The sequence below is a fragment of the Oncorhynchus tshawytscha genome, linkage group LG16 (genome assembly GCF_018296145.1).
Source record: "Oncorhynchus tshawytscha isolate Ot180627B linkage group LG16, Otsh_v2.0, whole genome shotgun sequence".
Lineage (NCBI taxonomy): Eukaryota > Metazoa > Chordata > Actinopteri > Salmoniformes > Salmonidae > Oncorhynchus > Oncorhynchus tshawytscha.
In genome coordinates, this window is record NC_056444.1 from 15,371,480 (window position 1) to 15,442,058 (window position 70,579).

General features: G+C 44.2%; 4 protein-coding genes across 8 annotated transcripts in view; 2 read left to right on the forward strand and 2 right to left on the reverse strand.

Moving 5' to 3' along the window:
• The first annotated feature begins 8,789 nt into the window (after window positions 1–8,789).
• On the forward strand, window positions 8,790–18,308 carry emc9 (ER membrane protein complex subunit 9). 2 transcript variants are annotated; one of them, XM_024402054.2, is made up of 6 exons: window positions 8,790–8,986; window positions 14,139–14,335; window positions 14,514–14,590; window positions 14,744–14,813; window positions 14,954–15,048; window positions 17,667–18,308. In XM_024402054.2, exons 2-6 carry the CDS (start codon window positions 14,141–14,143, stop codon window positions 17,845–17,847), a joined length of 618 nt encoding a protein of 205 aa, XP_024257822.1. In that variant the 5' UTR covers window positions 8,790–8,986; window positions 14,139–14,140; the 3' UTR covers window positions 17,848–18,308. The 2 variants fall into 2 exon arrangements, with proteins under 2 accessions (XP_024257822.1, XP_024257823.1); XM_024402055.2 differs by lacking the exon at window positions 8,790–8,986 and adding an exon at window positions 9,097–9,536.
• On the reverse strand, window positions 18,012–26,018 carry irf9 (interferon regulatory factor 9). Of its 2 annotated transcripts, none has more exons than XM_024402053.2 (10): window positions 25,890–26,018; window positions 25,060–25,118; window positions 24,578–24,700; window positions 24,262–24,442; window positions 22,135–22,280; window positions 21,958–22,042; window positions 21,729–21,782; window positions 19,982–20,377; window positions 19,751–19,866; window positions 18,012–19,387 (listed from the first exon to the last, which is right to left on the reverse strand). In XM_024402053.2, the coding sequence occupies exons 2-10, from the start codon at window positions 25,114–25,116 to the stop codon at window positions 19,256–19,258; spliced, it is 1,290 nt and encodes a 429-aa protein (XP_024257821.1). In that variant the 5' UTR covers window positions 25,117–25,118; window positions 25,890–26,018; the 3' UTR covers window positions 18,012–19,255. The 2 variants fall into 2 exon arrangements, with proteins under 2 accessions (XP_024257821.1, XP_042154754.1); XM_042298820.1 differs by lacking the exon at window positions 25,890–26,018 and adding an exon at window positions 25,212–25,333.
• Window positions 26,019–26,153: 135 nt separating this feature from the next.
• On the reverse strand, window positions 26,154–40,538 carry LOC112234068 (E3 ubiquitin-protein ligase RNF31-like). 2 transcript variants are annotated; one of them, XM_024402051.2, is made up of 24 exons: window positions 40,357–40,537; window positions 39,682–39,889; window positions 39,394–39,540; window positions 37,371–37,526; window positions 37,149–37,217; window positions 36,899–37,043; window positions 36,588–36,725; window positions 36,304–36,463; window positions 34,172–34,317; window positions 33,809–33,969; window positions 33,412–33,660; window positions 32,981–33,322; window positions 32,166–32,351; window positions 31,816–32,022; window positions 31,439–31,612; window positions 31,101–31,199; window positions 30,753–30,842; window positions 29,816–29,930; window positions 29,457–29,569; window positions 29,166–29,279; window positions 28,771–28,819; window positions 28,545–28,641; window positions 26,801–26,966; window positions 26,154–26,669 (listed from the first exon to the last, which is right to left on the reverse strand). In XM_024402051.2, the coding sequence occupies exons 2-24, from the start codon at window positions 39,880–39,882 to the stop codon at window positions 26,622–26,624; spliced, it is 3,372 nt and encodes a 1,123-aa protein (XP_024257819.1). In that variant the 5' UTR covers window positions 39,883–39,889; window positions 40,357–40,537; the 3' UTR covers window positions 26,154–26,621. The 2 variants fall into 2 exon arrangements, with proteins under 2 accessions (XP_024257819.1, XP_024257820.1); XM_024402052.2 differs by lacking the exons at window positions 26,154–26,669; window positions 26,801–26,966 and having other exon boundaries at window positions 29,166–29,202; window positions 40,357–40,538.
• Window positions 40,539–58,707: 18,169 nt separating this feature from the next.
• cpa6 (carboxypeptidase A6) overlaps window positions 58,708–70,579 on the forward strand; it is a 43,316-nt gene continuing 31,444 nt past the window's right edge. Inside the window, exon 1 of one of the 2 annotated variants that reach the window (XM_042298821.1) lies at window positions 58,708–59,192. In XM_042298821.1, the coding sequence (XP_042154755.1) occupies window positions 59,077–59,192 (116 nt within the window). In that variant the 5' untranslated portion in view covers window positions 58,708–59,076. The remainder of the gene's footprint in view (window positions 59,193–70,579) is intronic. The other variant, XM_042298822.1, reaches the window with a different exon arrangement.

Sequence of the window (70,579 nt, forward strand, 5' to 3'; positions counted from 1 at the left end):
GTAACAAAACCCCACCCCTCTTCCCAGTCCGGTCTGTAACAAAACCCCACCCCTATTCCCAGTCCGGTCTGTAAGAAAACCCCACCCATCTTCCTAGTCTGGTCCGTAACAAAACCCCACCCCTCTTCCCAGTCCGGTCCGTAACAAAACCCCACCCCTCTTCCCAGTCCGGTCCAGTCTGTAAGAAAACCCCACCCGTCTTCCTAGTCCGGTCTGTAACAAAACCCCACCCGTCTTCCTAGTCCGGTCCGTAACAAAAGCCCACCCGTCTTCCTAGTCCGGTCCGTAACAAAAGCCCACCCGTCTTCCTAGTCCGGTCCAGTCTGTAATAAAACCCCACCCCTCTTCCCAGTCCGGTCCAGTCTGTAATAAAACCCCACCCATCTTCCCAGTCCGGTCCAGTCTGTAATAAAACCCCACCTGTCTTCCCAGTCCGGTCCAGTCTGTAATAAAACCCCACCCCTCTTCCCAGTCCGGTCCAGTCTGTAATAAAACCCCACCCATCTTCCCAGTCCGGTCCAGTCTGTAATAAAACCCCACCCATCTTCCTAGTCCGGTCCGTAACAAAACCCCACCCATCTTCCTAGTCCGGTCCGTAACAAAACCCCACCCATCTTCCTAGTCCGGTCCGTAACAAAACCCCACCCCTCTTTCCAGTCCGGTCCAGTCTGTAATAAAACCCCACCCATCTTCCCAGTCCGGTCCAGTCTGTAATAAAACCCCACCCATCTTCCTAGTCCGGTCCGTAACAAAACCCCACCCATTTTCCTAGTCCGGTCCGTAACAAAACCCCACCCATCTTCCTAGTCCGGTCCGTAACAAAACCCCACCCCTCTTCCCAGTCCAGTCCAGTCTGTAACAAAACCCCACCCCTCTTCCCAGTCCGGTCCAGTCTGTAATAAAACCCCACCCCTCTTCCCAGTCTGGTCTGTAACAAAATCCCACCCCTCTTCCCAGTCCGGTCCAGTCTGTAATAAAACCCTACCCCTCTTCCCAGTCCGGTCCAGTCTGTAATAAAACCCTACCCCTCTTCCCAGTCCGGTCCAGTCTGTAATAAAACCTCACCCCTCTTCCCAGTCCAGTCTGTAATAAAACTCCACCCCTCTTCCCAGTCCGGTCCAGTCTGTAATAAAACCCCACCCCTCTTCCCAGTCCGGTCCAGTCTGTAATAAAACCTCACCCCTCTTCCCAGTCCGGTCTGTAACAAAATCCCACCCCTCTTCCCAGTCCTGTCCAGTCTGTAACAAAACCCCACCCCTATTCCCATTTCGGTCTGTAACAAAACCCCACCCTTCCTCCTCAGAAACTGGTTGGAGAGATGGTGAAAATATCTAACTGAAAGAGTGCCAGTGTGTTACCAACACACCCCCTGTTCGAGACTCTCCCATCTAGTGTCCTAGACTTGACATTAAAAGAGGAGCAATGTGTTAAGAAACTGCACTTTTTAGCATGGTACCTGGCATGCTGTTCTGTTTCAGCTAATTGTTTAAATTGTGTGTCAGACAGCATCTGCACAGTGCATATGTGATAATGTTTTAGTTATTTTCAGTTCATGACTATAACTGATTGTGTCAATTGAGGGTTTTACTTGTTTTGCCTATCTAGTTTTACAGGTTATACAGCTACATTATGATCAGTCGTACTATTATCAGTAAATAGTTGGCAGAGGTGTGCTTTTATTGCATGCCAGAGGGAGTGCAATGGCTGTTGTGTTGAAAAGGATACTGTGAACTACTGTGTGTACGATGAACAGTCTGAATGTAGTTACAGTATTTAATAACCATGTTGATTTTTATCTTGAATTGTAAAAATATAAATGAAAGTGTCATTTCTATGTCTTGGTTTGCTGATGCCTTGTCTGTGCACCACATCAGTGTGGGAAGCTGAAAATACTTCTTTAAAAAAAAGATCTTATCGTATGCCCTGGAAATGTTTATGGCAATGTCACCTACTATATATTTTTTTATTTTATTTCACCTTTATTTAACCAGGTAGGCAAGTTTAGAACAAGTTCTCATTTACAATTGCGACCTGGCCAAGATAAAGCAAAGCAGTTCGACACATACAACAACACAGAGTTACACATGGAGTAAAAAACATAGTCAATAATACAGTAGAAAAATAAGTCTATATACAATGTGAGCAAATGAGGTGAGATAAGGGATGTAAAGGCAAAAAAAGGCCATGGTGGCGAAGTAAATACAATATAGCAAGTTAAAAATGAATAAATAAATAAACACTGGAATGGTAGATTTGCAGTGGAAGAATGTACAAAGTAGAGATAGAAATAATGGGGTGCAAAGGAGCAAAATAAATAAATACAGTAGGGGGAGAGGTAGTTGTTTGGGCTAAATTATAGATGGGTTATGTACAGGTGCAGTAATCTGTGAGCTCCTCTGACAGCTGGTGCTTAAAGCTAGTGAGGGGGATAAGTGTTTCCAGTTTCAGAGATTTTTGCAGTTTGTTCCAGTCATTGGCAGCAGAGAACTGGAAGGAGAGGCGGCCAAAGGAAGAATTGGTTTTGGGGGTGACCAGAAAGATATACCTGCTGGAGCGTGTGCTACAGGTGGGTGCTGCTATGGTGACCAGCGAGGTGAGATAAGGGGGGACTTTACCTAGCAGGGTCTTGTAGATGACCTGGAGCCAGTGGGTTTGGCGATGAGTATGAAGCGAGGGCCTGCCAACGAGAGCGTACAGGTCGCAGTGGTGGGTAGTATATGGGGCTTTGGTGACAAAACGGATGGCACTGTGATAGACTGCATCCAATTTATTGAGTAGGGTATTGGAGACTATTTTGTAAATGACGTCGTCGAGGATCGGTAGGATGGTCAGTTTTACAAGGGTATGTTTGGCAGCATGAGTGAAGGAGGCTTTGTTGCGTTTGATGTGTTTGATGTGGGTCTGGAAGGAGAGTTTACAGTCTAACCAGACACCTAGGTATTTGTAGTTGTCCACATATTCTAAGTCAGAACCGTCCAGAGTAGTGATGTTGGATGGGCGGGCAGGTGCAGGCAGCGATCGGTTGAAGAGCATGCATTTAGTTTTTTGTATTTAAGAGCAATTGGAGGCCATGGAAGGAGAGTTGTATGGCATTGAAGCTCGTCTGGAGTGTTGTTAACAGAGTCCAAAGAATATAGAAGTATACAGAATGGTGTCATCTGCATAGAGGTGGATCAGAGACCCACCAGCAGCAAGAGTGACATCATTGATGTATACAGAGAAGAGAGTCGGTCCAAGAATTTAACCCTGTGGCACCCCCATAGAAACTGCCAGAGGCCCGGACAACAGGCCCTCTGATTTGACACACTGAACTCTATCAGAGAAATAGCTGGTGAACCAGGCGAGGCAATCATTTGAGAAACCAAGGCTATCGAGTGTGCTGATGAGGTGGTGGTGATGGAATCCCCAAAAAAAAAATATATATATAATGCTAGATGACTTGTTTTACTGAAGAAACAAGTTGTGTTATTGTTCCAACATGTTAACAAGGCATGAGCGGATTGGCTGTCTGCTCTCGTACGCCATACACCAATGGAATTCGACTACACTACACAAAAGAACGCATTTAGCGTTTAGCGGTGATTGACAGAGTCGAAAGCCTTGGCCAGGTCAATGAATACGGCTGCACAGTATTGTTTCTTATTGATGGCGGTTAAGATATCTTTTAGGACCTTGAGCGTGGCTGAGGTGCACCCATGACCAGCTCTGAAACCAGATGGCATAGCGGAGAAGGTATGGTGGGATTCGAAATGGTCGGTAATCTGTTTGTTGACTTGGCTTTCGAAGACCTTAGAAAGGCAGGGTAGAATAGATATAGGTCTGTAGCAGTTTGGGTCAAGAGTGTCCCCCCCTTTGAAGAGGGGGATGACCGCAGCTGCTTTCCAATCTTTGGGAATCTCAGACGACTCGAGAGGTTGAACAGGGTAGTAATGGGGGTTGCAACAATTTCGGCAGAATTTTAGAAAGAAAGATTGTCTAGCCCGGCTGATTTGTAGGGGTCCAGATTTTGCAGCTCTTTCAGAACATCAGCTGACTGGATTTGGGAGAAGGAGAAATGGGGAAGGGTTGGACGAGTTGCTGTGGGGGGTGCAGTGCTGTTGCCCGGTGTAGGGGTAGCCAGGTGGAAAGCATGGCCAGCCGTAGAAAAATGCTTATTGAAATTCTCAATTATAGTGGATTTATCGGTGGTGACAGTGTTTCCTATCCTCAGTGCAGTGGGCAGCTGGGAGGAGGTGTTCTTATTCTCTATGGACTTTACAGTGTCCCCGAACTTTTTTGAGTTTGTGTTGCAGGAAGCAAATTTCTGCTTGAAAAAGCTAGCCTTGGCTTTTTTCTAACTGCCTGTGTGTATTGGTTTCTAGCTTCCCTGAAAAGTTGCATATCACGGGGGCTGTTCGATGCTAATGCAGAACGCCACAGGATGTTTTTTTTTGTTGGTTAAGGGCAGTCAGGTCTGGAGAGAACCAAGGGCTATATCTGTTCCTTGTTCTAAATGTCTTGAAAGGGGCATGTTTATTTAAGATGGTTAGGAAGGCATTTTTCTTTTCTTTTTTATAACCAGGCATCCTCTACTGACGGGATGAGGTCAATGTCCTTCCAGGATACCCCGGCCAGGTCGATTAGAAAGGCCTGCTCGCTGAAGTGTTTCAGGGAGCTTTTGACAGTGATGAGTGGAGGTCGTTTGACCGCTGACCCATTACGGATGCAGGCAATGAGGCAGTGATCGCTGAGATCTTGGTTGAAAACAGCAGAGGTGTATTTAGAGGGCAAGTTGGTTAGGATGATATCTATGAGGGTGCCCGTATTTACGGCTTTGGGGTGGTACCTGGTAGGTTAATTGATCATTTGTGTGAGATTGAGGGCATCAAGCTTAGATTGTAGGATGGCTGGGGTGTTAAGCATGTTTGTTTAGGTCGCGTAGCAGCACGAGCTCTGAAGATTGATGGGGGGCAATCAGTTCCCATATGGTGTCCAGAGCACAGCTGGGGGCGGAGGGTGGTCTATAGCAGGTGGCAACAGTGAGAGACTTGTTTTTAGAGAGGTGGATTTTTTAAAAGTAGAAGTTCAAATTGTTTGGGTACAGACCTGGATAGTAGGACAGAACTCTGCAGGCTATCTCTGCAGTAGAATGCAACACCGCCCCCTTTGGCCATTCTATCTTGTCTGAAAATATTGTAGTTCGGAATGGAGATTTCAGAATTTTTGGTGGTCTTCCTAAGCCATGATTCAGACACGGCTAGAACATCCGGGTTGGCAGATTGTGCTAAAGCAGTGAATAAAACAAGCTTAGGGAGGAGGCTTCTAATGTTAACATGCATGAAACCAAGACTATTACGGTTACAGAAGTCATCAAAAGAGAGCGCCTCGGGAATAGGAGTGGAGCTAGGCACTGCAGGGCCTGGATTCACCTCCATATCACCAGAGGAACAGAGGAGGAGTATGATAAGAGTATGGCTAAAAGCTATGAGAATTGGTCGTTTAGAACGTCCGGAATAGAGAGTAAAAGGAAGTTTCTGGGGCGATAAAATAGCTTCAAGGTATAATGTACAGACAAAGGTATGGTAGGATGTGAATACAGTGGAGGTAAATCTAGGTATTGAGTGATGATGAGAGAAATATTGTCTCTAGAAACATCATTAACACCTGGTGATGTCATCGCATGTGTGGGTGGTGGAACTGAAAGGTTAGATAAGGTATAATGGGGCGGCAGGGTAGCCTAGTGGTAGCCTAATCCCCGAGCTGACAAGGTACAAATCTGTCGTTCTGCCCCTGAACAGGCAGTTAACCCACTGTTCCTAGGCCGTCATTGAAAATAAGAATCTGTTCTTAACTGACTTGCCTAGACTCCCTAAATTTTATCAGCATATTGATTGCGCAACCAGGGGTGGAAAGACCCTGGATCATTGTTACTCTAACTTCCGCGACGCATATAAGGCCCTGCCCCGCCCCCCTTTCGGAAAAGCTGACCACGACTCCATTTTGTTGATCCCTGCCTACAGACAGAAACTAAAACAAGAAGCTCCCACGCTGAGGTCTGTCCAACGCTGGTCCGACCAAGCTGACTCCACACTCCAAGACTGCTTCCATCACGTGGACTGGGAGATGTTTCGTATTGCGTCAGACAACAACATTGACGAATACGCTGATACGGTGTGCGAGTTCATTAGAACGTGCGTTGAAGATGTCGTTCCCATAGCAACGATTAAAACATTCCCTAACCAGAAACCGTGGATTGATGGCAGCATTCGTGTGAAACTGAAGGCACGAACCACTGCTTTTAATCAGGGCAAGGTGTCTGGTAACATGACTGAATACAAACAGTGCAGCTATTCCCTCCGCAAGGCTATCAAACAAGCTAAGCGCCAGTACAGAGACAAAGTAGAATCTCAATTCAACAGCTCAGACACAAGAGGTATGTGGCAGGGTCTACAGTCAATCACGGACTACAGGAAGAAACCCAGCCCAGTCACGGACCAGGATGTCTTGCTCCCAGGCAGACTAAATAACTTTTTTGCCCGCTTTGAGGACAATACAGTGCCACTGACACGGCCTGCAACGGAATCATGCGGTCTCTCCTTCACTGCAGCCGAAGTGAGTAAGACATTTAAACGTGTTAACCCTCGCAAGGCTGCAGGCCCAGACGGCATCCCCAGCCGCGCCCTCAGAGCATGCGCAGACCAGCTGGCCGGTGTGTTTACGGACATATTCAACCAATCCCTATACCAGTCTGCTGTTCCCACATGCTTCAAGAGGGCCACCATTGTTCCTGTTCCCAAGAAAGCTAAGGTAACTGAGCTAAACGACTACCGCCCGTAGCACTCACATCCGTCATCATGAAGTGCTTTGAGAGACTAGTCAAGGACCATATCACCTCCACCCTACCTGACACCCTTGACCCACTCCAATTTGCTTACCGCCCAAATAGGTCCACAGACGATGCAATCTCAACCACACTGCACACTGCCCTAACCCATCTGGACAAGAGGAATACCTATGTGAGAATGCTGTTCATCGACTACAGCTCGGCATTCAACACCATAGTACCCTCCAAGCTCGTCATCAAGCTCGAGACCCTGGGTCTCGACCCCGCCCTGTGCAACTGGGTACTGGACTTCCTGACGGGCCGCCCCCAGGTGGTGAGGGTAGGCAACAACATCTCCTCCCCGCTGATCCTCAACACTGGGGCCCCACAAGGGTGCGTTCTGAGCCCCTCCTGTACTCCCTGTTCACCCACGACTGCGTAGCCATGCACGCCTCCAACTCAATCATCAAGTTTTTCGGACGACACAACAGTGGTAGGCTTGATTACCAACAACGACGAGACGGCCTACAGGGAGGAGGTGAGGGCCCTCGGAGTGTGGTGTCAGGAAAATAACCTCACACTCAACGTCAACAAAACTAAGGAGATGATTGTGGACTTCAGGAAACAGCAGAGGGAACACCCCCATCCACATCGATGGAACAGTAGTGGAGAGGGTAGCAAGTTTTAAGTTCCTCGGCATACACATCACAGACAAACTGAATTGGTCCACTCACACAGACAGCATCGTGAGGAAGGCGCAGCAGCGCCTCTTCAACCTCAGGAGGCTGAAGAAATTCGGCTTGTCACCAAAAGCACTCACAAACTTCTACAGATGCACAATCGAGAGCATCCTGGCGGGCTGTATCACCGCCTGGTATGGCAACTGCACCGCCCTCAACCGTAAGGCTCTCCAGAGGGTAGTGAGGTCTGCACAACGCATCACCGGGGCAAACTACCTGCCCTCCAGGACACCTACACCACCCGATGCTACAGGAAGGCCATAAAGATCATCAAGGACATCAACCACCCGAGCCACTGCCTGTTCACCCCGCTGTCATCCAGAAGGCGAGGTCAGTACAGGTGCATCAAAGCTGGGACCGAGAGACTGAAAAACAGCTTCTATCTCAAGGCCATCAGACTGTTAAACAGCCACCACTAACATTGAGTGGCTACTGCCAACACACTGTCAATGACACTGACTCTACTCCATCCACTTTAATCATGGGAATTGATGGGAAATGATGTAAATATATCACTAGCCACTTTAAACAATGCTACCTTATATAATGTTACTTACCCTACATTGTTCATCTCATATGCATACGTTGATACTGTACTCTATATCATCGACTGCATCCTTATGTAATACATGTATCACTAGCCACTTTAACTATGCCACTTGGTTTACATACTTATCTCATATGTATATACTGTACTCGATATCATCTACTGTATCTTGCCTATGCTGCTCTGTACCATCACTCATTCATATATCCTTATGTACATATTCTTTATCCCTTTACACTGTGTATAAGACAGTAGTTTTTTTTGGAATTGTTAGTTAGATTACTTGCTCGTTATTACTGCATTGTCGGAACTAGAAGCACAAGCATTTCGCTACACTCGCATTAACATCTGCTAACCATGTGTATGTGACAAATAAAATTTGATTTGATTTGATTTAGTTAAATAAAGGTAAAAAATAATGAGCAGGGCTAGAGGCTCTACAGTTGTCTATATGAGTTCACAAGACGGCACAAACTGATGTGGGAGCAGGCTGTACTACAATTTACTATTTTGTACATTTTTCAAAACCCATGTAAAAATGCATTATGGGGTTAGAAGGTATGCCAAACAATGTCCACAAGGAGGAGACGCCTCACTGCTTGAACGAATGGGTTCTAGTAACAAATGATTGGCATAATACAGAGACACCAGTAGACTTTGACAGTCACTATTGCAACCAATCCCAAATGCAGATACTGTAGGTGGGCGGGCACTAAACAGGAAATTTGCTCAATCGAGGAAGCTTCTGCTCCACAGTGCACATGTTTGTAAATTATCCATGTATTCAATATTTTGTTATCTTTATTAATATGCAATATTAGACAGTTGAGTTTGAATCCGGACGCTTGCTTTACTGGTCTTCTGAAATCTCATCCCAAGAAATAATATCCTTTGACGGTAAGTTGCTAGCTAGGTAGCCAACTGTTAGCTATACTAGCTAGCTATCATAAAATGTTTGTTTTTTTCTCCAATATCTATATAACGTTAGCTAGTATATACTTTCCCAGATCTATTTGAACTGCTACTGGCCATAACTAGCTACGTAGGCAGGCCTTTTGACCATTGATGTTGGCAAGCTAGCTTGCTGAGTACTAACAAAGACCGGCTGAAACCGAAGAGTATGAAGATGGGCTAGAACTGCTTCTCCAATAGAAATCCCCGACCACACTTGTGGGCGATGTCATGGCGACGTTGGCTAGTTAAGCTCATGCGTGTGAGTGCAGGCCGTCGAATCAAAGCCATTCCGATATGAAGTCGTTTTTTACTCAATTCAAATGTAATTGTCACTTTCACGAGGTTGGAGTATTAACATGTTCACATATTTAATACATTGGCTCGAATCTAGATTGTGCGCTCAGATTTCGAGAAAATTAACTAAGGAATCATTTTTCACTTCTCAAACCTTGCCCCTCTGGGTTGGTAGCAGTGTTGCCAACTCGTTTTCAGGGTAAGTTGCTAGAGGCAGGTTGATTTGTTGCTAAATGACGTTACTCAAATTGACCGGCCATCTCGGCCAAAAATATGATTTGACCTTTGTACAGACTCGCACTCTTTTCTGTACTTCTGGCCGTACAATTTTGATTGAGACATGTTAATTGATGTTGTAAGTTCTGTTCAAGATCAAACATTCGTCACCAACTATATTCATTGGGTTTGGCTCGTCGACTGACTGCTATTCGGCCAACAATGATTTGCAATTTGCTGAAATTGCTGCTGCCTGTGCACCGGCTGAGCGCCTGCTGCTGACGTCACTCACAATGCACTTTTGCAGCCAGGCACGTGTGTTGTGACAGAGACGTTTTTGTGTAATTTAGATGGAAAATGAGTGCATTTTAGCGTTTGAGTCACTTTTCAGAAGTTGCTAAAAGTTCCAAATACATTTTTAAATTTAGCTAAATTTGTTGCTAGGTGCTGTTTGAAAAAAAAGTTACCAGGGTAATCTGAAAAGTTGCTAAATCTAGCAACAAAATTGCTAAATTGGCATCACTAGTTCGCGAACGAGTTTAGAACCGGCTCTTGTAGATGAACGTTGGGAGCCGGCTCGCATATCAGAAGAGCCGAATCTATTTCTAAAAAGAAATACAAAATTAAGATATGAATATTTAAATGAATGGAATTAACTAATTCAAAGAACGAAAAAATAAATAAAATAATATAGGCCTAAATGCTCAAGCGCACACACATTCGTTCTGTCTGCTCAGACTAACAGCCTCACCTGTTGTTCCTGTCAATCAGACACGCAGTGTCAACCAAAGATGCGCGAGGGAATGCCGAGCCAACTCAGTCACACACTTAGCAGCGGAGGAGAGAGGGGAAGTGAAAAAAATGAGTCGAACAGCATTTGATGCGTTTTTAATAATGTAGACAATGTTAGAGCACTGTGTAGAATTTGCCAAAACAAAATCTCATATAAGGCCGGTTCTACGCACAACCTACACCGGCGTATGCGAACTGTGCACCCAACTGTGAAGCTAGCTGTAGCGGAGCTGCGAGAAACTAGCGGGCCTGCTAGTGATAGTGGTGGAGCCAGCACCGCCACACGTGGAGATGTATCCACTCAGTCAAGTTGGTCTACTCTGCGACCCACAGCAACGCAGTCTTCTATGGACCAGTTTATGCCAAAGTCTCTGTCTGTAGCAAAACAAGGCCAAATTGATATGATTGCGAACGATTTCCAGGAATTTACGATGGTGGACAGGTTTTTAGAAATTATAGCAATAGCCTAAATCCAATGTACACTATTTAAATGTACACAGGCTTCAGTGCAGGAAATAGTACAAAAAGCTACAGCAGTTTGCCTTACCACTGATTGCTGGACATCAAGGGTAACCACTTCTTACATGTCGGTTACATGTCACTTCATTGAAGATTTTTCAGTGTCTAGCTGTCTTCTGGACTGCTTTGAGTTCAGCGACAGACACACCTCAGAGAACTTAGCAGAGGAACTGTTGAGAGTGGCCAGAGAATGGCAGGTAGATGGAAAAGTGGTCTGTTGTGTTAGCGACTATGAAGCTAACATAACCGAAGCCATGAAAATGTTTAAATGGACCCATCATCCATGTCTTGCCCACACAATAAACCTGATTTGTAAGAGATGCTCTGAAGGTGATGAAGCCCACTGTGGACAAAGCGAAAGCAGCTGTGGAATACTTCCACAGGAGCACAGTAGCTGCCCAGATGGGGATGCCTGAGCTGAGGCCTCAACAAGACTGCTCTACAAGGTGGAATTAAAATTTTTATATGATGAAGTGGTTCCTTGAGGCAAAAAATGTCATCATCTCTACCCTGGCCATTGTCAATGCACCTGTTAATGCTCAGACCCAAGAGGAATGGGAGGTGGTGGAGGAGGTCACTGTGGAGATCAGTGGAGAGAGGTACAGTAAGCAGTTATTACTACATCATTATTTAATCCAGTATTATATATGTATATGAGCAGTAGATGAGAATGTAGTATTAGTAGACAAAACATGAACCTGAACTAATAAGTTACTGTTCTCTTCAGCTATGTGACAGCCTCAAAAATGATACTCTTGTGTCAGGGTCTGCAGCGAATCACAGCCAGCCGCCAGAGAGAAGAAAATGTAACCACAGGACATGTGAGAGTTGATGGACAGAAACCGCTGCATTTGAACCCAGGTTTAAGTTAGCCTTCAGTGATTCCAGAGCGATTGATGAGGCTCTTTAAAGAATAACCTCAGCAGTAGGGAGGGACAGCCCCATCAGTCAGCTGGCTCAGGCACCAGGGCAACAGGAAGAAGAGGGATCAGATGGAGCAGAAGCACCAGCAGTAGTGCCACAAACGTCTGCTGTTTGGGTGTTGTTCGACAAGAGCGCAACTGGGGATGCAGCAGGAAGGGATCTCAGCAGATGCCATAATGAAGGAGCCCCTCCAAAGATCTGCAGATTCTCTGAGCTGGTGGAAGAACAAGGCCTCTGTCTACCCACGACTTGCTAAAGTCATGAATGGGAGACTCTGCATAATGGCCACATCTGTTCCCTTAGAGGGTCTTCTCAAAAACGGGACAAATAATTACTGAGAGAAGAAACCGCATCAGCCCCCTGAAAGTGAGGCAGCTTGCATTTCTGAATGCAAATTTCTCATAAAAGCAAAATATGTTAAGCATTGCTGTGTGCTGCTGGTTATAACATGGCAATAAAGAAGAGAAAAGAGGGACCGACCAGTTTGTTTTATGTGGGATGTTGCAGTTTTGCACCTTGATATTTATTTTTCTTTGATATGGTGCAAAATTCTATTATGTTGTTCAGATTTGTATTCGTTTTGAATTGTTACATTTTATATGCACTTTTTAATATACATTTAATATACATTAAAGTTACTTTAAATGCAAATGTTTAATAGCAAACAAACCAATGCATTTTTAAATACATTGTTAAGGTAGTGTACGACTTCATTTAATAATTTAATTAGAATTGTTTTAACACCAATCATAGTCCAAAACTATCACAAACTGTTTGAATTTAAAAAATACAAAACATATATTTTTTTAAAGAGCCGTTTGGGAGCCAAAAGAGCCGTCTCTTTTTGGTGAGCTGAGCCGAACGAGCCGGCTAAATGAAAAGAGCCGGAATGCCCATCACTACTCTGTGGTGGTACTTCTTCAATGACGTATAACGGAGGTTGGCTTCCAATAAATGTTGCATTACTGCCACCTACTAGACTGGAGTATATTTCTCATACTTTGTTTGGAGGAAAAAAAATCAACAAATACCCTACCATCTAACCCTGCACTCACTAAAACCCACCACCATTACTCCACTATTTAAATACCCTGCACTCACTAAAACCCACCACCATTACCCCACTATTTAAATCTATCTAGTCCTATCTCAGGCCAACAGCCTGAAAGGATGGGATACCACCACTCAACACACCCTACCCTGTAACTCTTCTGATGTCAAGTCTCATACACCCAAATACCTCTGTAGCTGTCACCAGATCCTCAACCTGCCTCTCTTGCACTGGACACTTCTGATTCCCAGCCCCATGGGCACCCCTACAATTATACAATTAACACAGACCACTACTTTCCCCAATGCTACACATTCCTTTGTCTCATGCCCTTAGGTACACTTGTCACTTCCTAGGAACCTCCCTCCTACACACTGCTGCCAAAAGCCCATAAGCTTGACACTAATAACAACGTAATGTATTTCGGCACAAAAGCTTGTACAGGATAACTTACATATCCTAATCACTTTGTCGGCAAAGACTCAACATCAAAACTCCAAAGAACAAGGGAATCTTCCTCTTCAGTTGGTCAACTTTAACATTTACCGCTACCCAGTAATCACGCCTTTCACTGGCACCCTTTTCTTGAGAGCAAAACAATTCACATCTCTTGTCCCCATTCGTTTAACACGGAGCTCCTGCTCCCTCCGACCAGCAAAAACACAAACGGTTATCACCAGACCACTTCTGATTACCTTCGCTGATTCCATTACCCTCACCGATTCCACAGCACCCAACTGTTTTCACCCTCTCTGAAACCACAAATGGATCAGCCAAAAGGCAATGGTCCACTTTAAAAATACATTTAAAAAAGTCACTCCTACTGTCACGGACTCATCTTTATCCTGACCCTCAGTGCAAGGCTCCGGCTCCGAGAACTTCACCACACCTACCCCCTCTGATACTTCGCCCTCACTCACTTCCATTTCTCCTGCTGTCTTTGACCTGGCTTATCCTTTCTACTTCTTTAACAAGGGGGCAACAAGCTAGCTAGCTAGAGCAGTTAATCAATGTCCAAAACAATGGTTTGCTGTGTGGCTTTTGATCGAACTGCTTGGGCATCCCTCCCTGGCTCTAACAATATTGGTTGGATGTATTAGTGCAGTTGAAAAGGGTCCTTATTGTGTCATCCAGCGAGTTTGTAATGCAAGGATTTATTACTAAATCTTATTTATTCTGTCAGCATTCATGTCATTACATCTTCTGTCATCGTTTTGCTCAAATCAAGCCCTGACTAGTGTTTTTGGCCTGGTGTTTTGCTGCATGTTCTCAGATCTGTGTATCCTTTTCTGTCTACAGTCATGGGGGAGGTTGAGTTGTCCTGTCTCGCCTATGTGAAGATGTACCTGCACGCCTGTCTGTTTCCACGGTGCAGTGTCAATGGGCTGTTGTTGTCATCCAGCCCAGCAGGTGGCGCTGTGTGTGTGACAGACTGCGTTCCCTTGCTTCACACTCACCTACCATTAGCTCCCATCACTCAGCTGGCTCTCACACAGGTAACCACCTAATAACCTGTGGTCTTTGCTGTCCAACATACAGTATGTCAGAAATGATCAAACACAAGTAGCCTAACTACTCGTTCTTACCTGGCAGTGGTGCATGTACAGTGTGGATCAGTCTTTTGGCTTGTCATGTATTTATGTGCTGTAATGTATCATACCTTCTTTGCTTCAGGTGGATGTATGGTGTGCACAGACACAGCAGAGGATTGTAGGTTACTACCAAGCCAACGCCTGTGTGTCAGACAGCAGGTGTGTGTGTCCCACTGTGGTTCAGCTTCACCATTGATTCTGTAGATGTTAATATCTCTCATGTGGTTTCAGCGGCCTGTTAGCCTGCTTATCACATGCTAATCACCTGTGTTAAACAATAACCGCTCCTTCTCTCTCCCCTTCGCTGGGCAGCCCTACGCCATGTGCATTGAAGATTGCAGACAAGATCGCAGAGCAGTGTAACAATGCAGTTTTGTTAATGGTAGGCATCCACTGTGGTTTTATTGTCTGTAATTCCTTATTGTGTGTGTCCAAGCCCACAATGCAGCAGCTTTTTGGTAAATCTTTCTGATGTGTGTCTGCATCCCCTTCTCTCTAACTGTGACCTGTGTGGCTTGTCAGATTGATGGTGGAAAGATGTCTCCTGACTACAGGGTGCCTCCCATCGTGATGTATGAGCGAAAAGATACCCGCTGGACCCTCAAAGACAAACACACGTAAGATCTGGACATCTCTGCTATCCTTCTTTCAAGATAGTTAATTACCATTTGCTTTTCTGTTGATAGCACACCTCTATCAAGTACATGGTGCTACAGTAGCTGTGGCTGTAGCAGCTGTGTAGGACTACATTGTATTGAAGAGGAAGCTCGGGAGAGGGGGTGTGTGTTTCTTAACAACAGCTTGTGCGCAATCTCTAATATTAAGGAAGTCTGCTCGCCTGAGTTAGAATACCTCATGATAAGCTGTAGACCATACATTTTACCAAGAGAGTTTATCTATATTATTCGTAGCCATCTATTTAGCACCACAAAACTGATGCTGGCACTAAGACCGCCCTCAACGAGCTGTATAGGGCCAGAAGTAAATAAGAAAATGCTCACCCAGAGGCGGTGCTCCAAGTGGCTGGTGACTGATGCAGGAAAACTTACATCCGTTTTACCTAATTTCTACCAGCATGTCACCTGTGCAACTAGAGGCAAAAAAAAACTAGATCACCTTTACTCCACACACAGAGATGCATACAAAGCTCTCCCTTGTCCTCCATTTGGCAAATCTGACTATAACTCTATCCTCCTGATTCTTGCTTACAAGCAAATACTCAAACAGGAAGCACCAGTGACTTGCTCAATAAGTGGTCCGATGTGGTCCGATGAAGCGGATGTTCAGTTACAGACTGTTCCGGGATTCATCCAATGGCACTGAGGAGTTCATCAGATCAGCCATCGGCTTCATTAATAAGTGCATCAACGATGTCGTCCCCACAATTACCGTACGTACATATCCCAACCAGAAGCCATGGATTACAGACAACAACCTCATTGAGCTAAAGGCTAGAGCTGCCGCTTTCAAGGTGCGGGAGACTAATCCGGACGTTTATAAGAAATCCTGCTATGCCCTCTGAGGAACCATCAAACAGGCAAAGCGTCAATACAGGACCAAGATCGAATCCTACTACACCGGCTCTAATGCTCGTCAGATGTGGCAGTGCTTGCAAACTATCATGGATTACAAAGAGAAACCCAGCCGCGAGCTGTCCAGTGTCATGAGCCTACCAGATGAGCTAAATACTTTCTATGCTCGCTTCGAGGCTAGCAACACTGGACCATGCATGAGAGCACCAGCTGTTCCGGACGACTGTGTGATCACGCTCTCCGTAGCCGATGTGAGAAAGAACTTTAAACAAGTTAACATTCTCAAGGCCGCAGGACCAGATCAATTACCAGGATGCGTCCTCAGAGCATGTGCTGACCAGCTGACCAGTCTTCACTGATATTTTCAACCTCTCCCTGACCCAGTCTGTAATACCTACATGTTTCAAGCAGACCACCATAGTCTCTGTGCCCAAGAATGCAAAAGTTGGACTCCCATCTGTAGAGATGAAATGCTTTGAAAAGCTGGTCATGGCTCACATCAACACCGTCATCCCAGACACCCTGGACCCACTCCAATTCGCATACCACCCCAACAGATCCAATCTCTATTGCACCCCACACTGCCCCCTCCCACCTGGACAAAAGGAACACCTACGTGAGAATGCTCAGTGTTCAACACCATAGTGCCCTCCAAGCTCATCACTAAACTAAGGACCCTGGGATTAAACACCTCCCTCTGCAACTGGATCCTGGACTTCCTAACGGGACGCCCTCAGGTAGTGAGGGTAGGTAACAACACAAACGCCACAGGGGAGCGTGCTTGGTCTGCGTGGCCGCGAGTGTCTCCAACACCATGAATACGTTTGCAGAGGACACGACGGTGGTAGGCCTTCAAGTTCCTCTGTGTCCACATCACTAAGGAATTATCATGGTCCACACACACCAAAACAGTCATGAAGAGGGCAACGACAACGCCTCTTCCCCCTCAGGAGGATGAAAAGATCTGCAAAAGGTTCTACAGCTGCACCATTGAGAGCATCTTGACTGGCTGCACCACCACTTGTTTATGGCAACTGCTTGGCATCAGACCACAAGGCTCTACAGAGGGTAGTGTGCATGGCCCAGTATATCACTGGGGCCGAGCTCCCTGCCACCCAGGAACTCTATACCAGGTGGTGTCAGAGGAAGGCCCTAAAAATTGTCAGACTCCAGCCATCCAAGTCATAGACTGTTCTCTCTGCTACCACACGGCAAGTGGTACCGATGCACCAAGTCTGGAACCAACAGGACCCTGAACAGCTTCTACCCCCAAGCCATAAGACTGCTAAATAATTAGCCCGGCTAGCTATTTGTTAACTAACTATCGGCATTGACCCTTTTTGTCTCGATTCATCACATATGCTGCTTTTACTGTTATCTATCCTGTTACCTAGTCACTTTATCCCTACCTATATATATACACATATCTACCTCAGTTAACTCGTACCCCGGGGAAATCGACTCGGTACTGGTACAATGTGTATATAGTCAAGTTATCGTTACTTATTGTCTATTTATTCCTCGTAATTATTTTTCTAATAATTCTCTTTTGTCTCACTGCATTGTTGGGAAGGGCCCGTTGTCATTTCACTGTTAGTCTACACCTGCTGTTTACGAAGCATGTGACAAATAAAATTATTTGTTAGAAAAATATACATTTATTTGAAGTATACATTCATTAAAGATACCTTTTCTTTCCCCAGGATAATGCTGCGGCAGTGGGAGGAGACTCGGGACATAGCCAGTCAGCTGCTGGACTCTGGAGATCACTCGTTATTAGTTGATTTTGACAGCCATTTGGACGACATCACTAGGGACTGGACAAATCAGAAACTGAATGCCAAAATAGCAGAGCTTGTCTCACCAGCCAATGGTAATGTTTGAAATAAGCTTGTAGATAACTAACTTTTGAGTAACATCTTTCAAATTTAAATAGTTGGAATTATATACGGTATGTCTTAAACCTGCTGAAACTACACATATTTAGTTAAGAATCTTATTTTTATTATTACCATCTAACAGCCAAATAAGCACATCATCCACGATAATTTCAAAACATGAAATAGATTTTTAATACGGTCAGGCAGAACAGTGACAACACAAGACATGCATAAATAACTGAAATATTGACAGATCTGTGCAGTCTTCCACCTAACAACATTCTCAGTCCAGAGTGTGCCTTGTGTCAAACCCAGCAGCCATGTTGTTAACCCGCTTACAACCATTAACAAAGCCGTGCTCATAGTTCAATGGCTGCCAATGGCATCACAACATTACGTACATCCTGACCCACTGCTTTCAGAGTGTGTAAGCTTATCAACTCATTAAACTACATCTACAAACTATTTAAAGTATTCATGTGATATTGTGTTCATATAAACATCGGTTCATAAGAGAAAGGAGCCCCCTCCGGATTCATTTCTATATGACGAAGAGAGAAAGTATACGAATATTGGTTTTTCTCTATATAAATGTGCTGAACAAGCATTACCACTTTCAGAAACCAAAACCGCAGACAGACAAGTTGGTTTCCTGCCTCGAACAGTTGACATGGTGATGATCAAATAACTGAACTTTGGCCCTACTATGGCTCTCTGAGCCTGTTTTGGGAGAATCTCATACACTACTTACAACAGCTTTGTCAACAGTTACGCTATCACAGACTATGTAAACAACATGAGGAGGATCCTGAAAGGTATCTGAAGCAGTACCACAGTCAGCATTTATAAAGACAGCAATAAGGAGTAAAAGTCTCTGACTCCCTATAAAAAGGCCCAATTGTGATATGTTTTTCCACTAATTGGTCTTTTGACCAATCACATCTCTTTTCACATCATCTCTTTTTCATAGCTGATCTGATTGGTCAGTAGAAAAAGATCAGAATTGGGCTGCCTATGTAAACACAGCCAAAGTGAGTTGGATATCATTTGGACCAATAGTATAACACCAGGTGATTGGTTTGGTAAAGGGCAATCCTGAAGGCTAAACCAAAGTGATGTCTCCATTCCATGTAGTGCTATTCAGTCTAGTGGTTCATTTCTGAGAAGGCTTGGGACTCCGTTAAATCCGTATCATGGATGTCCAGTGCGATTGAAATGTAAAACTCATTTCCGACTGAGCCGACTTATGCAGCGTTTACCGTGAATGCAGTCTCCGCAAACGCAGGAACATTGCCTTTAAATTGCGCTGAATTTCCGTGACACGGATTGAATTGAGCCCTTGGTATCAGATCAGATAGTGCTTCAATATTTTTTCACTCTTAATTTATACGAGATGTCCTGTGATCAGATGCTCAGGGGTAAGGCACTGGTACCAGGTTGATGGTGACATCTCCTGATTGGCTGGCTATGTCGCGGAGGTAGGCCATTGACTCCCGGAAGTCTTCAGCTTCTTTGACCTGCTGCTGAGCCCAGGGTAGGGTTATCTGGAGAAGAGGGGGTGCGTGGTTCAGTCCCTCTTTAATTCACAGTGAAACGTGTAGTTATCCTGTACTTACATAAACCTTCGTTTAAGGCAGGGATCATCAACTAGATCCAATCATTTCAAACCTTGCTTACATTTGTATACGATCACATATCTCTTTATTACGTGTGGGAATATTTTGGGAACAGACGTCCCAAATTAAAATCACTTGGAGCTGATTTGCTGGTGTTTTTACAGTGTTTTATGTCCAACAGACAATTTGGGGGGCCGCCAGTTGGGAAACCCTGTTCTAAGGTATGCATTTACTGCACCTTTTGTTTACATTTGAACAGGTGTTACAGTGAGGAAAAGCTTTCAGCTGTACCTGTGTGATGATGAGTTTGCTGGATGGGTCCTCTGTGGCACTGAACTCCTCTCCAAAACACAAGGTGATGCCACACTGAGGAGGGTCTCCCCCGTAACTGCGGAAGTGGTCCAGCTCTAAGGAAACACGCAGTCAGTAAATACACACGGACTGCTGAAATATCCAATAAGGGGCCAACAAAGAAGTGGGTTATCCTCACCAAGAAAGAGTGAGCAGCACCATGTCACTCACCCATTTTGAAAGCCTCTCTGTCAAAGAGCAGCACGGGCTCCACAGCACGGTTCATCTTGTGGGGTCCCGTCGTGGTTGAATGTGGCCCTGTCCAGAACACCCGGCCCTGGCAGTAGCGCTTAGCATAGATCCCTGCCCCCGTGGAGGTCAGGATCACCCCTTTCTCCATGAAGGGCAACAGTGTGGAGAGGGCCTGGAGCTGAGGCCCGATGCCAGGGCTGGAGGTCAGGGTGGAGGGGGACTCTGGGAGGGGGATGCGTGGGAACCCACCCATCATCAGGGAGGGTGGAACAGGTGATGAGGGCAGGTAGGCGATTCGGACATCGCTGCCTATGACCTCACGTTTAAGCACCTCCTGTCCTATGTATTTCACTAAGACATGGAACGAGTCCCGTGCTGGAGTGGGAGAGAGAGAAGGGATGAGAGTGAATGAGAGACCGAGCAGGAATAGTTCATGTAGTATGGGCCCGATTCCAGTTTAGGAAATGACGCCTTTCCTACACACTTATCAATAGTTCCTATTCAGACTTGCCTCAGAAGGTGCGTAACAGGCTTTGCAGGCGGGCGCGTTCTTAACAAATGTAATTCAACAGCTGAAAACCCTCCCACTTGCTGGCCAACAGATTATTTCATGGAGTTTAAATTAAATAGGGTCTCCAGTACATTTAACTTAAGCCATCCCTTTAAATATGGTGTACCTTTTTAGTTAGAATTTTGTTGACAGACTCACTAGAATATTTTGAGAGAACACGTTCAGAATATTAGGGATCAATGAAAGAAAGCCATCGAGATATATGCTTATTTGTCTCCGTTTCAGTACAAATTGGTAGATCTTGTAGATTATTTAGGGTTAGGAAACTACAGTATATCTAAAACAAGTCATTTATATTTACAATTCTCTTGTCCAAACGGATTACTCATTTACCTAGCTTTTATAAAGTTGTAAATTAAAATACATGAAGAATGGTGTTATTTCTATCTGAAAAAATAAAGTAGATGTTTTTCCACTTGATACCAGTAGGTTTGCTAGATGTTATTCATGGTTTCCTCGCTCCTAAAGGTGGTGGAACTATGAGGGAATTAAGTCGAGGTCAGAACAAGGCGTATCAGGCCTCCATAGTGGCTCAGTGGTCTAAGACACTGCATCGCTCTGCCACTAGAGATTCTGGTTAGAGTCCAGGTTCTGTCGCAGCCGGCCGCGACCGGGAGACCAATGGGGCGGCACACAATTGGCCCAGTGTCGTCTGGGTTAGGGGAGGGTTTGGCTGGCAGGGATGTCCATGTCCCATCACCACTCCTGTGGCAGGCCGGGTGCAGTAACACACTGGCACGGTCGCCAGGTGTATGGTGTTTCCTCCGACACTTTGGTGCGGCTGGCTTCCGGGTTAAGCGGGCATTGTGTCAAGAAGCAGTGCCACTTGATTGGGTTGTGTTTCAGAGGACGCACAGCTCTCGACCTTCGCCTCTCCAGAGTACGTACGGGAGTTACAGCGATGGGACAATTAGATAACATGAAATTGGGGCAACATTTTTTTTATACACACCTACATTTATTCAATCTCCACCCCAGAGAAGTAGCAGGTGAATAGCATGCTATTCTCATGCTTAAGTTTAAGGTCAAAATACGAGTAGAGAGAAAAGTGCATAAAAATGGAAATGCATTCCATTTACGTGCACTTAACTCAGGTCAGAATCGGCCCCCATGTGATTGAGAAGCTGATTTGACTTCCTTTCTGCATAGCATTACCTCCAGGAGGAGGGACGGTCTCAATCGTGACGTTCACCTGGAGCTCATCGACCGCTAGAGGAAGACAACAGAATATCAACAGCATGTCAATCAACCACATGCTATTGGAGAACTCCCAAGAGTGGAGAAACTGGCTGAGAGATCCAACATAAATTAACACAGAGATTCAGTGTTTGACAGACATTTGGAGGACAGACATGACATTGAGTTAGTAAGACATAAGACTTACTCCCATCGCTCTTCAGGATGACCAAGGGCTGATCGAACTGGTCTTGTTGGATGGTAAGAACACTTTCATCAATCTCCTGAACAGACTGATAAAAACACACACAAATTGACATAAACAATAGAGATGCATCCCAAATGTTTCTAGAACTTGTTTCTGTCTTTAAAATGCCAGACCTACCATGGTGATTGGGGCAGTGATGATCTCCTCTTTCATCTGTTTGACCACAACCTCCTCCTTCACCTCCTCCTCGCTATCTGAATCGCTGCTCCTTCTCTTCCTCCCTCCTGCTCTGGCTCGGCCCTTTATTTTAACATTCCCCAACACTGAAGAGAAAAGGCACCATATGTTAGCAATTTGTTTACTGCAATTTAGCCTGCTTTGAAGTTGTCTCAACAGCTACAAACTATGTGGAGTTATTGCTGCTCTGATAAAATTTGCACCGCTGACCCCTGTATGACTATGTCCCTCTGGACTGACTGAGGGAACTATAGTAGAGTACAGTCGTGGCCAAAAGTTTGGAGAATGACAAATATTAATTTTCACAAAGTCTGCTGCCTCAGTGTCTTTAGATATTTTTGTCAGATGTTACTGTTGAATACTGAAGTATAATTATAAGCATTTCATAAGCGTCAAAGGCTTTTATTGACAATTACATGAAGTTGATGCAGAGTCAATATCTGCAGTTTTGACCCTTCTTTTTCAAGACCTCTGCAATCCTCCCTGGCATGCTGTCAATTAACTTCTGGGCCACATCCTGACTGATGGCAGCCCATTCTTGCATAATCAATGCTTGGAGTTTGTCAGAATTTGTGGGTTTTGTTTGTCCACCCGCCTTTTGAGGATTGACCACAAGTTGTCAATGGGATTAAGGTCTGGGGAGTTTCCTGGCCATGGACCCAAAATATCGATGTTTTGTTTCCCGAGCCACTTAGTTATCACTTTTGCCTTATTGCAAGGTGATCCATCATGCTGGAAAATGCATTGTTTGTCACCAAACTGTTCCTGGATGGTTGGGAGAAGTTGCTCTCGGAGAATGTGTTGGTACCATTGTTTATTCATGGCTGTGTTTTTAGGCAAAATTGTGAGTGAGCCCACTCCCTTGGCTGAGAAGCAACCCCACACATGAATGGTCTCAGAATGCTTTACTGTTGGCATGACACAGGACTGATGGTAGCTCTCACCTTGTCTTCTCCAGACAAGCTTTTTTCCAGATGCCCCAAACAATCAAAAAGGGGATTCATCAGAGAAAATGACTTTACCCCAGTCCTCAGCAGTCCAATCCCTGTACCTTTTTCAGAATATCAGTCTGTCCCTGATGTTTTTCTTGGAGAGAAGTGGCTTCTTTGCTGCCCTTCTTGACACCAGGCCATCTTCCAAAAGTATTCGCCTCACTGTGCGTGCAGATGCACTCACACCTGCCTGCTGCCATTCCTGAGCAAGCTCTGTACTGGTGGTGCCCCGATCCCGCAGCTGAATCAACTTTAGGAGACGGTCCTGGCGCTTGCTGGACTTTCTTGGGCACCCTGAAGCCTTCTTCACAACAATTGAACCGCTCTCCTTGAAGTTCTTGATGATCCGATAAATGGTTGATTTAGGTACAATCTTACTGTCAGCCTGTGAAGCCCTTTTTGTGCAAAGCAATAAGGACTGCACTTGTTTCCTTGCAGGTAACCATGGTTGACAGAGGAAGAACAATGATTTCAAGCACCACCCTCCTTTTTGAAGATTCCAGTCTGTTATTCGAACTCAATCAGCATGACAGAGTGATCTCCAGCCTTGTCCTCGTCAACACTCACACCTGTGTTAACAAGAGAATCACTGACATGATGTCAGCTGGTCATTTTGTGGCAGGGCTGAAATGCAGTGGAAATGTTTTTTGGGACTCAGTTCATTTGCATGGCAAAGAGAGACTTTGCAATTAATTGCAATTCATCTGATCACTCTTCATAACATTCTGGAGTATATGCAAATTGCCATCATACAAACTGAGGCAGCAGACTTTGTGAACATTTATATTTGTGTCATTCTCAACTTTTGGCCACAACTGTAGAGTGCTGAATGCATGTGGTCATGGAGTTGGCCAGTATTAAAAATCAAAATCTTCTCAACCTCGAGTGTAACTTCCTCAAACCTAAAGAATGTACATTGCTACACCCGGTCTGTTCCCAGATAGTGGATATGAGGATGTGGTTATACTGTAGATTCCTACACAAGATCAAAAGATAATGGCTGGAACATTGTAAAAGAGGGCTAGAAATAAACATTGCATAACTAACTCACAGTGTGTGTTTGTGTGTCTCTCACCTTGTTCATTCATCGGTACAAGGCAGTAAACTTTGTATGGTTCGGAGATGTCTAGCTGGGACCTCTCGGGGACCTCTTTGAACTCCGGGCTCTTATTGAGAGCACAGCGCAGCCGGGTCTTCCAGGAGGCAGGGTCCACACGACCCCCATCGGACAACTTCCCTTTAAACACCGCCCATGCCTATGGATGAGGCATTTAGACTCACAGCTCAGGAAATAATGCCTACTGTATGTTTTAATAGATTATAAATAACAAGGGGCTACTGTAAAATGACGACTTAACGAACTAGGGATAGTACTGATAAAGTGTCAGGACCTTGAAGATGGCACCATCCTCTTCACTGCGGAAGTCCTGTTTCCCGGCGTGTTTCCAGGGAATACGAAACATGGTCTTGGCGTCATCGTCCCATATCAGGCCAGGGTACTTCCCACTGCTGACCTGCACAAGACACGGTGGGGGTGAGACCAGGACAACACTCACTCAACCCATGTCCCAGACAGACAGTACACTAACTGTGGTGGCAGATAGCCTAGCGGTTAAGAATGTTGGCCCTATAACTGAAAGGTCACTGGTTTGAATCCCTGAGCCGACTAGGTAAAAAATAAAAATCAATAGATGGGCCTTTGAGAAAGGCAGTTAACCCTAATTTCTCTGGATAAGAGCATCAGTTAAATGACTCAAATATACAGGTCACTATGGTGTACCAGCTCAGACACATCCACTACAAACAGCTGTTAGTGCACACACATTAATTTGCTCAAAAGGAACTATTGAACAAATCATCCTCAAACACTCACCTGGTCTACCATCCAGGAGCGTAGTCTGCGGGTTGAGCGAATTCTCCCAGATGCCATAGCTGTGAAAACAGTATAACTTTATTTCCATCTAGTCTGGCAAAAAAATATATATAATTGTGTCATACAAACTATACACATAGTATTAGGCCTACCTCAGTGGAGGCTGCTGAGGGGAGGACGGCTCATAATAATGGCTGGAACAGAGCTAATGGAATGGCATTAACCCATGTGTTTGATATCATTCCAGCCATTACCACGAGCCCATCTTCCCCAATTAAGGTGCCACCAACCTCCTGCTGCCTACATAGGCTGATACTGTATTATATTGAGTTTGTTTGTAAGAGCAGTGCTAGCAAGATAACGAATATTGTGAGTACATGACTGATTATGATTACGTATGCGTGACGTGACGTGTGTGTAGTTCAGCTGAGGACATTCACACTGGCAAACTGCTATGTATGTTTGCACAAATAGCTACTTAAAGGCGCAGTAGTAAAGGCTAGGTTCTCATTGAATGCATATCTGAGAAGCAGTAGATCCGTTCTATGAGAGCCATTTCTCTGCTTCCAAGTTGCGTTTTTTTGCTCTTTTTACTTTCGGCTTTTTACATCAGCTTCAAACAGCTGAAATAACAATATTTATGTTTTATTTATGAATGTAAGCAACTATTATGCTTAGAGCCGATACTATAATCAAATCAACTACTGAAGTCCCCATCTAAATATATCAAACTAATAAATAAACAAATTGCTAATGAAGTGTAACTCTTTTGCATACCACTTTTCCACATATTTAGAAAGAATGTGATGAAGGAGAATAGTTTCATTTACCTTAGGTTGCGTTTCCTCGGATTCTTCAATGGAGCGGATTATGAGCGCATAGTACTGTACTTTTGACTGGAAAATCCAGAGGCTGTTCGCCTGCCTCCCGCAGAGCAGAGGCAGGCGCTCCCTTTCCCCGAAATCACGTGACTTTAGAGAACTACAGCAGCTTACTGCTTAGACAACTGGGGGCGACATTTCACTCAAATATTGGATATTTTCTCAGAGCATATCCTGCAACTGATGAGACTAAATTGAGAACGGTCACAAAAGTAATTTTTAAATGAATAAAATACTTTATTGCATGGTATACCCTAATGTTACACTCTGTATAGTATGTGCTATTGATCTCACAATATTGACTGCCATTTTGAAGATGACAGACACCTTCCCCTTATGAGTTCTAAAGTTGTTTAGTGCTGTATTTTAAACTCATATATTTAATCCAAATAAACCAGAAAGAGATCATGTATTTCTTGTAAGTCTTCCTTTGCAGCTTTGTCCTTGTACAGAGAGGAAATTGAGATACTTACTACCTGTAGATGTGTAATTGTGAACAAAATTATTTCAGAAATCTAACGAACCATATAACAAACAAAGCATGTTAAACTTCAATGAGATGTAAATATAACAGCTAGGTTGGTAATCCTATGTGGAGGGAGGTTTGAAACCCGATGCTGTTTGCAAATAGGATACCTGTACTTTCCTTAAAATGGATAATAAATTCTTTAAAATCAATTTTCATCTCATCCGAGGAACCTTTTCTCCAAGTGGAACTTCCATCAGTTTCTGTAAAGAAAGAGTCAATTACACTTTCACACAATCTGAACCACAACAAAAACACTACATCAAAATGAACATAGAAACGATTTAGTGCAAACTTCCAGTGAGGACACAAGCCTAACTGAGTGATGACTGACCTTCAGCAGTCGAGCCTTGTACACCCTGTCGTCCTCCCCCTCCCCTTGTTGCTCCTCCACCTGGTACCTCTTGCAGGCAACTGTCACCTCTTGTTGGTCGTAGAGAATAGCGGGGTCCAGGGTGTGTCCGTTGATGAGACTAACCAGATACTCTCTGTAGTGTTTACTACAATGGCACACACAGAGACAGACAGAGTGAGAACAGCCTAACAGCCAGAAAAGGTGGTTAACAATGGATTATAACCTGGGTGGTTCGAGCCCTGAAAGCTGATTGGCTGACAGCCGTGATATATCAGACCGTATACCACTGGTATGACAAAACATTACTTTTTACTGCTCCAATTACATTGGTAACCAGTTTATAATAGCAATAAGGCACCTCAGGGGTTCGTGGCATATGGCCAATATACCACGGCTAAGAGCTGTATCCAGGCACTCCGCGTTGCGTCATGCTTAAGAACAGCCCTTAGCCGTGGTATGTTGGCCATATACCACACCTCCTCAGGCCTTACTGCATAAATATCATTAACTTTTCATGACATATCTTCAATAGGGGAGAGTGGGGTAAGTTGAGCCACCATTATTGCTAAGAAACGATACACAAAATATATAATTTGGCCAACTATTTAGGAAGAGGTCATCATTTCATGGAGTCTGTGAAGGAAGAAATCACATGGAAAAAGTGGAAAGCAAGTTAGGTCCAAAAAATGGATTTTCACCAGGTCAAATTAGTTTATTGTGTTAGAGGTTTCATTATACTTGTATCTAAACCAAAGTAGGTCATTTTAAGATTGTTCTATACATCAGTTGTGTCTCTATGAGCTTCAGTATTGGGTCCTAAACCTAGCATGAAAATGCATCCTTGTAGCTGTGTGGGATTATATCGTCAAAATGTTTGCCACGGGGTAAATTGAGCCAATGGTTGAACCAATGGCAAGTTGACGTTTTCTTCCAAGGAATAATGCAAGGCAAAGTGTTTGTTAGGTGTTAAACCTGTTAAAAGATGATTCAAATTATTAAAAGACAAAAAAACGATTGTGATTGTGTTGAATTGTGTTTGGGAAATGAAGATACATGGTTTTGAAAAGGTAGTGGTGATATTTCATTCAGTATAGACGTTTGTAGGCGACTTAACAAGACCTGGGGTAAGTTGTGCCAAGAGGCAACTTCTTTTGGACAAATCATTGTATTTATTTTTTTACCACTATTTCTCCCCAATTGGTAGTTACAGTCTTGTCCCATCGCTGCAACTCCCGTACGAACTTGGGAGAGGCGAAGGTCGAGAGCCGTGTGTCTTCCGAAAGACGACCCCGCCAAGCCGCACTGCAATGGGACAAGGATAACCTAGCCAGCCAAACCTGGACGACACTGGGCCAATTGTGCGCCGTCTCATGGGTCTCCCGGTCGCAGCCGGCTGCAACACAGCCTGGGATCGAACCAGGATCTGTAGTGATGCAGCTAGCACTGTAGTGCCTTAGAAGGCTGCACCCTCGGGAGGCTTTTTTGGACAATTCTGATTATTTCCAGGGATCAACAACATCCTGAAATATATGTAGATATCTTTATTAGAAAGAATACTGTATTTCCCTTGAACCCCCTGAATGTAAAAAATGGCTCAATTTACCCCACTCTCCTCTACAATTAAATACAATTCAATTGTGTGTTTGTGTGTGTGTGTGTGCGTGTGGGTGTAGTGCACAAACAAACAATAAGGTATTTTCAACTATGTGTGTGTGTGACTCACTTGCAGAGTCCAGCTTGTCCTGGCTGAGTTTGGACTCCACAGGGTGAGTCAATCTGCTGACCCCCCTCGTCCTTCTGCTCCATCACTCCACACGCGTCTGAGTCACACAGAAAGGAGTCAGACAGAAAGAGAAAATCAAAGTATGGGCAGAAAGAGAGAAAAAAAATAGAGTAAAGTTCTCACAGATCTGGGATCTAAGAGAGGATAAACAAGAGGTCACTCTCACCAGTCTGTGTCCCATTAGGGGGGTCTGTGTTGAACTCAACAGCATTCCTCTATGGACAAAATACAAACAACTTAGCTCAGAAACACAACATTGAAATGACAACCCTTTAACGTTACCAGAACATTCCCAAAACATTCCCCCTGAAATATTCCCTGAACATTCTCTATAACATTCCCAGAAGATTATCTCTGTAATGTTCCCAGAACATTCCCTCTGTAACGTTCCTAGAACATCCCTTCTTTAACGTTCCCAGAACATTCCCTCTAACGTTCCCAGAACATTCCCTCTAACGTTCCCAGAACATTCCCTCTAACGTTTCCCCCCTGTTACGTTCCCAGAACATTCCCAGGACATTCCCCCCTGTAATGTTCCCAGAACATCCCTCATCTCTGTACCTGCAGCAGGGCCTGTAGTCTGGCAGGCTCCCAGTCCCTGAGGTAGAAGAGACAGTCTCGTGGGTGATGAGCATGGAGACCTGTGATCTTACACTGGACAGTTTTACAAGCCGTCTGAGAGAGAGGGAGGGGGAGGGAAATGGGTGAAGAAGGGAAAGTGAAAAAGGAAGCAGACACGAGGATGGGAATGTATGATAAGAAGGCCCTGGGGGAAAGGGAGATCCTTCTCTCTGACTGAATCCATTTAGTGACAAATATGGAACTCCATGCAGTCCCTTCTATGTGACTTACAGTGTGGAAGGGATTGTTGCAGCCACTGCAGAACTGGTATCTGCATTGGGAGCAGCTGAAGTGCATGCAGCCACCTTTGGTCAAGGCATACTGGAACCTGCAGTGAGGACAGGCTACGTAGAGAGATGAGAAGGGCCACATCATTGTGTTATAACAATTATGATGATGGTGATGAGATGGCATTGTGTGCCAGGAGTCAAGAGTCTCAAAGTAGAAGTGCTGATCTAGGACCAGGCCCTATCTGTCCAGATAATCGTATTTATCATTATCTAAAAAAGGAAATCTGATCATATATCAGCAATCATACTCTTTGTGAATATGGGCCAATAACTGCAGAATGTCTAGGCTGACTGACTCACTGATGCCGTTGTCCCGCAGGAACCCGGCCAGTCCCTGTCTCTGGTAGTCAGGGTCATTCTCTCTCTTCCACAGCTGGAACTGCTCACAGGATACATCCTGGTGCTGAGCTTCCCACTGACACAGAGAGAGAGGGAGGGCGATCGAGAGAGAGAGGGAGGGCGATAGAGAGAGAGAGGGAGGGCGATAGAGAGAGAGAGAGGGAGGGCGATAGAGAGAGAGAGGGAGGGCGATAGAGAGAGAGGGAGGGTGATAGAGAGAGAGAGGGAGGGTGATAGAGAGAGAGAGGGAGGGCGATAGAGAGAGAGGGAGGGCGATAGAGAGAGAGAGGGAGGGCGATAGAGAGAGAGAGGGAGGGCGATAGAGAGAGAGAGAGGGAGAGAGGGATAGAGAGAGAGAGAGGGAGAGGGATAGAGAGAGAGAGGGCAATAGAGAGAGAGAGGGAGGGATAGAGGGAGGGATAGAGAGTGAGGGATAGAGAGAGAGGGAGGGAGGGAGAGATAGCGAGAGAGAGGGAGAGTGAGGGAGGGATAGAGAGAGTGAGGGAGGGATAGAGAGAGTGAGGGAGGGATAGAGGGAAGGAGAGAGAGGGAGGGAGGGAGGGAGGGAGGGAGGGAGGGAGGGAGGGAGGGAGGGAGGGAGGGAGGGAGGGAGGGAGGGAGGGAGGGAGGGAGGGAGGGAGGGAGGGATAGATATAGATAGAGGGAGGAAGGGAGAGATAGATAGAGAGGGAGCGAGAGATGGAGGGAGAGAGAGATAGAGAGAGAGGGAGCGTTAGAGATAGAGGGAGGGATAGATAAAGAGAGATATATAGGGAGAGCGAGAGAGATAGAGAGAAAGAAAGAGAGACAGGCATCATTATTTGGGTCCCACATACACGTGGCTATGAAATGACACAACATGGCAGGCAAGGTAACAACAGGTATAATTTGTACTTACAGGCTTTTTGCATTGGTTACAAAAGCTCTTCATACACGTGGGGCAGGTGACTTTGAATTGGTTTCCATCATAGATAAAGCCAAAGGTGCACTGAGAAGGGAAGAGGAGGGAGGAGGAAGGAGAGAGAGTGGTGAGAGTGGCGGCAGGTAGCCTGTTCCCCTGAGCACTGAAGACATGGATGTCGATTAAGGCAGCCCCGCCCCGCACCTCTCTGATGCAGAAGACACATTTCAGTTGAATACATTCAGTTGGACTACTGACTAGAAATCCACCTTTCCCTGAATGAAAAGGGAAATACAGTAGAGACGTAACTGTTGATGTGATGGAGCTGGTTAGAAACCCACTCACGTGACAACACCACAGGAACATGGGATCCTTCATCAGAGCATGTTCCATCAGCTTCTTGTGGAAGAGCTCGTACACCTCACGATCCAGACAGTCTCTCAGCTAAACACACGACATCAATAACAATGTTATAAACATGAAACACAACCAGCAGCAGCTCATGATCGTCCCATTTCAATCTACCTATAGCCCTCCAAGGGACGCAAAATTGTAGACGTTTTCCAAAAATGCTCAAATTGGAATTTCTGAAAAAAGAAAACAGGTACCTGCTAAATGGATCTCTCACTTCTATCTGCATATCTTCCATTCCAAATCAAGTTGATTCTTCTTCATCTTCTCACCTGAATGTCCAGAGTAAAGAAGTAGCTGTCCAGGTGCTCAGGGTCATTGATGTCTGGTCCTGCACACACAGGACACACCATGTCTCTGATGTGTTTGTCTCTCACAGCGATGGTGAAGTGCTGTGTGAAACACTCGTGGCACACCGAGCACTGACACGAGGTCAGGGACTGCATCTGGGATGTACAGAGAATATATAGCATTAATCCAATAACTCACATACCGGTATTAACATCTTATAGGAAATTATATCTGAGAGAGGAGGGCACCAAAGTGAAAGTTACAGTATGTCAATTGTACTAAAGAATGACAAAACAACACGCAGTGGAATGTAGCTACACCATTCCACACAAACTCTACCAAACCCCCAGCAGCCCACCTTGCTGTGGGGGAAGATGCTGAGGCAGCAGGGGCACTCGTTGTTGAGGAGGCGGCGGAGGAACTCCCTGTCCTGGGACTCTCTGACGGCCTGGATGACGTCCTCCAGGGAGTACTGGGCATCAGGCTCCTGGAGTAGAGACAGAGCCAGCTCACAGCGCCCCCAGCTGGGCAGCTCGTACAACGCCAGCAGGCGCCTGCACATCCTCTGAGAGGACAATGGAGGGTAATGATGATGATGATGAACAACAATCAGATGATTTGTGTTATCTATGGCCTTGGAAAATGCAGTTTAGTTGACTTGTGCATGCTCTCTCTCTGTCTCTCTCAGACACACACTCTCTGCAGTACCTGCTTGTCAGGGTTCTTGGCATCAATGGGGGCCTCTGGCTGGTCGCTCCAGATGCGCTGGTGGAAGGGCTCCAGGAGGGGCCGCTGCAGCAGGGACAGAGCCCCCCGCACCTCTCCTCCACTCAGACGCAGAGCCTCCTCACACTGCGATGCCTCCCGGAAGCCCAGAGAACGCAGCTCCCGCATCTACACAGTCAGAGTGGAAACAGCTCTTTTATATCTCTTAGTATTACTGCATTGTTGAGGGGCTTGCAAGTACGCATTTCACTGGACGTTTACACCTGCTGTATCCTGTGCACGTAACAAATAAACGTTGGTTTGGTGCAGGTAGCCTAGCGGTTAAGATCGCTGGGCCATTAACTGAATGGTCGCTGGTTTGAATCCCTGAGCCGACTAGATTCAACATTTGTTGATGTGCCCATGAGCAAGGCATTTAAACCTAATTGCTCCTCTAAGTCTCTTTGGATAAGAGCCTCTGCTACCTGACAAAAAAATGTAACTTCAGTATACTTTGCATATAGGCTTAATTGTGACACAGACTAGCTCAGTAAGTAGCCTTGCACGAGTTGGAATGACTCATAGGAGCACGAGACTATCTGTGTCAAGCAGAGTCACCTCTGGTCCCATTTTTACAGTCTTTGGTATGACTCGGCCTGGAATCAAACTCCCAACCTTCCAACCTCAGGGCTGACAATCTAACCACAAGGCCACAGATGGGTCTAGTGAACGCTTGGTTATTTGAGTGGATATCTAAAGTGATTAGCCATATCAGTTTTGAGTGACCATTAGGGTCAGGTGAACTGTCTGGTTCTCACCTTGGCCTGTCTGTCTCGGAGCAGCTGACGGACTGCTCTCTCAGTGTCGCCCCCTGCTGCCAGCCATGCCTGCTTGGCCTCAACCCTGGACAGCTGCACTCCCTCACCCAGCAGCACACTGGGACTCTGTTGCTCTGTCGACCCCTTATCTGTGTTATCCTGCGGCCCAGAAACCCTTGCTTTGAAGTTCTGCAAAGCTGCCGAAGCTGCCATGGCACAGATCTCATCCAGTAGGTGAGGCAGCTCTGATTTCAGCCAATCACAGGGGTTGACGTTGCTGCCCCTGGAAACGCAGAGGGCTGCGTACACCTCCTCAGGGCCCACTCCCTTCTTCTCTCCCTTCTGAGGAAGAACATCAATTTAGAAGTGAGAATAATACCAGTTTAATGTGGTTTTAATTCACATTTAGAGTCAGTTCAAAAGCCACCTACTCGTATTTGATGGACAAGCTTCAGTCCTTCATCCCTCATCAGGTTCTGTCTCTTAATGTCGATGTTTACCCTGGAAGAGATCTCCGGAGGGACCTGGGGCATCACAGGAGGCGGGACAAAGTCTTTGACTGGAGACTGCTGGAGGAGGGACTTGGGACTGGTGACTGGAGGATCTTTGCAAGGCAGGTTGCACACCTCACAAACCACTGCAGGAGGAGAGTTCACATAGGTGCAGAACTGACACATCCACTACAGAGAGAGAGAAATAGCATGGGAGAGAGGCAGGGACGGGGAGAGATTGTGAAAGATTAAAACCAAAAAGATACGCTTGAATGATTAGATCTCACAGAACATTCCAACTCTAGAGAGTATTTAAACCACTGGGGGGGTGTGTAACCTTTGTTTCCTTGTCTGCCGTGGGTTCTGGCGTGGGGAGTACTGGAGTACTGTTGAGTACTGGCGTGATAGAGGGACGGGTGGCCAGACGGGGGCGCTCACACACCTCACACAGTATACTGCTGCCTTGGTTCACCACCGTACAGCTCTTACACTGCCACTCTATGAAAGAGGTCAGAGAGGGTAGATAAACAGACAGCCTTATATTGATCTTAGCTTCTAGTAATGCGTGATTATTATTACTGATATAGAGGCACAGGTGACGTGAACACCTCAAACAGGACAGGAGAGGTGACTGATGTGTTGTTCAAATGAACGTCACATGAAAACTACTCAACAGTTGAGACGTGTATATGAATGTGACCTGGGTTGGGTGGCGGCTGTCCCGGGTCCTCCAGATCTATAAGGGAAGCGATGGCCAGACGGGGTCGTTCACAGGTCACACACAGCGCGGCTTTCACCTCGTTGACTGTAGTGCACTGAGCACACTCCCATGAGGAAAGAGAGACGCTAGAAAAGAGAAGAAACACAAGTGAGAGGAAAGAGAGAGACTAGAAAAGAGAAGAAACACAAGTGAGAGGAAAGAGAGAGACTAGAAAAGAGAAGAAACACAAGTGAGAGGAAAGAGAGAGGCTAGAAAAGAGAAGAAACACAAGTGAGAGGAAAGAGAGAGGCTAGAAAAGAGAAGAAACACAAGTGAGAGGAAAGAGAGAGGCTAGAAAAGCTTTGTGTCCAGCAGACGCCTCAAACTCTTTACGTTCCGCTGGGAAGTCATTCAGCGTCAGTGGAGCAGTCCGTAGCACTAGGTTGAGATGCTGCACTAGGTTGGGATGCAGCACTAGGAAGGGATGCTGCGCTAGGTTGGGATGCTGCACTAGGATGGGATGCTGCACTAGGATGGGATGCTGCACTAGGTTGGGATGCTGCACTAGGATGGGATGCTGCACTAGGATGGGATGCTGCACTAGGATGGGATGCTGCACTAGGTTGGGATGCTACACTAGGATGGGATGCTGCACTAGGAGGGGATGCTGCGCTAGGATGGGATGCTGCACTAGGTTGGAATGCTGCACTAGGTTGGGATGCTGCACTAGGATGGGATGCTGCACTAGGATGGGATGCTGCACTAGGATGGGATGCTGCACTAGGATGAGATGCTGCACTAGGATGGGATGCTGCACTAGGATGGGATGCTGCGCTAGGATGGGATGCTGCGCTAGGTTGGGATGCTGCGCTAGGTTGGGATGCTGCGCTAGGTTGGGATGCTGCACTAGGTTGAGATGCTGCGCTAGGTTGGGATGCTGCGCTAGGTTGGGATGCTGCGCTAGGTTGGGATGCTGCGGTAGGTTGAGATGCTGCGCTAGGTTGGAATGCTGCGCTAGGTTGGGATGCTGCGCTAGGTTGGGATGCTGCGCTAGGTTGGGATGCTGCGCTAGGTTGGGATGCTGCGCTAGGTTGAGATGCTGCGCTAGGTTGGAATGCTGCCCTAGGTTGGGATGCTGCACTAGGTTGGGATGCTGCGCTAGGTTGGGATGCTGCGCTAGGTTGGGATGCTGCGCTAGGTTGAGATGCTGCGCTAGGTTGAGATGCTGCGCTAGGTTGGGATGCTGCGCTAGGTTGGGATGCTGCGCTAGGTTGGGATGCTGCGCTAGGTTGGGATGCTGCGCTAGGTTGAGATGCTGCGCTAGGTTGAGATGCTGCGCTAGGTTGGGATGCTGCGCTAGGTTGGGATGCTGCGCTAGGTTGAGATGCTGCGCTAGGTTGAGATGCTGCGCTAGGTTGGAATGCTGCGCTAGGTTGGGATGCTGCACTAGGTTGGAATGCTGCGCTAGGTTGGAATGCTGCGCTAGGTTGGGATGCTGCGCTAGGTTGGGATACTAGGTGCGTCCTGTGTACCACATGAGTTCAATATTTTCAACTTGTGCATTGCAAAACAGTGCGCTGGTACAAACGGAGGTTCATAAAAGGCAGTGCGACCTGTTGGATAGTTTTCAGGAAACCAGCCAACAGAATGACGTGCAAAATGAATATCCACAGAACTGTTCTGTGCGTAATTTAGCGTGCCATCATGCAGGACAAACTAGTGATTTGAAATCAGTAGCCTACTCTATATGGGAACAACCAGTTCAATTTATTGATGTCACTCGAGATGAATGTGCCAGAAGGTTAGAAACAAACTAGATGAATTCCTGTAATGCGGCCTTGTGTGCAGCCGATGAAACCAGTAGGTCCATATGAGAATAACTTTCATCTGTTTTAATTATTAGCTTTGGTTGAACAGGTCAATAATGATCTTCTCCATGCTGCAAACCGTACTGCAGCCTTGCGAAGCAGATGTGCATCAAGTATGGAAAATGTGGTCTAGACATCTGGCAAAAACAACATAGGGCAAAACGCGTCTGGTGGACATATGGTGGAAGAAGTGAGTGATCATGTTTGTGTGTGTATGTGTGCATGTGTGTGTAGAGTCGATTATAACACATCCTCATTTCTAACCTAAAAGCTCTTGTTAGTTTGGCGGGGGTAACCAGTGTCCTGTTGTGACCCCCGCGGTCAGGGTGAGAGTGGTACAGTCTGTCACATTCCAGACACAGCCTCTGAGAACAGGTGGAGCAAGGGGCGTAGACTTGGGACATACCACAGATGGTACAGGTCTCTAAGGGGGGGTTTAAAGATGATAAGTGTTAGTTTACATATTCATGGGTAAGAATATTTAAATAAATATGGGATTAAAAGTGAGATTTGAGCAGAAATGGTCAAAGCTATGACCCATATCTTACCCTGTATTCTATCTCTCCTGTGATTGGCCCTGGACGGGTGGCGGTGGTAGATGAGGTCACATGACTGACAGAAAGGAAGAGAGCCACAGGGTGGGCAGAGGAGAGAGGGAGTGGCACCGCACAGATTACACCCCCCATCTGAGAGAGAGAGGGAGAGAGAGAGAGAGAGAGAGAAGCGCAATAAACAATACGCAATAAGTTTGTCATCCAATGACAGTACAACAGACAGGCAGATGACATATGCCAGTGGGGTTGGAAGTGGGCAGGTAACAGACAGGTAAACTCGTACAGGGAGTGGGTGTCTGTCTCACCGGTGGGAGTGGTCGGGGCGTGTCTTAGTCCAGGACTAGCAGCCGGTTTGGGTGGAGGAGATAGCGGCTGAAGGTCTTTCCCCCTGTCCCCATGCTCCTCTCCTGGTGGGATGACCACTGCATCAGACATCAGCTCTGGTTTCTCCTGAAGAGAGCAGAATAGCCCTAATTACAACAGTAATCACAGAAAAAGGTAGAAGTAGAAACAGACCAACCGATTAACCACTCGACTGTACGTTGTTACACAGACCTGATTTGTCTTCGGGAGACTAAGGGATGGGATTATATTGCTGTAGATTTCTGGGTGAGCATGTGTACCCTGACAGACAACAACAACACAGTAACACATAAGAGTTAGCAAGAGATCAAACATGGAAACTCATCTTTGTGGTTATCCTCAAATTGAGAGTTAGAACAATTTAAACATTTTAATTAGATAATAACACTCTTAGACTCTCATATGAACGTTCACCTTGATAAGCATGTCCAGTTCCATGCGCAGGGTCATGACCTCAATGGTCACTGCAGCAACCTTCCCAACGTCTGGATCTGTGACATCGTCGGGGAAGCTGAGGCCGTCTGGCTGTTGATTGGTGTAACCGTAGAGAAACAGGACTGACCTGCCACCCTGTAGAAAAGATAGCAGACAGTAGAATAAACCACCGTTGACTCAAATTAGTGAAAAAGTAAACTAAAATGCTTTAAAAATCACTGGGTACCCATGTCACGTTCTGACCTTTATTTCCTTTGTTTTGGGTGTGAGTTGGGGTGGGCAGTCTATGTTTGTTTTTCTATGATTTGGGTATTTCTATGTTTCGGCCTAGTATGGTTCTCAATCAGAGGCAGGTGTCATTAGTTGTCTCTGATTGAGAATCATACTTAGGTAGCCTGGGTTTCACTGTGTGTTTGTGGGTGATTGTTCCTGTCTCTGTGTTTGCACCAGATAGGGCTGGTTTAGGTTTTCACGTTTCTTGTTTTGTTAGTTTGTTCATGTATAGTTGTCTTTATTAAAGAACCATGAATAGAAACCACGCTGCGTTTTGGTCCGCCTCTCCTTCAACTCAAGAAAACCGTTACAACCCACTGCTCTAGGTCTATGTCTATGACCCATAAGGCACTTTAAACATTGCTTATTGATCCACTCCCTATTTGAACAATCTGACTATTTGTAGTGAAAACAATAGACTCTAATCTGTCCTATGCACAAGGAAGTCAATAATGATCCTGTAATAATAAGAAAAGGGCAGTAAGTTCCTGATAGGAACTTAGGAACTGTGTTAACTAACCTCCAGACGAGCTTCAATGCCATACAACTCTCCTTCTGTTGCCTCCAACTGCTCTTAAATGCAAGTAAAACCAAATGCATGCTCTTCAACCGATCACTGCCCGCACCTGCCCGCCCGCCCGCCCAGCAACACTACTCTGGACGGTTCTGACTTAGAATATGTGGACAACTACAAATACCTAGGTGTCTGGTTAGACTGTAAACTCTCCTTCCAGACTCATTTTAAGCATCTCCTATCCAAAATTAAATCTAGAATCGGCTTCCTATTTCGCAACAAAGCATCCTTCACTCATGCTGCCAAACATACCCTTGTAAAACTGACCATCCTACCGATCCTTGACTTTGACGATGGCATTTATAAAATAGCCTCCAACACTCTACTCAGCAAATTGGATGCAGTCTATAACAGTGCCATCCGTTTCATCACCGAAGCCCCATATACTACCCACCACTGCGACCTGTATGCTCTCGTTGGCTGGCCCTCGCTTCATATTCGTCGCCAAACCCACTGGCTCCAGGTCATCTATAAGTCTTTGCTAGGTAAAGCCCCGCCTTATCTCAGCTCACTGGTCACCATAGCAGCACCCACCCGTAGCGCGTGCTCCAGCAGGTATATTTCACTGGTCACCCCCAAAGCCAATTCCTCATTTGGCTGCCTTTCCTTACAGTTCTGTTGCCAATGACTGGAACCATTTAAAAAAATTACTGAAGCTGGAGACTCATATCTCCCTCACTAACTTTAAGCATCAGCTATCAGAGCAGCTTACATATCATTGCACCTGTACATAGCCCATCTGTAAATAGCCCACCCAACTACCTCATCCTCATATTGTTATTTATTTATTTATTTTTTGCTCCTTTGCACCCCAGTTTCTCTACTTGCACATTCATTTTCTGCACATCTACCACTCCAGTGTTTATTAGCGAAATTGTAATTATTTCGCCACTACGGCCTATTTATTGCCTTACCTCCCTAATCTTACTTAATTTGCACACACTGTATATAGACTTTTCTATTGTGTTATTGACTGTATGTTTGTTTGTTCCATGTGTAACTTTGTATTGTTGTTTTTGTCGCACTGCTTCGCTTTATCTTGGCCGGGTCGCAGTTGTAAATGAGAACCTGTTCTCAACTGGCCTACCTGGTTAAATAAAGGTGAGAAAAAAAAGAAAATAATTGGGTTTAAAGAGGCCTGTCTCCCTCCTTTACCTTGATGGCATCCACGGTAGCCCTGAAGACTGGGTTGTTGTGCTTGACGCTGCGCCAGTACCTGGGCCTGCTGGGGCTGGTCAGGTTACAGCCATACTTTTCCAGGATGCTCAAGGCTTTAAACAACCGTCCAACAGACTCTAGGACCTGATGGAGGGAGGAGAGGTAGGGGAAAGGGGATCAGGAGGGCAGAGGGGTTAACAAGAATAGCTGAAGGTGCAAGGTGTACAGTAAAGACAAAAAATACATTTAGGGGGCAACTGGATTGGACTGAATATAAAACCTCACCTCCTCCCTGCTCTGCCCTGCTATGTTCTGTGTCACCATGGTCTGTGCTGTGATGTGGTGAAACTTGTCAGACAGGGACAGGGGAACATTGGCCATGAACTGGACATCAGTCTTCAATGCCTGGGCAGAGCCTGAATAGGACAGGAGGGACTCAGCTCTCCTCCGCACCTCCTCGAAAGGGACAGGCTGGGTACTCATCATTCACACACTGGGGGGATAGAGATATAAAATGACAGTAGGTCAACTCAGGGATGGGACTGTTGACTGATGTGCAGTAGGTAGGCCTACCGTCATTTCTTATGTATCTGGGTGTACCGTCTAGCTACTCTGTCTACTGTGAACATGGATATCTCCAAGGTAGCTCAAATGGTAGAGCGCTCGCCAGGGTAACGTTTCTAATATAAGTAATTCTGTCTGGATAACAGCTTCTGCTAAATGGCTCAAATGTTAAATGTAAGTACATTGAAGTTTCAACTTTTGTCTCAAAATGACACGTGACACTAGATAGCTGTAAACTTTACAGTTAGCTAGCTGTAGTAGAGCATGTTCTGAAATTGAAGTGGCACATTGAGCTGGCTGGCAAGTCAATTTGTAATTATGCTCTAGCTAATGTATGACTGGCTAGCAAGGCGACATCGAAAGTTTATGATGACAGCCAGATCAGTGCCACTTTACCTTTATCTTCTGCGTTTCCAGATGTATTTCGTGATCCAAGTCATTTATGAATCCAACTGACTGTTATATCAAGGCAAAATGTAGCTACATTTCTAGTATCACGTCGGTCTTCTGAAGCATGTCTTCAAAAGCACAGCTAGCTAAAGTCACAACAACAGTGAAAATGTAGTTGACGCGGAAGTTGTTATCGAGAGGGGCGATGTAGAATAAACCTTGATGTACACTACCCTCTAGTGGTATTATAAATAATAGCAGTTACTGTAGTTACATTGTTATTATTACATTGTTATAAATCAATCACTCACTCAATCATGAAAGCCACAAACTGCAGTTCACGTGTCTTCTTGGAACTGACCACAGAACACTGTGTTGGAAACATTACTTTTCATGGTTGGACTTCTTTCATTCATTATTCATAGTATTAGAAATAACTTAAATACCAGTTCAACTCTTCTGTGTGTGTAAGCTTTTTTAATCATCTAAGCACAACATTTGCCCAATGTACAACGTTCAAAGATTGTACTTTCTCTGTTTTACCACTAGAGGAGGCAACTGCTATTTTAATCATTACAGTTTTTCCAACTGCTTACACAAGTTTTCAAAACTGTCTCCTTTTTTTCAAAACTCTACACACAATTCCCAAAACTGCACACACAAAATGCAAAATGCCTCACATCTCCTTCAAAATGTAACACTGCATTCAAAATGCCATAAACACATGTCAGAATGAAGCATTTGCATCAAATGGCAAACACTGCTTTGTTAACACTGTTGTTCTAAATCTAAAGCTCTTTGGTCTTTCATAGGCTTATATCTACATTTCAATACAATGTTCTACAGTGAAAGTAATCTGCTGAGAGGGGTAACAAGTACACTGTAAACACCAATGCAATGTAGAAACAGAAAATATTTATTAGGCCAAACATTACTGTTGTATACAGTAGCATACAACGAAACCATAAACATATGTAAACCAAAAGTATATTCTTTAGAATACAGTAAAGAACACAGCTTGTGTGTGGGGTCCCGGGGGGGCAGTCCAGGAATTGGTAGGGGGAATCACCAGTGCTAAGCTACGCTTCATCTCTTTTCCGGCCTGAGTCTGGCCACAATACTTTGTCCACATCACAGGATGCGTTTTCTCTTGCCAAACATCGAGGGAAGTATCTCCTAGCATGGCGTATCCAACCTTGGACAGAGGCAACCTCTATGTCCCCACATGGAGGGAAGTATCTCCTAGCATGGCGTATCCAACCTTGGACAGAGGCAACCTCTATGTCCCCACATGGAGGGAAGTATCTCCTAGCATGGCGTATCCAACCTTGGACAGAGGCAACCTCTATGTCCCCACATGGAGGGAAGTATCTCCTAGCATGGCGTATCCAACCTTGGACAGAGGCAACCTCTATGTCCCCACATGGAGGGAAGTATCTCCTAGCATGGCGTATCCAACCTTGGACAGAGGCAACCTCTATGTCCCCACATCGAGGGAAGTATCTCCTAGCATGGTGTATCCAACCTTGGACAGAGACAACCTCTATGTCCCCACATCGAGGGAAGTATCTCCTAGCATGGTGTATCCAACCTTGGACAGAGACAACCTCTATGTCCCCACATGGAGGGAAGTATCTCCTAGCATGGCGTATCCAACCCTGGACAGAGGCAACCTCTATGTCCCCACATGGAGGGAAGTATCTCCTAGCATGGCGTATCCAACCTTGGACAGAGGCAACCTCTATGTCCCCACATGGAGGGAAGTATCTCCTAGCATGGCGTATCCAACCCTGGACAGAGGCAACCTCTATGTCCCCACATGGAGGGAAGTATCTCCTAGCATGGCGTATCCAACCTTGGACAGAGGCAACCTCTATGTCCCCACATGGAGGGAAGTATCTCCTAGCATGGTGTAACCAACCCTGGACAGAGGCAACCTCTATGTCCCCACATGGAGGGAAGTATCTCCTAGCATGGTGTATCCAACCTTGGACAGAGGCAACCTCTATGCCCCCACATAGACCATATTTATAAATGCAGTCTCTTGTACATCTGTAAACAAGCGTCCTCGTCCTCCATGATGTCTTTGCCTTTCCACTCTGTACAGAATTCAAACACAGTATGTGTTCAGCATAGGAACTGTAAACAATGTACAAAAAAATGTAGTACAGCATGATAACCAACCTCATTCATTCAATGCAGTGCAGTAAATGGATGGCTTAGAGTTACAAATGTTTATGCAATACTATGCAGTCGTACGTATTTTACAGTACATTGCTGTAATGCTAAAATAGTCATTAGATAGTTGCATACCTGTTCTCATTTCTGAAGGTTCGAATTATGGACGCCACTGTAAATCGACTCAAGTTGGGCTGGACTCTCAGTCCAGCCTCTCTCATGGTCAAACCGTTGTTGATCACATGATCAACAAATGTTGCCCTAATCTCATCAGAGATGGCTCTCCTTCCTTCTCTTCTTTGCCCTCGTCCTCTTCCTCTCTCTCCTACTCCTCTTGCTCTCTCTCCATTGTTGGCATCCATTGTTCAAAACAGGTAATCTGACCTTTGACCTATGTATAGGCCTATACTACAGTAAAGCAGTGATTGGTTAGTGATCAGTTAAGCTATTAGTGTTTGCACATGTGAGGAGTGTGTGTGACCTGGTGAATAAGTGTAGCATTTTGATTGGTTGTGTTTGGAAAAGGAAAGCAAGTCACTTCCTGTTCGATTTTTGTGTTTTAGATAGATAATTGTGTGTAGTGTTTTGAAAAAAGTGTTTTATGCAATTGACAACTGAGTCAAACACTGAGAAATAGCTTATGGTTTTGGATATTTGGTGTGTAGTTTTGCACTTTGAGTGAGAGGTTTCAAAAATCGTGTGACATGAAAAGATGTTGTGTGTAAGCAGTTGGAAAAAACTGTAATAGTGCCTTTTCATCGTGATCTGGCAAAAATAACTCACAAGACACAAGAGTGTGATTTAAGTTTTTGCAATGACAATGATATGGTCACTGACTAGGTGACCCATACGGCAGTGGTCAGTATCAGGGCTTGAGCCATAACAACAAAATGACCTTTCTTCAGGGAAGGGCCTTTATGTGATATCTAATATCTAACTCAGGCTTGTACTGACATACACAATATGACCAAAAGTATGTGGACAACTGCTTGTCGAACATCTCATTCCAATATTTGGTCCCCCCTTTTCTGCTATAACAGCCTCCACTCTTCTGGGAAGGCTTTCCACCAGATGTTGGAACATTGCTGCTATAACAGCCTCCACTCGTCTGGGAAGGCTTTCCACCAGATGTTGGAACATTGCTGCTATAAAAGCCTCCACTCTTCTGGGAAGGCTTTCCACCAGATGTTGGAACATTGCTGCTATAACAGCCTCCAGTCTTCTGGGAAGGCTTCCCACTAGATGTTGGAACATTGCTGCTATAACAGCCTCCAGTCTTCTGGGAAGGCTTTCCACCAGATGTTGGAACATTGCTGCTATAACAGCCTCCAGTCTTCTGGGAAGGCTTTCCACCAGATGTTGGAACATTGCTGCTATAACAGCCTCCACTCTTCTGGGAAGGCTTTCCACCAGATGTTGGAACATTGCTGCTATAAAAGCCTCCACTCTTCTGGGAAGGCTTTCCACCAGATGTTGGAACATTGCTGCTATAACAGCCTCCAGTCTTCTGGGAAGGCTTCCCACTAGATGTTGGAACATTGCTGCTATAACAACCTCCAGTCTTCTGGGAAGGCTTTCCACCAGATGTTGGAACATTGCTGCTATAACAGCCTCCACTCTTCTGGGAAGGGTTTCCACCAGATGTTGGAACATTGCTGCTATAACAGCCTCCACTCTTCTGGGAAGGCTTTCCACCAGATGTTGGAACATTGCTGCTATAACAGCCTCCAGTCTTCTGGGAAGGCTTCCCACTAGATGTTGGAACATTGCTGCTATAACAGCCTCCACTCTTCTGGGAAGGCTTTCCACCAGATGTTGGAACATTGCTGCTATAACAGCCTCCACTCTTCTGGGAAGGCTTTCCACCAGATGTTGGAACATTGCTGCTATAACAGTCTCCAGTCTTCTGAGAAGGCTTTCCACCAGATGTTGGAACATTGCTGCGGGGACTTGCTTCCATTCAAGAACATGAGTGAGGTCGGGCACTGATGTTGGGCGATTAGGCCTGGCTCGCAGTCGGCGGTCCAATTAATCCCGAAGGTGTTTGATTTGTGCATGGGGGCATTGTCATGCTGAAACTGTTCACAGAATCGTCTAGAATGTTATTGTACACTGTAGCATTAAGATTTCCCTTCACCGGAACGAAGGGACCTGAACCATGAAAAACAGCCCCAGACCATTATTCCTCCTCCAACAAAGTTTATAGTTGGCACTATGCATTGGGGCAGGTAGCGTTCTCCTGGCATCCGCAAACCCAGATTTGTCCATTGAACTGCCAGATGGTGAAGAGTGATTCATCACGCCAGAGAACACGTTTCCACTGCACCAGAGTTCAATGGCAGTGAGCTTTACACCACTCCAACTGATGCTTGGCATTGTGCATGGTAATCTAAGGCTTGTGTGCGGCTGCTCGGCCATGGAAACCCATTTCATGAAGCTCCCGACAAACAGTTATTGTGCTGACGTTGCTTCCAGAGGCAGTTTGGAACTCGGTTAGTGAGAGTTGCAACTGCGGGCAGACGGTTTTTACATGCTAGTCGCTTCAACACTCGGCGGTCCCGTTCTGTGAGCTTGTGTGGCCTAATCACTTCGCGGCTGAGCTATTATTTCTTCTAGACATTTCCACTTCACAATAGCAGCACTTACAGTTGACCAGGGAAGCTCTAGCTGCGCAGAAATTGAAAGTCACTGAGCTGTTCAGTAAGGGCATTCTACTGCCAATGTTTGTCTATGGAGACAACATTGGAGAGGGAGAGGGAGAGGGAGAGGGAGGAGAGGAGAGGGAGAGGGAGGGAGAGAGAGAGAGAGAGAGAGAGAGAGAGAGAGAGAGAGAGAGAGAGAGAGAGAGAGAGAGAGAGAGAGAGAGAGAGAGAGAGAGAGAGAGAGAGAGAGAGAGAGAGGAGAGAGAGGGAGAGGGAGAGGGAGAGGGAGAGGGAGAGGGAGAGTAGAACTAATGCGAATGCAGGTCAATTTCAGAATCCAGGCAGTTCCTCTCCTATGACTTTTCACTCTAGTTATCATACATAGAGTATTAATCGTGTGTTGATGCTGCTGGCGACTTGCCAAAAAGTGCCAGTAGTGCCATTGAAGATAAGATGCCTATCAATTCAATTCACTTCCATTCAAGGGGCTTTATTGGCATGGGAAACATATGTTAACATTGCCAAAGCAAGTGAGGTAGATAATATACAAAAGTTAAATAAACAATCAAAATTAACAGTTAACATTGCACTCACAGAAGTTCCAAAATAATAAAGACATTACAAATGTCATATTATGTATATATACAGTGTTGTAACGATTTACAAATGGTTGAAGTACAAATGGGAAAATAAATAAGCATAAATATGGGTTATATTTACAATGGTGTTCTTCACTGGTTCGCCTTTTCTTGTGGCAACAGGTCACAAATCTTGCTGCTGTGATGGAACACTGTGGAATTTCACCCAGTAGATATGGGAGTTTATCAAAATCGGATTTGTTTTCGAATTCTTTGTGGATCTGTGTAACCCGAGGGAAATATGTGTCTCCAATATGGTTTTACATTGGCCAGGGGGTTGCTAAGTGCAGCTCAGTTTCCACCTCATTTTGTGGGCAGTGCGCACATAGCCTGTCTTCCCTTGAGAGCCATGTCTGCCTACAGCGGCCTTTCTCAATAGCAAGGCTATGCTCACTGAGTCTGTACATAGTCAAAGCTTTCCTTAAGTTTGGGTCAGTCACAGTGGTCAGGTATTCTGCCACTGTGTACTCTCTGTTTAGGGCCAAATAGCATTCTAGTTTGCTCTGTTTTTTTGTTAATTCTTTTCAATGTGTCAAGTAATTATCTTTTTGTTTTTTGGTTGGGTCTAATTGTGTTGCTGTTCTGGGGCTCTGTGGGGTCTGTTTGTGTTTGTGAACAGAGCCCAAGGACCAGCTTGCTTAGGGGACTCTTCTCCAGGTTCATCTCTCTGTAGATGATGGCTTTGTTATGGAAGGTTTGGAAATCGCTTCCTTTTAGGTGGCTGTATAATTTAACGGCTCTTTTCTGGATTTTGATAATTAGCGGGTATCAGCCTAATTCTGCCCTGCATGCATTATTTGGTGTTCTACGTTGTACACGGAGGATATCTTTGCAGAATTCTGCATGCAGAGTCTCAATTTGGTGTTTGTCCCATTTTGTAAATTCTTGGTTGGTGAGCGGACCCCAGACCTCACAACCTTAAAGGGCAATGGGTTCTATACCTGATTGAAGTATTTTTAGCCAGATCCTAATTGGTATGTCGAATTTTATGTTCCTTTTGATGGCATAGAAGGCCCTTCTTGCCTTGTCTCTCAGATCATTCACAGCTTTGTGGAAGTTACCTGTGGCGCTGATGTTTATTTTTTTTTGTGTCCTCTAGGGCAACGGCGTCTAGATGGAATTTGTATTTGTGGTCCTGGCGACTAGACCTTTTTTGGAACACCATAATTTTGGTCTTACTGAGATTTACTGTCAGGGTCCAGATCTGGCAGAATCTGTGCAGATGATCTAGGTGCTGCTGTAGGCCGCCCTCCTTGGTTGGTGGCAGAAGCATCAGATCAGCAAACAGTAGACATTTGACTTCAGATTCTAGTAGGGTGAGGCCGGGTGCTGCAGACTGTTCTAGTGCCCTCGGCAATTCGTTGATATATATGTTGAAGAGGGTGGGGCTTAAGCTGCATCTCTGTCTCTCCCCATGGCACTTGGGAAGAAACATGTATGTTTTTTAACTGCACACTTGTTGTTTGTGTACATGGATTTTATAATGTCGTATGTTGTTCCTCCAACACCACTTTCCATCAGTTTGTATAGCAGACCCTCATGCCAAATTGAGTTGAAGGCTTTTTTGAAATCAACAAAGCATGAGACGACTTTGCCTTTGTTTTGGTCTGTTTGTTTGTCAATTAGGGTGTGAAGGGTGAATACATGGTCTGTCGTATGATAATTTGGTAAAAAGACAATTTGACTGTTGGTTATGTTGTCATAGTTGTGCCTAGGGGGGCATATGGGGGAGGGAATGCTGTCACCTCCAGGCAGACGTTTGTCCACCTGTGTGCCCAGGGTGTCAGGTTCTTGTCCAGTTCTGGCATTTAGGTCGCCACAGACTAGTACATGTCCCTGGGCCTGGAAATGATTGATTTCCCCATCCAGGATGGAGAAGCTGTCTTCATGAAAGTATGGAGGTTCTAGTGGAGGGATATAGGTAGCACACAGGAGGACAATTTTCTCTGTTAAGATCATTTCCTTTTGAATTTCTAGCCAAATGTAAAATGTTCCTGTTTTGAGGAATTTAATGGAGTGAGTTAGGTCTGCTCTAGTAGGTCCGTCAGTGGGCCCGTCTCCTCTATACCAGGTTTCTTGTAGGATGACAATGTCTGTATTTCCGATTTCTTTGATGGAGTCCAGGTTCCTGATCTTTATGCCAAAGGAAGATGATCTCAGTTCTTGGATATTCCAGGATGAGATAGTGAAGGCTTTGTGTTCCATAAAGTGTCCAATGTTGTTGGTTGTCTGGTTTGGCCTCAGACCAGTAAGTGTGAGCAGCCTATCCCCCTTATACCATTCACACATATAAATTAGGTTTGTGCCAAGCACAACAGACCTCCATCTCGCATCACTTAGATGGGTCTCAAATTCATAATCCGATACCCATTTATCAGACTAGTCACAGCTTCAGATCAGGACCCACATATGGGATGTTAAAGGAATATTACCCACTGTGACACCTTTAAAAGGTTGAGGATATGTTATCCTTGAGATTCATCAAAGTAGCTTTGAAAGGATAGCAACACCACATTTTTTTCACTCAATGATGGAAGTACAGCACTCTTATGGAACTACAGAGATGGCTTTGTGTCCCACCTCCACCTTCAGTGTAATACAATATCTGTGGTAAGTTCCTATATCTGTGTTTAGTGTTGTGTGATGTAGCTACCATTGCAGGATGAATCATTCTCAGAATGGTGGGTGAATGTCCAAACATGTTGCTCTTGACAACATCACACCAACCCTGGGTGAGCTAACCTCAACCATCTATCTTTGTGTTCATCATCTCAATGTCTGAGTAGACAGACCTCAGCTGTTACTCTCCCCCCTCTCTCATCCCACTCGCTAAACTCATACTACGTTTCAAAATCCCACACAATAAGTGACTGTGGGTAACAGCCATGAAGGGCAACCATGAAGGTTTGAGTCCTTTTGAGTTCATCTGACACTTAAAAAGAAAAAACGATCGTCTTTTATGCTGCCCTTCCATATTTTTAATACCAGTGACAGACTCACTGGTTTCTATTACCAGAGAGCTTCATTGTGTGTGGAGATGGAAGGCAGGGGATGGCAGATGTCTTTATGCTAACACCTCTTTACCTGTCAAACCCCCCTCTCTCTCTCTCCTTTCCCCAAGCTGTTGTGTTATGTACCCCCTACATCTCTATATCCAGGATCAGGGTGAAACAACTTCTCTAACCACTGAGTGAATCTCTGGATCTAGTCTAGTGTGTTTCCAATCAACTCTGATGTCCCTAATGTTGAGAGAATATTTCAGGACCTCAAAAGGGCTTCAGAATTCAGGCCCCTAGCTAGCGCAACTAAAGCAAGCCCTGTCAATCCCCATGAAACCCTGAGTAACGACACTGCTGAATTTCATCACATTTAGGGATGAATTGCTTCTACCCTTCCTCCTTCAACAATGACCGTGACGGATTTTTCGCACAATCAATCCTTACACACACTCACTCACTCACTCACTCACTCACTCACTCACCAAACCCTCCTCCCAAAAGGTCAAAGGTTGTAGATGTGTACTCACTCCGGCTCAGACTTAATCTCTGACCCAGCAGAGCAACAGGGGGTTTGGACATAAAGAACTGCAGTCACCCCCAGAGCATAGCAGAGTCAGTCTGACCAGAGGCCCCCTCAGCGCATGCCCACAGCCCCAGGCCAACAGAGACATATTAAAGAACTCATTCACACCCTAGTTTCCACTCACAACACACTGTCCGCCTGAGAGAGAAAACACTCTAATTTACTGGCCCCCAGTGCCAGCAGTGACATTTTATCCGTACCAGGTTGTATAGAACCTGGCTCTGTGAGAGCCAGAGTGAGTGGATCCTCCACATATCCCACAAACCACAGGAAGAGCTCAACTGTACACCGGAGCACTGCGTTCCCGTGCTTCAAAAACAACATGGAAACCACAGCGACTCCCAGAGAGGTAGCAGTGGCCTCCCTCTACATCTCAAGAGTCTTTGACCGACCAACAAGTCACGGCTCAGTTTTACTGCCAGTCCGCCAAGCAAGCAACACAGTCTTCATATATGCAACATATTTGTGTCCTCCCACAACCCAGAACATGATATATACACACTAATAGTCTTATGAATATGCTACTGTATGTGTGGCTGTCAAGGTACTCAAAAACACTTCCGCTGGGGTTTTATGTTGTTTTGTAAACTAGCTATGGGGTATGTCAACGGCCCTCTGCATTGACCATATTGCTCTACTAAATGTACCTGTGAAGATCACAAAAGTAGGAGGATTTCAATTATGTGTTTTCAATGGACGTCAGCTAAAACACATACCACTCTGCCTTTTATACCTGTCCAAACTGACCAGTTTACATTTTGATTCAATGCTTCTGACAGGCAAAAATTACTCTTCTGTTTCTCATGAACCTGTTTTTCTCTTTGAATGTGGCAGACAGATTTTGTTCAAACAGGCCGGTGGAATGTGCCAAAGCAGACCAAATGCAGAGCATGCTACACATCGGTGTCAGACGGGCTGAGTTCCAATTATGATTCCATGATCACATTATATCTTCAGGAGGAAGAACGCCCAGCACCCACACTCATTCATGCACCCTAAAAATCTATGTTTTATTTTACAGTGAGCATAGCTGTCAGTCACTCTAATAGTATTGTATTATTCAGCACCTGAGAGATAATGGATGTTCACACTCAACTATCAGATTCTGACCCCATTCTTTTTTTGAGGTATGATTTGCAGTCAACTCGGTGAGTAGTGGTACTCACAGAATGATTGATTGAAAAACCATTACATTTCACAACAAGCACACCAGGGGCATCATCCCCAAACTGTGTCTTGTGGAATCACTTTTTCTGGAGATATATTTCAGTTATATTCAATTGTAATTGCTGCATGGGAAGAAGTTCTCCAAAGGGGAAGTTACTTTACACTAAAATGAATATATAGATACCAACTTTTGCCACGATAATTATTTTAAATTTAAATTTTACCTTTATTTAACTAGGCAAGTCAGTTAAGAACAAATTCTTATTTTCAATGACGGCCTAGGAACAATATTATCAATATTAAGGTAGTAGAACGATGCCTTCTACCAATGTAGAGAACCCATACCGTTTTCTAGTACATGTACAAAGCTTCTCTCCTTCAGCTCACTGTCTGGGCAGGAACCAGAGCATTCCTGTCTGTATCTGTTTGGGGGGGAATAAAGTGTTGTACAGTAATCAGGTGTAAAACAGGTGGAGCAGTGTTGTCATAGGAGGGAAGCATGTGAGAAATGTGCTGCTGCCATGCAATCACAAAGGGAAAAGCCAGGCGGTTGATTTAGACCTTTAATCACAGTGCTGGATGATAAGTATAGGATCAAACGAAGGCACGCGATGCCTGGAATAACTGGGAGAGCCACCTAAAGCCTACACAGGGATTCCTGGTGGAAACATGCCAACGCAGTAGCAGTAGGCTGGGATGGATGCCCCAATCATCAGGCCAGACAGAACTGTATCATCTTCAATGGGTCTGGCGATTTGATGGATAGCTGGGTAGCCACTATGCATTCGTAAAGTATTCACACTCCTTGACTTTTTCCACGTTTTATGTAAATGTGATATTTTCATTTTTATTTGTAATACATTTGCAAAATTTTCAAAAATAAATATGTTTTCGTTTTATCGTTATGGGGTATTGTGTATAGTGTGATGAGCAAAAAAAACGATTTAATCAATTTTAGAACAAGGCTGTAACGTAACAAAATGTGGAAAAAGTCAAGTGGTCAGAATACTTTCACTGTAAGTTATTTCACAACAATCTAGTATTTCTAGCTCTATCTGAACATTTGGGGAGATATTCTGTTCTCGTCCCAGTTCTAACATAGGGTCTGGCTTCACTCATTCCCCCATAGTCTGGGGCACACATTGACTGACTGATGGACTGATTAAATGGCACAGACCTCTATTGAACTCAGGGCTGGGGACAATTACATTATTCCAGTCCAGTCAAGGATTGAAACCCCACAGATCTCTGTTTCCATTGAGACATGTTTATAATGTGTAGAACTGCAGAAAATTAGCTTTAAAGCTGCAATTTTCTCTCTCTGGCAACAAGAGGGGTGTGAACAGTTTCTGGTTGCATGGGTTGTGAGGTTGGTGTTTGTTACTATAAATTACATTATCCAGCCCGTCCTTTGCCACCTAGGAAATTTGTGTATGAAACCTTCTCAAATAGTATTTGAATACCCTTGTAGGGTCTATGATTTCCAGTCTTAATTAGGGTATATTAATATGTAGACTTAACAGTCTTAATTAGGGTATATTAATATATAGACTTAACAGTCTTAATTAGGGCTCCTAAGGGGCGTAGCGGTCTAAGGCACTGCATCTCAGTGCTAGAGGCGCCATCACAGACCCTGGCTCGATTCCAGGCTGTATCACAACTTGCCGTGATTGGGAGTCCCATAGGGTGGCGCACAACTGGCCCAGCATTGATAGGGTTTGGCTGGGGTAGGCCGTCATTGTAAATAAGAATTTGTTCTTAACTAACTTGCCTAGTTAAATAAAGGTTACAAAAATAAATATTTTAGTGTGCAGGAGCTCAGCAAACACTGAGTGGATTCATTTTTTAATTTAAAAAAATGTTTTACAGAGTAGGCCTACAGAAAGGACATATGAAGGTTATCACTTTAGCTGTGCTTTATAAATATGCGTAAGGCTATGCTGTCAAAATAGTTACTTACTAAAACTGATAAACAACTTATATTTAAAAAAAATTGGCTACTGTATGGATAAACATTCTAAGGGTGAAATTGGGGTGTCAATATTGGGAGGGGGAAGAACAGTAGACGGGGGTCCCCCCCCTGATCTATATACAGTACCAGTCAAAAATTTGGACACACCTACTCATTCAAGGGTTTTTCTTTATTTTTACTATTTTCTACATTGTAGAATAATAGTGAAGACATCAAACTTATGAAATAGCACATATGGAATCATGTAGTAACCAAAAAAGTGTTAACCAAATCCAAATATATTTTATATTTCAGTTTCTTCAAAGTAGCCACTGTTTGCCTTGATGACAGCTTTGCACACGCTTGGCATTCTCTCAACCAACTTCATGAGGTAGTCACCTGGAATGCATTTCAATATACAGGTGTGCCTTGATAAAAGTTCATTTGTGGAATTTCTTTCCTTCTTAATGTGTTTGAGTCAATCACTTGTGTTGTGAAAAGGTAGGGGCGGTATACAGAAGATAGCCCTATTTGGTAAAAGACCAAGTCCATATTATGGCAAGAACAGCTCAAATAAGCAAAGAGAAACAATAGTCCATTATTACTTTAAGACATGAAGGTCAGTCAATCTGTAACGTTTCAAGAACTTGCAGTCACAAAAAACATCAAGCGCTAAGATGAAACTGGCTCTCATGAGGACTGCCACAGGAAAGGAAGACCCAGAGTTACCTCTGCTGCAAAGGATAAGTGTGTTAGAGTTAAGTGCACCTCAGATTGCAGCCAAATAAATGATTCAAAGAGTTCAAGTAACAGACACATCTCAACATCAACTGTTCAGTAGAGAATGCGTGAATCAGGACTTCATGGTTGAATTGCTGCAAAGAAACTACTACTAAAGGACACCACTCATAAGAAGAGACTTGCTTGGGCCAAGAAACACGAGCAATGGACATTAGACTGGTGAAACTCTGTCCTTTGGACTGATGAGTCCAAATTTGAGATTTTAGTTCCAACCGCCGTGTCTTTGTGAGACGCAGAGTAGGTGAACGGATGATCTCCACATGTGTGGTTCCCACCGTGAAGCATGGAGGAGGAGGTGTAATGATGTGGGGGTGCTTTGCTGTTGACACTGTCAGGGATTTATTTCAAATTCAAGGCACACTTAGCCAGCATGGCTACCACAGCATTCTGCAGTGATACTGCAGACATCTGGTTTGTGCTTAGTGGGACTATCGTTTTTTTTCAACAGGACAATGACCCAACACAACTCCAGGCTGTGTAAGGGCTATTTGACAAAGAATGATAGTGATGGAGCGCTGCATCAGATGACCTGGCCTCCACAATCACCCGACCTTAACCCAACTGAGATGGTTTGGGATGACTTGGACTGCAGAGTGAAGGAAAAGCAGCCAACAAGTGCTCAGAATATGTGGGATCTCCTTCAAGACTGTTGGAAAAGCATTCCAGGTGAAAATGGTTGAGAGAATGCCAAGACCATGCAAAGCTGTCGTCAAGGCAAAGGGTGGCTATTTTGAAGAATCTAAAATATATTTTGATTTGTTTAACAATTTTTTGGTTACTACATGATTCCATATGTGTTATTTCATAGTGTTGATGTCATAACTATTGTTCTACAATGTAGATAATAGTAAAAATAAAGAGCAACCCTTGAATGAGTAGGTGTGCCCAAACTTTTGACTAGTACTGTAGATATATATACAGTGGGGCAAAAAAGTATTTAGTCAGCCACCAATTGTGCAAGTTCTCCCACTTAAAAATATGAGAGAGGCCTGTAATTTTTATCATAGGTACACTTCAACTATGACAGACAAAATAAGAAAAAAAATCCAGAAAATCACATTGTAGGATTTTTAATGAATTTATTTGCAAATTATGGTGGAAAATAAGTATTTGGTCAATAACAAAAGTTTATCTCAATACTTTGTTATATACCCTTTGTTGGCAATGACAGAGGTCAAATGTTTTCTGTAAGTCTTCACAAGGTTCACACACACTGTTGCTGGTATTTTGGCCCATTCCTCCATGCAGATCTCTAGAGCAGTGATGTTTTGGGGCTGTTGCTGGGCAACACGGACTTTCAACTCCCTCCAAAGATGTTCTATGGGGTTGAGATCTGGAGACTGGCTAGGCCACTCCAGGACCTTGAAATGCTTCTTACGAAGCCACTCCTTTGTTGCCCGGGCGGTGTGTGTTTGGGATCATTGTCATTCTGAAAGACCCAGCCACGTTTCATCTTCAATGACCTTGCTGATGGAAGGAGGTTTTCACTCAAAATCTCACGATACATGGCCCCATTCATTCTTTCCTTTACATGGATCAGTCGTCCTGGTCCCTTTGCAGAAAAACAGCCCCAAAGCATGATGTTTCCACCCCCATGCTTCACAGTAGGTATGGTGTTCTTTGGATGCAACTCAGCATTCTTTGTCCTCCAAACACGACGAGTTGAGTTTTTACCAAAAAGTTATATTTTGGTTTCATCTGACCATATGACATTCTCCCAATCTTCTTCTGGATCATCCAAATGCTCTCTAGCAAACTTCAGATGGGCCTGGACATGTACTGGCTTAAGCAGGGGGACACGTCTGGCACTGCAGGATTTGAGTCCCTGGCGGCGTAGTGTGTTACTGATGGTAGGCTTTGTTACTTTGATCCCAGCTCTCTGCAGGTCATTCACTATGTCCCCCCCGTGTGGTTCTGGGATTTTTGCTCACCGTTCTTGTGATCATTTTCTTGCGAGATCTTGCGTGGAGCCCCAGATCGAGGGAGATTATCAGTGGTCTTGTATATCTTCCATTTCCTAATAATTGCTCCCACAGATGATTTCTTCAAACCAAGCTGCTTACCTATTGCAGATTCAGTCTTCCCAGCCTGGTGCAGGTCTACAATTTTGTTTCTGGTGTCCTTTGACAGCTCTTTGGTCTTGGCCATAGTGGAGTTTGGAGTGTGACTGTTTGAGGTTGTGGACAGGTGTCTTTTATACTGATAACAAGTTCAAACAGGTGCCATTAATACAGGTAACGAGTGGAGGACAGAGGAGCCTCTTAAAGAAGAAGTTACAGGTCTGTGAGAGCCAGAATTCTTGCTTGTTTGTAGGTGACCAAATACTTATTTTCCACTATAATTTGCAAATAAATTCATAAAAAATCCTACAATGTGATTTTCTGGATTTTTTTTCCTAATTTTGTCTGTCATAGTTGAAGTGTACCTATGATGAAAATTACAGGCATATCTCATCTTTTTAAGTGGGAGAACTTAAAAAATTGGTGGCTGACTAAATACTTTTTTGCCCTACTGTATATAGTTTTAAACGCATTTCCTACAATTCTACACAGTTTGACATTACTTATTATCCCTCTCTTGAGGTTTATTTTGAGGGGTATATGGAGGGGGATTTTGAAAACACAGTATAAGTGAAAGGTTAAGTGGAAATATTTATTTTAGGAATAAACAAACTTCCTGCATTTCAACACATTTTGCCATGGTGCAGAGAGAAAAATGTGCGGTTTTATAATGCTATTCTATACATTTTGTCATGAGTCTGAGATAAAATGTTGCAGTTTTAAAGCTAATTTCCTGCAATTTTACACATTTTGCCATGGGGCAGTGTTACGGTTTTCTAGTGGTGATGGAGAGTTGGACCAAACTGCAGCGTGTCGATTGCGATCCATGTTTAATACAACAAAGAAACACGAACTTACAAAAAAACAATAACCGAAACAGCCTATCTAGTGCAAACTAACAGAGAGTACACATAGGACACTAAGGACAATCACCCACGACAAACTCAAAGAATATGGCTGCCTAAATATGGTTCCCAATCAGAGACAACGATAAGCACCTGCCTCTGATTGAGAACCATTCCAGACAGCCATAGACTTTGCTAGATAACCCACTAAGCTACAATCCCAATACCACCACCAAAACCCCAAGACAAACACACCACAATTACAAAAACCCCATGCCACACCCTGGCCTGACCAAATACATAAAGATAAACACAAAATACTTTGACCAGGGCGTGACAGGCAGAGAGAAACATTGTCTGTTTTAAAGTAACCGCCCTGGAAACATCTCACTTTTAACAGTTAATATTCTGTTAACTGATACCCAAATAATGTTGATGACTTATCCTATACTCTTATTTGTGGCCAATGCATAACCACCTCAAGCTTCTATCTCAAACAGACCATTTAAAAAATGCTTGCTATTTCCTCGTGGAGGATGATGTCATTGCATGAATATGTTTTATGACCGGTATACGCCCACACCATACCAACACAGAAAAGCTGCTTTTTAAAATACTTGATTAACATTTTTTGGAAGGAAACTATTTCACTCATATTGTAACCACAGTGCCTTCAGAAAGTATTCATACCCCTTGATTTATTCCACATGTTGTTGTGTTGCAACCTGATTAAATAAATACCATTTCTCACCCATCTCAAATCAAATCAAATCAAATTGTATTTGTCACATACACATGGTTAGCAGATGTTAATGTGAGTGTAGCGAAATGCTTGTGCTTCTAGTTCCAACAGTGCAGTAATAACCAACAAGTAATCTAACTAACAATTCCAAAACTACTGTCTTATACACAGTGTAAGGGGATAAAGAATATGTACATAAGGATATATGAATGAGTGATGGTACAGAGCAGCATAGGCAAGATACAGTAGCTGATATCGAGTACAGTATATACATATGAGATGAGTATGTAAACCAAGTGGCATAGTTAAAGTGGCTAGTGATACATGTATTACATAAGGATACAGTCGATGATATAGAGTACAGTATATACGTATGCATATGAGATGAATAATGTAGGGTAAGTAACATTATATAAGGTAGCATTGTTTAAAGTGGCTAGTGATATATTTACATCATTTCCCATCAATTCCCATTATTAAAGTGGCTGGAGTTGAGTCAGTGTCAGTGTCAGTGTGTTGGCAGCAGCCACTCAATGTTAGTGGTGGCTGTTTAACAGTCTGATGGCCTTGAGATAGAAGCTGTTTTTCAGTCTCTCGGTCCCAGCTTTGATGCACCTGTACTGACCTCGCCTTCTGGATGATAGCGGGGTGAACAGGCAGTGGCTCGGGTGGTTGATGTCCTTGATGATCTTTATGGCCTTCCTGTAACATCGGGTGGTGTAGGTGTCCTGGAGGGCAGGTAGTTTGCCCCTGGTGATGCGTTGTGCAGACCTCACTACCCTCTGGAGAGCCTTACGGTTGAGGGCGGAGCAGTTGCCGTACCAGGCGGTGATACAGTTGCCATACCAGGCGGTGATACACACAATACGCCATAATGACAAAGTGAAAATATGTTTTTAGACATTTGAACAAATGTATTGAAAATAAAATACAGAAATATCTCATTTACATAAGTATTCCCACCTCTGAGTCAATACCTTGTAGAAGCATCTGTTTTCACTCCATTATGGGTTATTGTGTGTAGATGGGTCAGTAAAAAAATATTGAATCCATTTTGAGTTCAGCCTATAACACAACAAAATGTGGAATAAGTCAAGGGGTATGAATACATTCTGAAGGCACCAGAATTATAGATCATATTTCATAGACATATGGAAACAGTGGAAAGTTAATTTAAAGGTCGACTTTGTGCATAAATGCAAAAAATAATGGCTATTATTATATCAATGCACCATCATACCAGGTCATTTAATACTTACATTTTTAAAAAAATAAATGGAATAATATCTGTTCTCCAAAATGTATTTTAAGACCCCAATAGTTATTTTTTTGTTAGAGTTAGTTCTTTGTCAGGCAGGCTATTATATTATAGTCTGTCTGCCCATCCACACTGCTCTGGCCAAACTGACGTTTCTTCTCCGATAGAGCACCGTCAGGCAAAGCCTATTTTGCAAGAGGCATATGGTCCTGTTCACAGTGTAACTAAACGATGTTATCGATTTAAATAACTCGCTTCGGTAACACGCGCATCGTCTCTGCTATTTGGGATAATCGGGAAGTCCCTACCCCATTGAAGTTGACATTTCAAATGGTTAAGGTATCGGTTAATGTTAGGGTTAGGTAGTAAGGGTTAAGGTTAGGGTTAGGGTTAGGGTTAAGCTAGGTGTTACGGTTAAGGTTAGGGAGGGTTCAGTGTATAGACGTCCCAAGGATACAGCATAGCACTATTCGTATCCAAACGGGACGGGATCCATTTACCGACCTCCTTGACACACACCGGGTCACGTGACAGATCCTGCACATTTTAAAAAGAACGGGATATCCTTCAATTCACACCAGGGCTTCACCGAGGTGGCTAAATGTCTCCCCGGTGCCAGTTGACCGACTTTCGCACCTCCGCAGCCCTTTTGTGCAATTGTCAGAGGAGCGTCAACGGAACAACGCGCTGAACGCACCAACGACACATGAGACTTCATAATCAAACCTGTTGACTGGGGCCCCGTCCTAATTTTTTAGCCCCGTTTATATTCTTATACGAAGTTAATCTACAGTCTGCAGAGAAATCAAATTGGAGGGCGAAAAGTGGGGCTATCCTCTGTCATTATTAATATTCGCTCGGGATGGCAGTTAACTTTAGATGCGCAGTTCAAGCCTTAGTTTTACTGGGCTGTGTGATTATCCTCAGCAACGTGCTATGTCCCGTTGGTGCGTACCTCTACAACAACCGCTATGCAGGGTAAGTGAGGATTCTCATTCATTTCTGTGCTTTGTGACTGGAAGATAAAGTTGAATCCTGAGCTCTCATTCGTGTTGAAGACTTGAAGTTGAACACCTATGAGGTAAAAAAAAAGAAGGGTAAAACATAAAAGGAATTATCTGTATTTTAAAGGGGCAATCAGCAGTTGCTACATCCATTTTTGGATTCATTCATTCATTAAATATAGACTACCCATTGATTCTGGAAGATTATAACATAGGCTATAAATTAGTCATGAACTTAGTTAAACTGTCATATCCCATCAGAACTCAAAATATAAGCTTGTTTTACTCCAATGTTGGTAAACAAAGTAAATGTCAACAACCACTAAAAACATAGTGAAAACAATGCATGTGATATCATGGATGGTAGCCATCCATAGCTTCTTCTACGAAGAGTGGTTAGGCCTACATTTCTCTAGCCCTATCCCTCAGCTTTTTACTGAAACAGAGGCGGGGAGTACGCTTTGCTATTGTTTCTACTTTGCTGATTTAAGTTGGTCTACTGAAAGTAATTCTATCCTCAGATTAAGCATGGGGTTTACTTCCCCTCATCTTCTGTTGAAAAGAGATGGATTTTCCAAAGCAACTTTGTATGTGTGACTGCACGTTTTTCTCTCGTATGGATAGTAAATAATCCTTGCTGGAGACACGTGTTTTCTACTTTGTGTATTCGAGACATATGGGACACCAAAATGTTATGATGGATGTACGATAAGCCTATAGTTGTCACGTTTTGGCCCCACAGCTCTTATGATAAGTGCTGGCTAGTTAGAGATGCAGCAACTGCAGTTGATACCAGACAGATCAGGGAAAATGGAACATTGGGAGACAGCCTCTTTTGGGACAGAGAACCTCAGCAGAGAACCTGGCTGTGTTGAAGTTCTGGAATTCACAGAGTTCCGTCAAGGTGCATGGGGCACACCGAGGGGGCATAGTGGGAACATTTTGGGCGCCTGAAGCACATTGGGGAACTGAGGGATAGTTTAGAGTACACTTTGGGCAATTTTGGAGGGTATTCCTAAGCAAGTAATTGCTCTCCTCTAGGCATAATTTCAGGGAGCTTTGGGGTAGTTTTGGGAGGCACAGCAGGATCCCATCTGTCCTTCCATAGCCCCACCCCCCTCTTTCCCCTGCATCCTGGACTTGTACCAAAAGCCCCGGTAACCCACCCAAACCCTAGCTGCTCAGCACAGACCATCCCACTTTATCAAGGTAGGAAAACCAGGGCAAGGAAACAAGACTCCCGACGCTGACACTGTAGGGAACTCTGTGTCGTTCTGTTCAGAATTCCTTACACTGTATGATAGTGGGTGTTGTCCCACTTAGTTTTAATCTGTTGAAGGATTGCACAATGAGCCTTTAGTCTTAAGGACTAAATGGTCACTATTGTTGTTAAATCTTTGTGATTATATGAGTTTACTTTCGGTAATTATCATGTCTCCTGTTGGTTGAGCATGGTCTAATACCAGTGTTTCCCCTAGGATTTTTTTCAGCAGAGGTGATAGAGTTAGCATGGGGGGGTAGTGAGCGCGACCAATTGCACGGTTTTAAAGCTAATTCCCTGCTACTTCTACCCGTTTTGCTATGCAGCGGAGAGAACATTTTACAGTTTTAAAGCTAGTTTCCTGCAATGCAATGTAATGCAATGTGTAATAGGGGTTTTATTTTCCAAATGACAGCGTGCCTTATAAAGGCACGGGGACGAAGACCAAACAAACACGTACCAAAACACAGGGTTGAAACCCAAACAAAAGAGCGAAGAGCACCTCCAATAAATACACAATCACACATTGATTATCACATGGGACGAGACCCGTAATCATCTGCACCATATACGTGGCACGAAACAACATAGCACAGGTTCTCACACGACCAATGGACATAGCAACAATAATCAACAGGACAATGGTGAACAAAGGCCACACTCATACAATTACTAATCAATGGGAATAGGGACCAGGTGTGCGTAATGACAGCTCCGGAGGGATCCATGACAGTACTCGGCATTTTTGGACACTGATTATGGCCGATTACATTGCACTCCACGAGGAGACTGCGTGACAGGCTGACTACCTGTTATACGAGTGCAGCAAGGAGCCAAGGTAAGTTGCTAGCTAGCATTAAACATATCTTGTAAAAAACAATCAATCTTAACATAATCACTAGTTAACTACATATGGTTGATGATATTATTAGTTTATCTAGCTTGTCCTGCGTTGCACATAATCAATGCGGTGCCTGTAACTTTATCATTGAATCACAGCCTACTTCTCCAAACGGGTGATTTAATAAGCGCATTCGCGAAAAAAGCACTGTTGTTGCACCAATGTGTACCTAACCATAAACATCAATGCCTTTCTTAAAATCAATACACAAGTATATATTTTTTAAACCTGCATATTTAGTTAATATTGCCTGCTAACATGAATTTATTTTAACTAGGGAAATTGTGTCCCTTCTCTTGCATTCTGTGCAAGTCAGGGTATATGCAGCAGTTTGGGCCACCTGGCTCATTGCGAACTGTGAACTGTGACCATTTCTTCCTAACAAAGACCGTAATTAATTTGCCAGAATTGTACATAATTATGACATAACATTGAAGGTTGTGCAATGTAACAGCAATATTTAGACTTAGGGATGCCACCCGTTAGATAAAATACGAATGGTTCCATATTTCACTGAAAGAATAAACTTTTTGTTTTCGAAATGATTGTTTCCGGATTTGACCATATTAATGGTCGTATTTCTGTGTGTTATTATATTATAATTAAGTCTATGATTTGATAGAGCAGTCTGACTGAGCGGTGGTAGGCAACAGCAGGCTCATAAGCATTCATTCAAACAGCACTTTCCTGCATTTGCCAGCAGCTCTTCGCTGTGCTTCAAGCATTGCGCTGTTTATGACTTCAAGCTTATCAACTCCCGAGATTAGGCTGGCAATACTAAAATACCTATTAGAACATCCAATAGTCAAAGGTATATGACATACAAATGGTATAGAGAGAAATAGTCCTATAATAACTACAACCTAAAACTTCTTACCTGGGAATATTGAAGACTAGTGTTAAAAGGAACCACCAGCTTTCATATGGTCTGAGCAAGGAACTTAAAACGTTATTACATGGCACATATTGCACTTTTACTTTCTTCTCCAACACTTTGTTTTTGCATTATTTAAACCAAATTGAACATGTTTCATTATTTATTTGAGACTAAATTGATTTTATTGATGTATTATATTAAGTTAAAATAAGTGTTCATTCAGTACTGTTGTACTTGTCATTATTACAAATATATATAAAAATCGTCCGGTTAATCGGTATCGGCTTTTTTTGGTCCTCCAATAATCGGTATCGGTGTTGAAAAATCATATTCGGTCGACCTCTAGTTGAAACCCAAACAAAAGAGCGAGGAGTACCTCGAATAAATACACAATCACACAATGATTATCACACGGGACGAGACCCCTAATCATCTGCATGATATACGTGACACGAAAGCCAAAACAACATAGCACAGGTACTCACACGACCAATGGACATAGCAACAATAATCAACAGGACAATGGTGAACAAAGGGCACACGTATACAGTAACTAATCAATGGGAATAGGGACCAGGTGTCACGCCCTGACCTTAGAGAGCCTTTTTATTTCTCTATTTGGTGTGATTTGGGTGGGCATTCTAGTTTTTCATTTTTTTGTTGGCCGGGTATGGTTCCCAATCAGAGGCAGGTGTCTATCGTTGTCTCTGATTGGGGATCATACTTAGGCAGCCTTTTTTCCCACCTTAGTTTGTGGGATCTTGTTTTCGTGTAGTGCCTGTGAGCACTCCAGTCGTTACGTCTCATTTGCTGTTCATTGTTTTTGTTGGTGAGTTTCTTTATTAAACATGTGGAACTCTATGCACGCTGCGCCTTGGTCCGATCCATCATTAAACGATCGTGACACCAGGTGTGCGTAATGACTGTTACGGAGGGATCAGTGACACTTGTGCCGTGTTCTTATGCTATCTGAGTGACTCAAACATTATAACAAAATCCATCGAGGCCCCATACCATGACATTTTCTTTCTACATACTTTATATCTGGTTTTAGTTGTTTAAGTTTACACTGAAAACTATCAAAATCATGACATTACCCTGAGGAAGGCACAGTGACCCTGAGGAAGGCACAGTGACCATGAGGAAGGCACAGTGGTGCCAAAACGTTGGTAAATACCCATTCAATTGCTGGGAGATTACACATGGAGTGTGCGACTTTCTTTATTTTGATATTTTATAGTTTATTGTCCGTTAGTCAGCACCTCCACACAAACTATTACTCTGGGTGTGCGCCAGCTCATGTTCTTTTTATGTAAGTTTACACTGAACACATTTTACCATCCCGAAACAAAATATTATTATTATTATATTTTAGGTTTTTTTGCAGTGGCAGCCACAATTTGTGTGCTGCGGCTAAATCCATAAAGGGGAAACCCTGAATACAGTACACTTGTCAGATCTTGATATTGTGATACAGAAGGACTATGTGCCCCTATTCCCTCAACAATGGGGCACACAGAGTTGGGTATATTGAAGGTGGGCCTACAGTACAGAGTGGAGCGATAATAGAATTTCTCTCGGTATCCAAAAGGACTACAGAGAAGTACCTTCTGTCTTAGTGCCAAGGGCTCAGTTAAAAGGTTACTGCCATAGAGAGAGCTGAGTGAAATGTCAGATTGACAGCTTAAAAGACAGCTTTAGCCTAGAAAGAAATGCTACCAGTGCACAGCAGGCTTTAAAGACACACTGAGTGCCAGTGTTTTGACAGAGAGTCTATGATCCATGGAGATCGCTATGACAAGGAAAAGATGGGTCAATTTGGGTGACGATAAAACACACATTTCAAACATTTCAGGAGTAGAACTAGACTGCAGTCTTGGTGGATTGTTTTGAATTCTATAGGGTGCACTTTGTCATATGATGTCATTGTCACTCAAATCTGACTAAGTCGTTATTATTTAAAATGCCATTGATAATGTATCACAGGGAAACAAAAGAGAAAGACACTATCTGTTGTTTCAGAAGCAGCATGTATGGGCATAGAAACATAGAAATGAAATGGTGTATTGGACATTGCATGAGCTACACAGTTTTCAAGTTTGTGGTGGAAAGGGATTTTGCCCTGGATAAAGGGTCTCTAAGTCATGCTCTAACCTGTAGGCAATGAGACTGCGTGTAGCATTGGGGACAGGCTGTTGGTGGCATTTCTTGTGGCCGCTGGAGTGGGGTGTAATGCCCCTTTGTTCCTTCTCTCCCTCATCCCTATAAGTGGCCCTGGGCCACCTTTGTTTAAGGGGGCCACAACACCCTGTGTCACAGTGTGAAAGACCTGGTGGAAAATGGAAACATGATAGAGAAAGGCATAAATAGACAGAGGGAGAGAGAGAGAGCTATAGGGAGTGAGGAAAGCAATAGAGAGAGAGAGAGCTGTAGGGAGTGAGGAAAGTAATAGAGAGAGAGAGAGAGCTATAGGGAGTGAGGAAAGTAATAGAGAGAGAGAGAGAGCTATAGGGAGTGAGGAAAGTAATAGAGAGAGAGAGAGCTATAGGGAGTGAGGAAAGTAATAGAGAGAGAGAGAGAGCTATAGGGAGTGAGGAAAGTAATAGAGAGAGAGAGAGCTATAGGGAGTGAGGAAAGTAATAGAGAGAGAGAGAGCTATAGGGAGTGAGGAAAGTAATAGAGAGAGAGAGAGAGCTATAGGGAGTGAGGAAAGTAATAGAGAGAGAGAGAGAGCTATAGGGAGTGAGGAAAGTAATAGAGAGAGAGAGCTATAGGGAGTGAGGAAAGTAATAGAGAGAGAGAGAGTGCTATAGGGAGTGAGGAAAGCAATAGAGAGAGAGAGAGTGCTATAGGGAGTGAGGAAAGAAATAGAGAGAGAGAGCTATAGGGAGTGAGGAAAGTAATAGAGAGAGAGAGAGAGCTATAGGGAGTGAGGAAAGTAATAGAGAGAGAGAGAGAGCTATAGGGAGTGAGGAAGAGTAATAGAGAGAGAGAGAGAGCTATAGGGAGTGAGGAAAGTAATAGAGAGAGAGAGAGTGCTATAGGGAGTGAGGAAAGCAATAGAGAGAGAGAGAGTGCTATAGGGAGTGAGGAAAGCAATAGAGAGAGAGAGAGTGCTATAGGGAGTGAGGGAGAGAGAAGAGCTATAGGGAGAGAAAGAGAGAGAGAGCTATAGGGAGTGAGGAAAGAGAAAGAGAGAGAGAGAGAGAGCTATAGGGAGTGAGGAAGAGAAAAGAGAGAGAGAGAGTGCTATAGGGAGTGAGGAAGAGAAAAAGTAAGAGCAAGAGAGAGAGAGAGTGCTATAGGGAGTGAGGAAGAAGTAAAAAAGAGAGAGAGAGCTATAGGGAGTGAAGAAGAGTAAAAGAGAGGGAGAGAGCTATAGGGAGGAGGAAGAGAAGAGAGAGAGAGAGCTATAGGGAGTGAGGAAAGTAATAGAGAGAGAGAGCTATAGGGAGTGAGGAAAGTAATAGAGAGAGAGAGAGAGCTATAGGGAGTGAGGAAAGTAAAGAGAGAGAGAGAGCTATAGGGAGTGAGGAAGAGAAATAGAGAGAGAGAGAGAGCTATAGGGAGTGAGGAAGAGAAATAGAGAGAGAGAGAGAGCTATAGGGAGTGAGGAAGAGAAATAGAGAGAGAGAGAGAGCTATAGGGAGTGAGGAAGAGAAAAGAGAGAGAGAGAGAGAGCTATAGGGAGTGAGGAAGAGAAATAGAGAGAGAGAGCTATAGGGAGTGAGGAAGAGAAAGAGAGAGAGAGAGTGCTATAGGGAGTGAGGAAGAAAAAGAGAGAGAGAGCAATAGAGAGAGAGAGCTATAGGGAGTGAGGAAGAGAAAAAGAGAGAGAGAGCTATAGGGAGTGAGGAAGAGAAAAAGAGAGGGGGAGAGAGAGAGGGAGAGAGAGAGAGAGAGCTATAGGGAGTGAGGAAGAGAAATAGAGAGAGAGAGAGAGAGAGAGCGAGAGGGAGAGAGAGAGAGAGCTATAGGGAGTGAGGAAGAGAAATAGAGAGAGAGAGAGAGCAGCTATAGGGAGTGAGGAAGAGAAATAGAGAGAGAGAGAGAGAGCTATAGGGAGTGAGGAAGAGAAATAGAGAGAGAGAGAGAGAGAGAGAGAGAGAGAGAGAGAGAGCTATAGGGAGTGAGGAAGAGAAATAGAGAGAGAGAGAGCTATAGGGAGTGAGGAAGAGAAATAGAGAGAGAGAGAGCTATAGGGAGTGAGGAAGAGAAATAGAGAGAGAGAGAGAGCTATAGGGAGAGAGGAAGAGAAAGAGAGAGAGAGAGCTATAGGGAGTGAGGAAGAGAAATAGAAAGAGAGAGGAGAGAAGAGAAATAGAGAGAGAGAGAGCTATAGGGAGTGAGGAAGAGAAATAGAGAGAGAGAGAGAGCTATAGGGAGTGAGGAAGAGAAATAGAGAGAGAGAGAGCTATAGGGAGTGAGGAAGAGAAATAGAGAGAGAGAGAGGAGAGGAAGAGCTATAGGGAGAGAGGAAGATAAAAGAGAGAGAGAGAGAGAGAGAGAGAGAGAGAGAGAGAGAGCTATAGGGAGTGAGGAAGAGAGAAATAGAAAGAGAGGGAGAGAGAGAGAGAGCTATAGGGAGTGAGGAAGAGAAATAGAGAGAGAGAGAGCTTTAGGGAGTGAGGAAGAGAAATAGAGAGAGAGAGCGCTGTAGGGAGTAAGGAAGAGAAATAGGGAGAGGAAGAGAGAGAGAGAGGTTGTAGGGAGTGAGGAAGAGAAATAGAAAGAGAGAGAGAGAGAGAGAGAGAGAGCTATAGGGAGTGAGGAAGAGAAATAGAGAGAGAGAGAGCTATAGAGGGTTGTAGGGAGAAATAGAGAGAGGAAGAGAAAGGGAGAGAGAGAGAGAGAGAGAGAGAGAGGGTTGTAGGGAGTGAGGAAGAGAAATAGAGAGAGAGAGAGAGAGAGAGAGAGAGAGAGAGCTATAGGGAGTGAGGAAGAGAAATAGAGAGAGAGAGAGAGCTTTAGGGAGTGAGGAAGAGAAATAGAGAGCGAGAGAGAGAGCTGTAGGGAGTAAGGAAGAGAAAAAGAGAGAGAGAGAGAGAGAGGGTTGTAGGGAGTGAGGAAGAGAAATAGAGAGAGGAGAGAGAGAGAGAGAGCTATAGGGAGTGAGGAAGAGAAATAGAGAGAGAGAGAGAGCTATAGGGTTGTGAGGAAGAGGAAGAGAGAAGAGAGAGAGAGAGAGAGAGAGAGCGTTGTAGGGAGAGGGTTGTAGGGAGTGAGGAAGAAAAGAGAGAGAGAGAGAGAGAGAGAGAGAGAGCTATAGGGAGTGAGGAAGAGAAATAGAGAGGGGAGAGAGAGGGTTGTAGGGGTGAGGAAGAGAAATAGAGAGAGAGAGAAAGCTATAAGGAAGAGAAATGAGGAAGAGAAATAAGGAAGAGAAAGAGAGAGAGAGAGAGAGGGTTGTAGGGAGTGAGGAAGAGAAATAGAGAGAGAGAGAGAGGGTTGTAGGGAGGAGGAAGAGAGAGAGAGGAGAGGGTTGTAGGGAGTGAGGAAGAGAAATAGAGAGAGAGAGAGAGAGGGTTGAGAGAGGGAGCTAGGAAGAGAAAAGAGAAATAGAGGGAGAGAGAGCTATAGGGAGTGAGTGTAACCGATGTTAAATGGCTAGCTAGTTTGCAGTGGGGCGCGCTAATAGCGTTTCAATCGGTGACTTCACTAGCTCTGAGACCTTGAAGTAGGTTTTCCTCTTGCCCTGCAAGGGCAATGGCTTTTGTGGCGCGATGGTTAACGATGCTTCGAGGGTGGCTGTTGTCTATATGTTCAGAGGGTTCCTGGTTCGAGTCCAGGTAGGGGCGAGGAGAGGGACGGAAGCTATACGGTTACAAAGTTCATATTCTGAGTTCCCACAGGAATGTAAACATTGATTCCAAGAGCTTGGATATAGCCTAATGAGAGCTGTCTGTGACAGGTACTGAACTATGCCAAGTCCCATTTGTGACACGCCTTCATTAAGAGTTTATAGGGAACAGTTGTTTCCGTTTAGTTGAAATACCACACTCATACATCCATACAGTTAATAGTTTCATTTCAAATGTCATTTAAACCGGACGGGAAATGGATTCCTATGCAAAGCTTACAGTATGAATCTGGTCGCTGACTTGATTTACTGTGTGGATAAATATGAAAGCCAATCCATGAAAGCTTAGGTGGTTGATATGGTTTCAGTTAGTCAAACACAAGGGATAGATGTGGGACTAGCAGACTGGATTCCTTCTTATGATGTTGTTGTCTTTATGACGGTATCGTTAGTGTAGATACATTCTCAGTGTGTCTAGGGATTACCTTTATATCCTATGAAGACAGGAGATTCAGATGCAGTGTTAGACAGATGAGAATAAGAATTGACTGCTAGCCCCAATGGAACATCAGAATCAGATGAAGTGTTTTTGATTCATCTGTTTCCCATGTTTACACCTGAAAGGAATTGCCAGGGCTTCAAACAGTCATATGATTGACGTTGTTTGCTACTGAATCTAATAATGTGGTATGGATTTTTAGGTTATTTTCACCAATGTGTTTCATAGTCAGGGTCACGGCTCTAAATTGCGACCCTATTGGTCGTACATCCTCCTAACTATTTTGCTGTGTGACCTGGAATTTAGATTTAGCACCATTGAGCCTAGAGAAATATTCACCCAGATAATAAGCTACACTGAATGGGAAAATGATATGTGCCGTTGGGAGCAAAGTTGATATTTTTGTATTGTCCGGTGTGTGCAAAGTCAATAGGCTAGACTACATTGTATAATTTCACCTCACCTGTGAGAGTAAACAGAACATTCAGGAACTCTTGGAGGACAGTGGATTGGAAGTTGATAAAGGTGCTTCTTCTTTGTTAAAAAAAAGTATGTGTTTCAGCTCTCAGCCACAGTTTTCAAACCTATAGTTTTATAGGCTTTAGGCTCTTTGCCTCAGACTTTAGGTCTAACAGATGGGAAAGTTAAGAAGGGTTTTATATATTTCTACATTGTCTTTATGGGTTCAGGGACCAATCAAAATAGGAATAGAAAAACAAAACATGATGTGATTGGTAAATTAGTATAAAAAATTTGACCAATAGTAGGCCAATTTGAAATATATAAAAACCACATAATTTGCCGCTCTGTAAACCCTTTCTTACCTGGAAAGTCCGGTAGCCCCAGTGCTCACTTCCCTTTGCACCTCACCTGTGAGAAGCATGATGCACACGGGCAAGTCTGATTAGGCTTCACTGTACCAACTGTGAGCAGGGCCTACTATATAGCCCAGCCCCTAAACCATCATGCTTCACCCCTTTACAATTGTCTCTAGTCCAAACCACTTGTCTCTAGTCTAAACTGCTAGTCTCTAGCCCAAACCACTTGTCTCTAGCCCAAACCACTTGTCTCTAGCCCAAACCACTTGTCTCTAGTCTAAACTGCTAGTCTCTAGCCCAAACCACTTGTCTCTAGCCCAAACCACTTGTCTCAAGCCCAAACCACTTGTCTCTAGCCCAAACCACTTGTCTCTAGTCCAAACCACTGGTCTCTAGCCCAAACCAATTGTCTCTATCCCAAACCCCTTGTCTCTGGCCCAAACCACTTGTCTCTATACCAAACCGCTTGTCTGTAGCCCAAACCACTTGTCCCTATACCAAACCACTTGTCTGTAGCCCAAACCACTTGTCCCTATCCCAAACCACTTGTCTGTAGCCCAAACCACTTGTCTCTATCCCAAACCGCTTGTCTCTGGCCCAAACCACTTGTCTCTATACCAAACCGCTTGTCTGTAGCCCAAACCACTTGTCTCTATCCCAAACCGCTTGTCTGTAGCCCAAACCACTTGTCTCTAGCCCAAACTGCTTGTCTGTAGCCCAAACCACTTGTCTCTATCCCAATTTTATTTTATTTTATTTTATTTTTTATTTTTTTATTTCACCTTTATTTAACCAGGTAGGCTAGTTGAGAACAAGTTCTCATTTGCAACTGCGTCCTGGCCAAGATAAAGCATAGCAGTGTGAACAGACAACACAGAGTTACACATGGAGTAAACAATTAACCAGTCAATAACACAGTAGAAAAAAAGAAAAAAAAAAAGAGTCTATATACATTGTGTGCAAAAGGCATGAGCAGGTAGGCAAATAATTACAATTTTGCAGATTAACACTGGAGTGATAAATGATCAGATGGTCATGTACAGGTAGAGATATTGGTGTGCAAAAGAGCAGAAAAGTAAATAAATATAAACAGTAAGGGGATGAGGTAGGTAAAATTGGGTGGGCTATTTACCGATTATGTACAGCTGCAGCGATCGGTTAGCTGCTCAGATAGCAGATGTTTGAAGTTGGTGAGGGAGATAAAA

What these genes read in the sequence shown, in the direction of transcription:
- emc9 (XM_024402054.2), top strand. Translation starts at nt 14,141, where the DNA reads ATGGGGGAGGTTGAGTTGTCCTGTCTCGCCTATGTGAAGATGTACCTG. An exon ending in CTCAGCTGGCTCTCACACAG is followed by an intron (nt 14,336 to 14,513) that starts GTAACCACCTAA and finishes TCTTTGCTTCAG; the next exon opens with GTGGATGTATGGTGTGCACA. An exon ending in ACCCTCAAAGACAAACACAC is followed by an intron (nt 15,049 to 17,666) that starts GTAAGATCTGGA and finishes TTCTTTCCCCAG; the next exon opens with GATAATGCTGCGGCAGTGGG.
- irf9 (XM_024402053.2), bottom strand. Translation starts at nt 25,116, where the DNA reads ATGGCATCTGGGAGAATTCGCTCAACCCGCAGACTACGCTCCTGGATG. An exon ending in AGGATGGTGCCATCTTCAAG is followed by an intron (nt 24,443 to 24,577) that starts GTCCTGACACTT and finishes CCTCATCCATAG; the next exon opens with GCATGGGCGGTGTTTAAAGG. An exon ending in GACCGTCCCTCCTCCTGGAG is followed by an intron (nt 20,378 to 21,728) that starts GTAATGCTATGC and finishes CTCCCACTCCAG; the next exon opens with CACGGGACTCGTTCCATGTC.
- LOC112234068 (XM_024402051.2), bottom strand. Translation starts at nt 39,882, where the DNA reads ATGATGAGTACCCAGCCTGTCCCTTTCGAGGAGGTGCGGAGGAGAGCT. An exon ending in AACTGGACATGCTTATCAAG is followed by an intron (nt 37,218 to 37,370) that starts GTGAACGTTCAT and finishes GTTGTCTGTCAG; the next exon opens with GGTACACATGCTCACCCAGA. An exon ending in CGCCCCGACCACTCCCACCG is followed by an intron (nt 36,726 to 36,898) that starts GTGAGACAGACA and finishes TCTCTCTCTCAG; the next exon opens with ATGGGGGGTGTAATCTGTGC.